General features: G+C 47.3%; 1 protein-coding gene across 2 annotated transcripts; it reads left to right on the forward strand.

Annotated features, from left to right (window-relative positions):
• The first annotated feature begins 3826 nt into the window (after positions 1–3826).
• Positions 3827–59872, forward strand: CARD19 (caspase recruitment domain family member 19). 2 transcript variants are annotated; one of them, XM_040359288.1, is made up of 6 exons: positions 3827–3940; positions 37166–37308; positions 46557–46710; positions 48296–48355; positions 51475–51546; positions 59480–59872. In XM_040359288.1, the coding sequence occupies exons 1-6, from the start codon at positions 3919–3921 to the stop codon at positions 59593–59595; spliced, it is 567 nt and encodes a 188-aa protein (XP_040215222.1). In that variant the 5' UTR covers positions 3827–3918; the 3' UTR covers positions 59596–59872. The 2 variants fall into 2 exon arrangements, with proteins under 2 accessions (XP_040215222.1, XP_040215224.1); XM_040359290.1 differs by lacking the exon at positions 3827–3940 and adding an exon at positions 19629–19800.
• Positions 59873–72003: the final 12131 nt, after the last annotated feature.

The raw sequence follows: 72003 nt of genomic DNA on the forward strand, positions 1-72003 counted from the left end.
CCCCTTGCTCCTCTGTCCCCCCCCCTGCTCCTCTGGTCCTCCCCCTGCTCCTCTGGTCCTCCCCCTGCTTCTCTGTTCCCCCCAGGTGAGCGCTGCGGGGAGGGAGAGAAGGTGAGTGCTGTGGGAAGGGAGAGACAGAGGAGCAGAGGGGGGCGGCGGTCTGCTGTCACTGAAGCCGGCCCACTGAGCCATCGGCCCACCGGGAAACTCCCTGTAGTCCCAATGGCCAGTCCATCCCTGGATCCAATGGAGGAGCTCGGGAGCTGGGATAGAGCCTCTCCTTACATGGTCATGGAGAGGTGTCCTGAAACAGGAGCTGGAGAGGCAGTCGGTCCGCACGTCTGGTGTAAGTTCTTCAGGAAGGACTCAGGACAGAAGTCGGTGAGTGAAAGCACAGTCGAGGCACGCCAGGGGAGACTGTGGAGTTTGTGTCAAATCGATGCAGCCTGAGGGTGCAGGATTTGCAAGTCGGGCTTGCTGGGATCAGTAGTCCATCATCAAATATTTTCTTCAAGTAATGTCCATGGCCACAAAAAGGGGTACTGCAGGCCCCTGGCCTATTAACCACTTAAGGACCACCGCATGTATATGTACGTCCACAATATGGCACGTACAGGCACATGGGCGTATAGGTACGTCCTCGCCTATTAGCGGGTGGGGGGTCCGATCGGGACCCCCCCCGCTACATGCGGTGGTCGGGTCCGCTCGGGGAGCGATCCGGGACCACGGCGCGGCTATTTGTTTATAGCCGCTCCGTCGCGATCGCTCCCCGGAGCTGAAGAACGAGGAGAGCCGTGTGTAAACACGGCTTCCCCGTCCTTCACTATGGCGGCGCATCGATCGCGTCATTCCCTTTATAGGGAAGACACGATCGATGACGTCATTCCTACAGCCACACCCCCAAACAGTTGTAAACACATACTAGGTGCACCCTAACTCCTACAGCGCCACCTGTGGTTAACTCCCAAACTGCAACTGTCATTTTCACAATAAAGAATGCAATTTAAATGCATTTTTTTGCTGTGAAAATGACAATGGTCCCAAAAATGTGTCAAAATTGTCCGAAGTGTCCGCCATAATGTCGCAGTCACGAAAAAAATTGCTGATCGCCGCCATTAGTAGTAAAAAAAAAATAAAAAAAAAAAATGCAATAAAACTATCCCCTATTTTGTAAACACTATAAATTTTGCGCAAACCAATCGATAAACGCTTATTGCGATTTTTTTTACTAAAAATAGGTAGAAGAATACGTATCGGCCTAAACTGAGGAAAAAAAATGTTTTTATATATGTTTTTGGGGGATATTTATTACAGCAAAAAGTAAAAAATATTGCTTTTTTTTCAAAATTGTCGCTCTATTTTTGTTTATAGCGCAAAAAACTAAAAACCGCAGATGTGATCAAATACCACCAAAAGAAAGCTCTATTTGTGGGGAAAAAAGGACGCCAATTTTGTTTGGGAGCCACGTCGCACGACCGCGCAATTGTCTGTTAAAGCGACGCAGTCCCGAACTGTAAAAACACCTTGGGTCATGTAGCAGCATATTGGTCCGGGGCTTAAGTGGTTAAAGATCATCAATTGAAACTACTACTAGGACTTATTTAGAGTGAGGCCTAGTCAGCTGAAGATGGCGGGACAGGAGTACTAATGCTGTGACAGGAAAGTGATGTGCAGGAGTAGAAGCATTATGCTTTGCTGTTTTCTTTTTTTTTTGCCTTTCTTTTGATCAACTGTAGGTATAGGCTTGTCTATATAGGATTGTAATTTATCTTCCACTTTTATTGGTTCAACAAGATGGACTTGTGTCTTTTTTCAACCAGACAAATGCACCGTACACGCGATTGGAAATTACGTCAGCAAAAGTCCGATGTGAAGCTATTGATTGGAAATTCCGACCGTGTGTATGCACCATCTGACTTTTGCTGTCCGCCAACAAAAGATTGAAAGCTGGTTCTCAAATTTTCCGCCGAAAACGGAAAATCCGATCATCTGTAGCAATTCCAACGTGCAAAATTCCGACGCATGCTCGGAAGTAATTTGACGCATGCTCGGAAGTAATTTGACGCATGCTTGGAAGCATTGAACTTCATGTTCTCGGCTGGTCGTAGTGTTGTACGTCACAGCGTTCTTGACGGACGAAAGTTCCGAGAACTTTTGTGTGACGGTGTGTATGCAAGCCAAGCTGGAGCGGAATTCCGTCTGAAAAAACTACTAACCCAATGAGCTTCTAACCCCAGGAATGTGTGCACAGGTTACAGAGGAGAACTTGTATCTCAAAAAGAAGACCCCACTGCTCCTGGGCTGGCCTGATGGGTACGGCTGGGCTGGCCTGATGGGTACGGCTGGGCTGGTCTGATGGGTACAGCTGGACTGGCCTGATGGGTACTGCTGGGCTGACCTGATGGGTACAGCTGGGTTGGCCTGGTGTTTACTGCTGGGCTGGCCTTATGGGTATGGCTGGGCTGGCCTGATGGGTACAGCTGGGCTGACCTGATGGGCACTGCTGGGCTGGCCTGATGGGCACTGCTGGACTGGCCTTATGGGTATGGCTGGGTTGGCCTTATAGGTATGGCTGGGCTGACCTGATGGGCACTGCTGGGCTGGCCTGATGGGTACAGCTGGGCTGGTGGTTACTGCTGGGCTGGCCTTATGGGTATGGCTGGCCTTATGGGTACAGCTGGACTGACCTGATGGGCACTGCTGGGCTGGCCTGATGGGTACGACTGGCCTGATGGGTATGGCTGGCCTGAGGGGTACAGCTGGGCTGACCTGGTGGTTACTGCTGGGCTGGCCTTATGGGTATGGCTGGGCTGGCCTGATGGGTACAGCTGGGCTGACCTGATGGGCACTGCTGGGCTGGCCTGATGGGTACAGCTGGGCTGGTGGTTACTGCTGGGCTGGCCTGATGGGTATGACTGGGCTGGCCTTATGGGTACAGCTGGACTGACCTGATGGGCACTGCTGGGCTGGCCTGATGGGTACCACTGGCCTGATGGGTACCGCTGGCCTGATGGGTATGGCGGGGCTGACCTGGTGGGCACTGCTGGGCTGGCCTTATGGGTACGGCTGGGCTGGGCTGGCCTGATGGGTATGGCTGGGCTGGCCTTATGGGTACAGCTGGACTGACCTGATGGGCACTGCTGGGCTGGCCTGATGGGTACGGCTGGCCTGATGGGTATGGCTGGCCTGAGGGGTACAGCTGGGCTGACCTGATGGGCACTGCTGGGCTGGCCTGATGGGTATGGCTGGGCTGGCCTAATGGGTACGGTTGGGCTGGCCTGATGGGTACGGCTGGGCTGGCCTATTCCTTCTGTCCACAGACACCCACAGATTTATATACATGTCCATGACACCCCTCATAAATTCCCCCGACCGTGTTTTGGGGTTCTGATGTCATTTTTCAGTGATAATAAAGAATATAAGGGCATAAAGTTACATTTTACAAATAAAACATTCATTTCTGCTCCGTGCTCCCAGCACCACCACAATGTGAGGGGAGAGAAGATTAAGAACTCTATTGGGGTTTGTTTACTAAGGCTGGAGAGTGCAAAATCAGACTCACGAATTGGTTTCTATGTAGAAGTGAGCCTTATTTTGCACTCCCCAGCTTTAGTAAATAAACCCCATTGCAACCTATGAAGAAGCTGTATTGCCATGACAACGTTTACACGCTGCCAGGGACAACAGAATGCCTGTGGTAAGCAGCACTCCGGTCACGTGGTGTGCAGTAGTACAGTGTGACAGGAAGCCCAGCATTCCATGCATGCCGACAGCGATCCCTCCTAAGCGCCCTCTGCTGGAAAACGGCTCTTCTTACACTTCTAATGGCTCCAGCAGGATCCAGTTTCACTTTCTTTCAGTGTTGGATCGAAGTTTCCCTCTGTGTAAAGAATGCGCTGATAGTTCCAGCAATGAGCCATGCTTCCCAGATACCGAGCCTGTGAGTATATGAGGATGTAGAGCAGTGACATGAGTGGAGAGGGAGGGAGGTCCATGCAATCTTCTGGGTGCAACAAGTGACACGTTGAAGGTTCTGCATAGAGATATCTGAGGACTGTCAGATGTCAGAGTGTCCTGTGTGTGCTCACCTCTGTCACACCTCTTCTCTTCTATCAGCTTCAGCATTGTACAGGATATTCCTGGACAAGATGGGAGGACACTTCTCTGTGGAGGGGAACATGGCATCACTGGCCCTGAATGGAGGGAGGTGAGGGGTCAGGACATGGAGAATGGAGGGAGGTGAGGGGTCAGGACATGGAGAATGGAGGGAGGTGAGGGGTCAGGACATGGAGAATGGAGGAGGTGAGGGGTCAGGACACGGAGAATGGAGGGAGGTGAGGGGTCAGGACATGGAGGGAGGTGAGGGGTCAGGACATGGAGAATGGAGGGAGGTGAGGGGTCAGGACATGGAGGGAGGTGAGGGGTTAGGACATGGAGAATTGAGGGAGGTGAGGGGTCAGGACATGGAGGGAGGTGGGGGGTCAGGACATGGAGGGAGGTGAGGGGTCAGGACACGGAGAATGGAGATAGGTGGGGGGTCAGGACATGGAGGGAGGTGAGGGGTCAGGACATGGAGGGAGGTGAGGGGTCAGGACATGGAGGGAGGTGAGGGGTCAGGACACGGAGAATGGAGATAGGTGGGGGGTCAGGACATGGAGGGAGGTGAGGGGTCAGGACATGGAGGGAGGTGAGGGGTCAGGACATGGAGGAGGTGAGGGGTCAGGACATGGAGGAGGTGAGGGGTCAGGACATGGAGAATGAATGGAGGGAGGTGAGGGGTCAGGACATGGAGGGAGGTGAGGGGCTAGGACATGGAGAATTGAGGGAGGTGGGGGGTCAGGACATGGAGGGAGGTGGGGGGTCAGGACATGGAGGGAGGTGAGGGGTCAGGACATGGAGGGAGGTGGGGGGTCAGGACATGGAGGGAGAAGAGGGGTTAGGACATGGAGAATTGAGGGAGGTGAGGGGTCAGGACATGGAGGGAGGTGGGGGGTCAGGACATGGAGGGAGGTGAGGGGTCAGGACATGGAGGGAGGTGAGGGGTCAGGACATGGAGAATGGAGGGAGGTGAGGGGTCAGGACATGGAGGGAGGTGAGGGGTTAGGACATGGAGAATTGAGGGAGGTGGGGGGTCAGGACATGGAGGGAGGTGGGGGATCAGGACATGAAGGGAGGTGAGGGGTCAGGACATGGAGGGAGGTGAGGGGTTAGGACATGGAGGGAGGTGAGGGGTTAGGACATGGAGAATTGAGGGAGGTGAGGGGTCAGGACATGGAGGGAGGTGGGGGGTCAGGACATGGAGCGAGGTGAGGGGTTAGGACATGGAGGGAGGTGAGGGGTCAGGACATGGAGAATGGAGGGAGGTGAGGGGTCAGGACATGGAGGGAGGTGAGGGGTCAGGACATGGAGGGAGGTGAGGGGTCAGGACATGGAGGGAGGTGAGGGGTCAGGACATGGAGGGAGGTGAGGGGTCAGGACACGGAGAATGGAGATAGGTGGGGGGTCAGGACATGGAGGGAGGTGAGGGGTCAGGACATGGAGGGAGGTGAGGGGTTAGGACATGGAGAATTGAGGGAGGTGGGGGGTCAGGACATGGAGGGAGGTGGGGGGTCAGGACATGGAGGGAGGTGGGGGGTCAGGACATGGAGGGAGAAGAGGGGTTAGGACATGGAGAATTGAGGGAGGTGAGGGGTCAGGACATGGAGGGAGGTGAGGGGGTCAGGACATGGAGGGAGGTGAGGGGTCAGGACATGGAGGGAGGTGAGGGGTCAGGACATGGAGGGAGGTGAGGGGTCAGGACACGGAGAATGGAGATAGGTGGGGGGTCAGGACATGGAGGGAGGTGAGGGGTCAGGACATGGAGGGAGGTGGGGGGTTAGGACATGGAGGGAGGTGAGGGGTTAGGACATGGAGAATTGAGGGAGGTGAGGGGTCAGGACATGGAGGGAGGTGGGGGGTCAGGACATGGAGGGAGGTGAGGGGTCAGGACATGGAGGGAGGTGAGGGGTCAGGACATGGAGGGAGGTGAGGGGTCAGGATATGGAGGGAGGTGAGGGGTCAGGACATGGAGGGAGGTGAGGGATCAGGACATGGAGGGAGAAGAGGGGTTAGGACATGGAGAATTGAGGGAGGTGAGGGGTCAGGACATGAAGGGAGGTGGGGGGTCAGGACATGGAGGGAGGTGAGGGGTCAGGACATGGAGGGAGGTGAGGGGTCAGGACATGGAGGGAGGTGAGGGGTCAGGACATGGAGGGAGGTGAGGGGTCAGGACACAGAGAATGGAGATAGGTGGGGGGTCAGGACATGGAGGGATGTGAGGGGTCAGGACATGGAGGGAGGTGGGGGGTTAGGACATGGAGGGAGGTGAGGGGTTAGGACATGGAGAATTGAGGGAGGTGAGGGGTCAGGACATGGAGGGAGGTGGGGGGTCAGGACATGGAGGGAGGTGAGGGGTCAGGACATGGAGGGAGGTGAGGGGTCAGGACATGGAGGGAGGTGAGGGGTCAGGATATGGAGGGAGGTGAGGGGTCAGGACATGGAGGGAGGTGAGGGATCAGGACATGGAGGGAGAAGAGGGGTTAGGACATGGAGAATTGAGGGAGGTGAGGGGTCAGGACATGAAGGGAGGTGGGGGGTCAGGACATGGAGGGAGGTGAGGGGTCAGGACATGGAGGGAGGTGAGGGGTCAGGACATGGAGGGAGGTGAGGGGTCAGGACATGGAGGGAGGTGAGGGGTCAGGACACGGAGAATGGAGATAGGTGGGGGGTCAGGACATGGAGGGAGGTGAGGGGTCAGGACATGGAGGGAGGTGGGGGGTTAGGACATGGAGGGAGGTGAGGGGTTAGGACATGGAGAATTGAGGGAGGTGAGGGGTCAGGACATGGAGGGAGGTGAGGGGTCAGGACATGGAGGGAGGTGAGGGGTCAGGACATGGAGGGAGGTGAGGGGTCAGGACATGGAGGTAGGTGAGGGTTCAGGACATGGAGGGAGGTGAGGGGTCAGGACATGGAGGGAGGTGGGGGGTCAGGACATGGAGGGAGGTGAGGGGTCAGGACATGGAGGGAGGTGAGGGGTCAGGACACGGAGAATGGAGATAGGTGGGGGGTCAGGACATGGAGGGAGGTGAGGGGTCAGGACATGGAGGGAGGTGGGGGGTTAGGACATGGAGGGAGGTGAGGGGTTAGGACATGGAGAATTGAGGGAGGTGAGGGGTCAGGACATGGAGGGAGGTGAGGGGTCAGGACATGGAGGGAGGTGAGGGGTCAGGACATGGAGGTAGGTGAGGGTTCAGGACATGGAGGGAGGTGAGGGGTCAGGACATGGAGGGAGGTGGGGGGTCAGGACATGGAGGGAGGTGAGGGGTCAGGACATGGAGGGAGGTGAGGGGTCAGGACACGGAGAATGGAGATAGGTGGGGGGTCAGGACATGGAGGGAGGTGAGGGGTCAGGACATGGAGGGAGGTGGGGGGTTAGGACATGGAGGGAGGTGAGGGGTTAGGACATGGAGAATTGAGGGAGGTGAGGGGTCAGGACATGGAGGGAGGTGAGGGGTCAGGACATGGAGGGAGGTGAGGGGTCAGGACATGGAGGGAGGTGAGGGGTCAGGACATGGAGAGAGGTGAGGGGTCAGGACATGGAGGGAGGTGAGGGGTCAGGACATGGAGGGAGGTGAGGTCCTGATCTCTGAGTGAGTGAATAACTTATATAGCGCTACAATTGTGAACTGAATCTCCTCAAGGCGCTTGGTATCCATTTTCCTTCTATTAAGCCTTCAGAAAAGATGGGTCTTGAGTTTCCTTCTGAAGGCCTGGTGATTCTCTTCCGTTGGTAATGAGTTCCTCAGTCAAGGTCCTTGGACTGGAAATCTTCGTTCTCCTTTGCTCTTGTGTCCCTGTGGTCAGGGACAGTAATGGCTTGTCCGATGGCCCACAATGCCATTTTCGCTTTCACAAAAAAGTGCTCTCCGAGCTTTCCCAGGAATATCATCTACAAGGCTGAAGCTGAGGAGGTGTGACCGAGGTGAGCACACAGGACACCCTGCGCCGGTCAGTCCTCAGGCATCGCTGTGCAGAAACTTCAATGTACCTTGTTGAACCCTTCAATTTTTCCATCAAACACTTTTACACTAAGGTTAGAGGACACCACAGTTATCATCGCCTGCTCTACCTTTCTTTGGTTATATTTCTAAATAATGTTGTAGGGGATTGGTAACAAAATTATCTGCACTGGGTATCCAATGTGCTACACCACATTACTTACTTTATTTATTTTTCGTCAACTTATTGATCACGCTAATGTACCATGAATTAAAGGTATCACGCTTTTTACTAGGGACTGCCCTGTGGACCTGAATATTATTTCAAAGGTTCCGGAGGGGTAACAAGTTTGATAAAAGCTGGTTTTGGGGATTACAAATCAGTCATTTGCATTTTGCAGAGTAGAGTAGGAACTGGCCAGAGAGGGATTACTTTGACGCAGTTGGTCAGCTTGAACATGTATTGCAATATATGTGAACCAAAAATCCCTGTTTTTATGCAGAGTTTCTTAGAAATGTGTAATAGTGTCTAGGGGTAAGGGTGTCTAGCAGGGTGCAGAGAGGTGACACATGGGTCCCAGAAGACAGCAGCGCAGCGCGACTTGCGAATGCTCAGTAGGGAACCAACAAGTGAAGCCTCAAGGCTTCACTTCCTGATTCCCTTACCGAAGATGGCGGCAGCAGTAGCATCCGAGTACCGAGAGACAGGCCAGCCTCGGGTGCCGACATCGCGGGCCTGCTGGACATGTAAGTGTCCTTATTTTAAAAGTCAGCAGCTGCAGTATTTGTAGCTGCTGACTTAAAAAAAAAAAATAATATTGGCGGGCCTCCGCTTTAACCACTTAAGGACCACCTTCTTCAGATATACGTCGGCAGAATGGCACAACTGGGCACAAGCACGTACAGGTACATCCTCTTTAAGTGCCCAGCTGTGGGTCGCTGGCGCTCGCCCCGCCCGCGGCGTGAGCCCGTGACCCGGTCCGAAGCTCCATGACCGCAGGACCCGCGGACCTGATCGCCGCTGGAGTCCCACGATCGGTCCCCGGAGCTGAAGAACGGGGAGAGCTGTGTGTAAACACAGCTTCCCCGTTCTTCACTGTGGCGCTGTCATTGATCGTGTGTTCCCTGTTATAGGGAAACACGATCAATGACGTCACATGTCCAGCCCCACCCCCCTACAGTTAGAAACAAAGATGAGGTCACATTTGACCCCTTCTGCGCCCCCTAGTGGTTACCTCCCAAACTGCAATTGTCGTTTTCACAGTAAACAATGCATTTTTAATGCATTTTTTGCTGTGAAAATGACAATGTGGTCCCAAAAATGTGTCAAATTTGTCTGAAGTGTCCGCCATAATGTCGCAGTCACGAAAAAAAAAAACGCTGATTGCCGCCATTAGTAGTAAAACATTTTTTTTTTTAAAAATGCAATAAAACTATCCCCTATTTTGTAAACGCTATAAATTTTGCGCAAACCAATCGATAAACGCTTATTGCGTTTTTCTTTTACCAAAAATAGGTAGAAGAATACGTATTGGCCTAAACTGAGGGAAACATTTTTTTTATATATTTTTGGGGGATATTTATTATAGCAAAAAGTAAAAAATATTGCATTTTTTTCAAAATTGTCGCTCTATTTTTGTTTATAGCGCAAAAAATAAAAACCGTAGAGGTGATCAAATACCACCAAAAGAAATCTATATTTGTGGGAAAAAAAGGACGCCAATTTTGTTTGGGAGCCACTTCGCACGACCGCGCAATTGTCAGTTAAAGCGACGCAGTGCCGAATCGCAAAAACTGTCCGGGTCCTTTACCTGCCTAAAGGTCCGGGTCTTAAGTGGTTAAGGTCAATAAACCTATATTTCCAGCTGTATACATAATACATATGACTCTTCTAGCTGGGAGATAGGATGCTGTGACCTCTTTAGTGGAATTCTGCACAGATAAAGAGGAAAAGATTACAGGGTGAAGCACTGCAGATGAAATCAGATTCCTGTATTAACTCATTCCATGCCATATAATATGACGTACAGATGTTGTCAGCTAGTTCTGATTTTCAAGGACAGTCCTTCATTTCAAATACTTTTTCCAGATGTTTTTGTTCCTGAGAATTCCCCTGATTTCCAGTTTTTATACCTAGAAATTCCCCTGGTTTTCAGTGTGTGAAATCAATGGTGTGTACCAGGGGCGGACTGACCATTTGGGAACTCGGGCACTGCCCGAGAGCTCCATGCCACTAGGGGGACCCATCAGAGTTGTCAGCCACATTTAAACCAGGGACAGTATGTAAAAATCTGTGTTTTTAAAAAATTCCAAGATTATAGCTGCCCCACCTCTCCAGCACCTTTTCAGTGTGTGTATGTGTATTCTGTGTGCATGTATACTATGTGTGTATATTGTGAGTCTGTGTGTGTACACTATGTATGTATACTGTCTGTGTGTGTGTATACTGTGTGGCCCCATAATCTATTGCCTGAGGGCCCCATAATCTCCTATTGCCCAGGGGCCCCATAATCTATTGCCCAGGGTGCCCATAATGTCCTATTGCCCGGGGGCCCGATAATGTCCTATTGCCCGGAGGGCCCCATAATCTCCTATTGCCCGGGGGCCCCATGAGTTGTCAGTCCGCCCCTGGTGCGTACAGCCTATTACATTAGGGTGCATCACAGAGCAAAACCATACATTACATGTGTGTATATCAGCAGAGCAGTGGACAGTGTCAGTAGAGCAGAGATTGGTGGCAGTAATATTTTTATTTTTATTATTTTTTTCAAATATTTTTTTTAATCATTTTTTACGTTACCATTTTTTATTATTTGTTTATAATTTTCTTATGAGCCCCATTGGTGGGCTTTGGTGAAATAATAAGGGTGTAAACAGACTCCTGAGGTCTCACTTTCCTCAGTCCCTTTCTCTGCAGGCTCAGCTGCACTGGACAGTGAAGGAATGGGAATTGCTCTGTGCTGAGCGGCATAGTTTACTATGCTTCAGTTAAGAATGAACACAGGTTATACACCTCTTATGGAGATGCCCAAAGCTCCATCTATATTGGAAACAGGTCTTATACACTCTTAAAGTGGATGTAAACCCTCTCATCCTTTCTAAACTACTGCCATAGTGCTGATCTATAAGGATATAGATGCCTCCTGCATGTATCCTTACCTGTCATATGTCTCCCCTCTGTCTGTTATAAGAACTGAGAAACTGCAGATTCTGTGGGTGGATCTGTTGTCTGGAGCTCGGTGGGCGGAGTTGTGATGTCAGTAGACTCCCCGCCCACCTCTACACTCCCCTTGTCAACATGCATTTTGTCCTATGTATTACTTACACTGAATTCTGCTATGATCACTAACATCCAGTCAAAATCCAGAAAAGTAACTACATGACTTCAGAAAAAGAGAGGGGGTAGGAATTAAAAAATAATGCCTGTCTCCAGGCTAGTGCATGAGATATGTAAATAACCTGTCACTCACAGCAAGGGGGCGGAACGGACCAAGGTTTTTCTCTGTTAGTCCATTTTATCTCACTGAACAATAAAAGAGGATTGAAAGCTGGATTAACTCTTTGTGGCAAGACTGGGCACAGATGATAGTAACTCGGCTCGTGTATCGTGGCTCCGGGGTGTGATTGGCCGGAGCCGCGATGACGTTACTCCTGCACAGGTGTTAATGCAGCCTCAAAGTGGCCTCCCACCATGTAATCTCCTTAGGGTGGGAAGCCACTTAAAGCGGAGGTCCACACATAAAGTGAACCTCCGCTTTTCGGAACCCCCCCCCTCCGGTGTCACATTTGGCACCTTTCAGGGGGAGGGGGTGCAGATACCTGTATAATACAGGTATTTACACCTACTTCTGGGAATAGACTCTGTGAACTACTTCTGTGACATAAGCTTCCCTTTTCATACCCCCTCTTGTTGAAACACCCAATTCACCTGCCTTTTCTGCCTAGCCATAGACTAATGCCGTGTATACACGATAATTTTTCGGCATGAAAAAAACGTTGTTTTTCCAAAAACGTAATTTAAAATGAGCGTGTGTGGGCTTCACATCATTTTTCAGGTTCTGAAAAACGACAAGAATTTTTTTTTGAACAAGCTGCATTTTTTAACGTCGTTTTAACCACTTAAGCCCCGGCCCAAAATGCAGCTAAAGGCCCAGGCCAGGTTTTGCGATTCGGCACTGCGTCGCTTGAACAGACAATTGCGCGGTCATGCGACGTGGCTTCCAATCAAAATTGACGTCCTTTTTTTCCCACAAATAGAGCTTTCTTTTGGTGGTATTTGATCACCTCTGCGGTTTTTATTTTTTGCGCTATAAACAAAAATAGAGCGACAGTTTTGAAAAAAATGCAATATTTTTTATATAATAAATATCCCCCAAAAATATATAAAAAAACTTTTTTTTCCCTCAGTTTAGGCCGATACGTATTCTTCGACATATTTTTGGTAAAATAAATCGCAATAAGCGTTTAACGGTTGGTTTGCGCAAAATTTATAGCGTTTACAAAATAGGGGATAGTTTTATTGCATTTTTATAAAAAAAAAATTTTTTTACTACTAATGGCGGCGATCAGCGATTTTTTTCATGACTGCGACATTATGGCGGACACTTCGGACAATTTTGACACATTTTTGGGACCATTGTCATTTTCACAGCAAAAAATGCATTTAAATTGAATTCTTTATTGTAAAAATGACAGTTGCAGTTTGGGAGTTAACCACAGGGGGCGCTGAAGGAGTTCTGTTTCACCTAGTGTGTGTTTACAACTGTAGGGGGGTGTGGCTGTAGGTCTGACGTCATCGATTGTGTCTCCCTATAAAAGGGATCACTCGATCGATACGCCGCCACAGTGAAGCACGGGGAAGCCGTGTTTACATACGGCTCTCCCTGTTCTTCAGCTCCGGGGAGCGATCGCGAGGGGGTGGCTAGAAACGAATAACCGCCCCCTCATCCCGGATCGCTCCCAGACGATTTCCGACCGCCGCATGTACCGGTGGGGGGAGGGGGACCCCCGACCCCCGTATAGACAGGGATGTACATGTACGCCCATCTGCCTGTATGTGCCATTCTGTGGACGTATATGTACATGCGGCGGTCGTTAAAGCGGAGGTTCGCCGGAAAAAAATCCTGTTTTTACCCTTAGATGGATGCTCATTTAGTCTAGGGGAATGGGCTATTTGTTTTAAAATCCGAGCATTACTTACCCTTGTAGAGGGCGATCTTCTCCGCCACTTCCGGGTATGGGTCTTCGGGACTGGGCGTTCCTTCTTGATTGACAGTCTTCCGAGAGGCTTCCGACGGTCGCATCCATCGCGTCACGATTTTCCGAAAGTAGCCGAACGTCGGTGCGCAGGCGCAGTGTAGAGCCGCACCGACTTCTTTCGGCTACTCGTGACGCGATGGATGCGACCGTCGGTAGCCTTTCGGAAGACTGTCAATCAAGAAGGAACGCCCAGTCCCGCAGCCCATACCCGGAAGTGGCGGAGAAGATCGCTCTCTACAACGGTAAGTAATGCTCGGATTTTAAAACAATTAGCCGATTCCCCTAGACTAAATGAGCATCCATCTAAGGGTAAAAGAGCAAAAAACAGCATTTATGGGTGCACTCCCACTTTAAGTGGTTAAACAATGTAGTTTTTCGGGTTGTAAAAAATGATCGTGTGTGGGCTAAAACGACGAAAAAAACCTGCGCATGCTCAGAAGCAAGTTATGAGACGGGAGCGCTTGTTCTGGTAAAACTACCGTTCAAGGGTGGCATCATCCGCATGGAACTTCCCCTTTATAGTGCCGTTGTACGCGTTGTATGTCACCGCGCTTTGCTAGATAAAACGATGGTGTGTGGGCAACATCGTTTTAATGATGAAGTTGGAAAAACTTTGTTTTTTCGACATGCTGAAAAATGATCGTGTGTACGCGGCATGAGTCCTGCCAGTCAAATTGACTTTACAAAGCTTGAAAAACTACCAGCTTTATGGTTCTGGGTGGCAATGCCCTCTGTAATTCTCAGACAGGGAGGCTCCAACATTCATGAGACAAGATACTGCTGTCCTCACCATGAAATGCCTTCTGTATAGAGATAGTAATATAGTAATAGTATATAAAACTATACAGCCCCGTAGTAATGTCTCCAGGATAGCATAAGCAATCAAATTTTTTTTAATTTTTAACCTTTACAGGTAATTTCCTAGACCTAAATCATATAAATGTGTGTGTGTACTGTATATACATTATCTCACAAAAGTGAGTACACCCCTCACATTTTTGTAAATATTTTAACCCCTCACTGTATATATACGTCATTTTTTTAAAGATGGATATCTCGGTAACTGCAGCAGCTGCTGCCACAACTGAGATATCTATCTTTTCAGTGAGCGGTCCTCTAAACCATAACGGTGGTCTCCGCGTTGGATTCGCCGCGAGATCAGTGGCGGGAGAGGCGATCGGGTGCGTCCTCTTGCTCGGCTGGGATACGAGTGAGGGCAAGATGGCCCCCACCCGTCTCCATAGCATAGCAGGGCGGAAGCGACGTCAAAATGTCACTTCCGCCCATGCTTCTTAAAGGGACATTTTCTAGTCATTTTTTCAAATGACACTTTTTTTTGCATTTTAGTCTAAATATGGGATCTGAGGTCTTTTTGACCCGAGATCTCATATTTAAGAGGACCTGTCATGCTTTTTTCTATTACAAGGGATGTTTACATTCCTTGTAATACAAGTGACCCATTTTTTATTTTTTTTTGTGTAAAAATTTAGAAAATAAATAAGAAAACAAAAACATTTTTTTTAAGCACCCCGTCCCGACGAGCTCGCAAGCAGAAGTGAACGCATACGTGAGCAGTGCCCGCATATAAAAACGGTGTTCAAACCACACAAGTGAGGTATCACCGCGATCATTAGAGCGAGAGCAATAATTCTAGCCCTAGACCTCCTCTGTAACTCAGAAGATACAACCTATAGAATTTTTTAAATGTCGCCTATGGAGATTATTAAGGGTAAAAGTTTGACGCCATTCCACGAGCGGGCGCAATTTTGAAGCGTGACATGTTGGGTATCATTTTATGCAGTGTAACATTATCTTTCACAATATAAAAAAAAATGGGCTAACTTTACTGTTGTCTTATTTTTTTAATTAAAAAAAGTGAATTTTTTCCAAAAAAAGTGCGCTTGTAAGACCGCTGCGCAAATATGGTGTGACAAAAAGTATTGCAATGACCGCCATTTTATTCTCTAGGGTGTTAGAAAAAAAATGAGCACCCATAATGTTTGGGGGTTTTAAGTAATTTTCTAGCAAAAGAAAACTGTTTTAATCTTGTAAATACCAAATCTGAAAAACAGGAAAGGTCCTTATGTGGTTTTAATATATATTTTCATGTAACAACACTGAAGAAATGACACTTTGCTACAATGTAAAGTAGTGAGTGCACAGCTTGTATAACAGTGTAAATTTCCTGTCCCCTCAAAATAACTCAACACACAGCCATTCATGTCTAAACTGCTGGCAAAGTGAAAATATCCAAATTGGGCCCAAAGTGCCAATATTTTGTGTTTCCACCATTATTTTCCAGCACTGCCTTAAAAGGGTTGTAAAGGTATTTTTTTTTTTAAATAACAAACATGTTATACTTACGTCCACTGCGCAGCTCGTTTTGCACAGAGTGGCTCTGAACCTGGTACTCTGGGGTCCCTCGGCGGCTGTCTTGGCTCCTCCCCGCAAGAACTAACCGCCTTCATGCAAGCTCTCTCCCATGGGGGTTTGTTCTTGTGGGCTCGCTCCCGTGATACAGCCGGCAGCCATAGCTGCAGACTGTATCACTCGGCCCCGCTACCCGGCGCGCCGCGTCATCGGATGTGATTGACAGCAGCACGAGCCAATGGCTGCGCTGCTTTCAATCAACCAATGAATGAGCCGAGAAGCCAGCACGTTCACGGCGTGGGACTTTCGAGGGGTCAGGTGGGAAAACGGGGGGGCTGGGGGAGCGCTAATACTCGGATGTTTTTTCACCTTAATGCATAGAATGCATTACGGTGAAAAAACGTGTGCCTTTACAACCCCTTTAACCCTCTTTGGCATGGAGTTCACCAGAGCTTCACAGGTTGCCACTGGAATCCTCTTCCCTCCTCCATGATGACATCACAGTGCTGGTGGATGTTAGAGACTTTGCACTCCTCCACTTTCCATTTGAGGATGTCCCACAGGTGCTCAAGAGGGTTTAGGTCTGGAGACATGCTTGGCCAGTCCATCACCTTTACCCTCAGCTTCTTTAGCAAGGCAGTGGTTGTCTAAGGCCTCGTACACACGATCGGTTAAACAGAGGACAACGGTCTGATGGACCGTTTTCATCGGTCAAAACCGATCGTGTGTGGGCCCCATAGGTTATTTATCCATAGGTTAAAAAATAGCCAACTTGCTTTAAATTTAACCGATGGATTCCTAACCGATAGGTCAAAAACGATCGTTAGTAGGCACAACCATCGGTTAAAAATCCACGCATGCTCAGAATCAAGTCGACGCATGCTTGGAAGCATTGAACTTCGTTTTTTTTCAGCACGTCGTTGTGTTTGACGTCACCGCGTTCTGACACGATCATTTTTTTAATCTATGACCTTCAGACCGTTGGATGGTGTGATCGTGTGTACAAGGCTTTAGAGGTGTGTTTGGGGTCGTTATCATGTTGGAATACTGCCCTGCGGCCCAGTCTATGAAGGGAGGGGTTCATGCTGTATGTTAAATGATAGAGACAGAATATCAACCACAGAACTGTGCAGGAAGATGTGAAAATGCATCAAAAGTGCATCACAGGAGAAAAACGAAGACACTGGGAAAAAGAGGGGAAAAACACAGCAAAATTGCATCAAAAACGCACATGCAGAAACGCATCTAGAACACATCCAGACCTTGTTTCTGTTGTGTGAATCAAGTCTTATAGCAGACTTCCACCCAAAAGTGGAAGCTCTGCTTATCTGCCCCCCCCCCCCCTTCGGTGCCACATTTGCCACCTTTTTTGGCGGGGGGGGAGTGGGTACCTAAATTTGACAGGTACTCGTCCCCACTTCCGAGAGATCTTGCTGCGGCGAGATTACTCTGAAGTTTGGCCCCCCTCCTCCTTCCTCCGCCGCTGGGTCATAAAGAAAACGCAGTGCACTTCGAGCATGTGCAGTAGGGAACTGGCTGTGAAGCCGAAAGGCATTATTGCCAGTTTCCCTTACCACTAATGGTGACGGCAGCATCCGAGAGCCGATGGAAACATCAGCTGGGGTGCCGACATCGCTGTATTTCAGGACAGGTAAGTGTTCTAATATTAAAAGTCAGGAGATGCAGTACTACAGAGCTACAGTACTACAGAGCTACAGTACTACAGAGCTACAGTACTACAGAGCTACAGTACTCCGCTTTAAAGCAAAGTTCCACCCAGAAATGGAACTTTCGCTGATCGGATTCCTCCACCACCTTCCGGTGCCACATTTGGCACCTTTCGGGGGAGGGGGGATCAGATACCTGTCAAATCCAGGTATTTGCTCCCACTGCCGGGAGAAAAAGATCGCTGCACTTTGTGTGGCGAACTATGCCATGTCCGACCCCTCCTCCCCCGCTGTCTTCTGGGAGACATACAGGTTCCAGAAGACAGCATTTAGAACGCGCAGCACGACTCGCGTATGCGCAGTAGGTAACCTGGAGTGAAGCCGAAAGTTTTCACTGCCTGGTTAGCCTAACAGGAATGGCGGCGGCAGCACCTGGGAGTCGATCTGAAGATTGGCTGGGGTGCTGACATTGCGGGCTCCCTGGACAGGTAAGTGCCCAAATATTAAAAGTCATCAGCTACAGTATTTGTAGCTGCTGACTTTTTTTTTCCCAGGCGGAACTCCACTTTAAAGAATATGTAAATCCAACTCAGCCTGCTCTCTTCCAATGATCTAACTTGTGCTGACATGCCCCCCTCTGCACAGCCATTCACTGGGAAGACCAATATGCTGCTGTTTTTCTTTTGGCAGCTCTCAGCTGAGAACAGAGGGTATGTGATCACTTTAACCACTTGCTGCCCACCATATAGCAAAATGACAATGGCAAAGTGGTTCTGTTATCTTGATCAGACGTCATATAACACGATCAGGATAACTAGCCGGCACGCGCCCATCAGTGGTGCAGCGTGTCAGTCTGATACACCGCAACTCCGATCTAGGTAAAGAGTATCTGATGGAGACTCTTTACCACATGATAAGCTGTGTCCAATGACAGCTGATCACAGTGTAAACAGGAAAGTCCGCGTATCGACTTTTCCTCACTCGCGTCTGTCGGATGCGAGTAGAGGAGAGCCAATGGGCTGCTCCTCTGACAGGGGGAGTCTGTGCTGATTATTTATCAGCACAGCCCCTCCCCCGAGGATGCCCACACTGGACAACCAGGGACCCCACCAGGTATGCCACCCATGGCCACCACGGATGCCAATCAGTGCCCACAATGGATGCCAATCAGTGCCCATAATTGATGCCAATTGGTGCCAAACACTAATGCCTGACAATCAGTGATGCCCATTAGTACAATCCCATACCTCCCAACTTTCTGAGATGGGAATGAGGGACACCTATCAGCAAAAGTATGCAGGCATAGGACACACCCCTTGCCACACCCCCTTAAAGGAGAATTGTACAAGATTGGTTAAACTCACAAGTGCTTTGTTTACCACTACTATTCCTTTATATTGGCTTTCAGAATTTACAAATGCAGCAATTTACGAATCAGATGAAAGGTTTAGCACTGGAAATCACTTTTTGATAGATAAAAAGTGCATTTTATATACAACCATAATGATCAGACCAAAATGAGGGACAAATAAGGGGGAATGAGGGACAGAGGGACATTGCTCCAAATCAGGGACAGTTGGGAGGTATGCAATCCATCAGTGTACATCAGTGCCCATCCATGCCCATCTGTGCCACCTCTCAGTGCTGCCTATCAGTGCCACCTATGTGTGCCCATCAGTGCTGCATATTAGTGCCTATCATCAGTGCCACCTCATTGGTGGTCTCCATCAGTGCCGCCTTATCAGTGCCCGTCATTGAAGGAGAAAACGTACTTACAACGTTTTGTAACAGAAACAAAAAAAAAAACGTTTTTTATTTCAAAATTTTCGATATTTTTTTATTTGTTTAGCAGAAAAATACAAATTGCAGAAAAATAAGCTCTATTTGTTGGAAAAAAACTGATAAAAATTGTGTTTGGGTACAGTGTAGCACGACCGCACAATTGTTATTCAAAGTGTGGCGGCGGCGAAAGCTGAAAATCGTTCTGTGCAGGAAGGGGGGTATTGAAGTGGTTAAATAACTGGAAAAAAAAAGTTATTTATAATGTTTTCTATAATGTTTTATTTGGATTTTAAACAAAATGGTTTGTTTTACAAGGTGAGGGTTCACATATACTTTAAGGTTATTTATATTCTCTTCTTTGTGTCATTATTATAAAGAATAAAAGTGATTGGCGCAATCGTTTCTTCAGGCAGCGAAGGAGTTAAAATGTGCTGGTTTTGGAGGCTGCGGAAGCCATTGCCAATTTGCCAGCAATGATCCAGTTCCACCTTAAGGGGAGGAAGCTCTGGGTGTAACCTGAAGCTGGGTTTGGTTCCTTGCTTCTGTCACTGACTCTCCTCAGAGCGATGGGAGGGACAGACAGACAGACGGATGGACAGACAGCCAAACAAGGAAGTGCTCCCCTATAGATTGTCTTATCACTCATAAGAGGCTGCAGCAATCCTTCCTTCCTTCCAGCATGACAGGTCAGTGACCACAGACCCTTGTCTATCATGTATTGCAGTGTGCAGGTCATGTGACGTGGTGACACTGGCTTGTCACTGCAGACAGGAGAAAGTGACTTTGTGATAACTTTGTGTATGTCAGAGGCATGTGTCCTATTCTCTGATATCACACACCATGCTTGCTATGAAAATACTCCTTCTATATAAGCGGGGTGATCTGAGGACTCGAGCGCAGAACGCCGGCCTCTTCATTTATGACTTGGAAACATTTCCTGATCTCTTGCAGCACTTTGGAGGCAAAGTAGAAAGTAGTAATGATGTGTAGATCTCATTAAACCCTTAGGGCCAGATTCACAGAGCAAGTACGCCGGCGTATCTACTGATACACTGGCGTACTTTCAAATTTGCCGCGTCGTATCTTTCATTTGAATCCTCAAACCAAGATACGACGGCTTCTGGCTTCGCTCCGACAGGCGTACGGCTTCGTACGCCTTCAGATCGTAGGTGCAATACTTCGGCGCCCGCTGGGTGGAGTTTGCGTAGTTTTCCGCGTCGGGTATGCAAATTAGCTTTTTCCGGCAATCCACGAAGGTACGCGCGGCCGTCGCATTCTCTAGTCGGCTTTTCCCGGCGTATAGTTAAAGCTGCTATTTTGCGGCGTATAGATAGACTTGCCATGTTAAAGTATGGCTGTCGTTCGCGCATCAAATTTAGAATTTTTTTTTTGCGTAAGTCGTCCATGAATAGGAAAGGACGTAACTCACGGACGTCTAAGTTCAGAACATGACGTTGGTGCGACGTCATTTCGCGCAAAGCACAGCGGGAAATTTCAAAATGGAACATGCACAGTTCAATCGGCGCGGGGACGCGCTTCATTTAAATGAATCACGCCCCCTACCCGCCCAATTTGAAATACGCGCCGAGAAATACACTACGCCGCCGTAACTTACGGCGCAAAATCTTTGAGGATTTCAAAATACGCCAGGTAAGGTACGGCGGCGTAGCGTATCGCTGATACACTGCGCCTGGGCAATTCTATGTGAATCTGGCCCTTAGTAACCAATCAGATTTCACCTTTTATAAGATAATGACAAATACATGGGACCGCAGGCCGCAACCCCCCCATCAACAAAAAACACATAAACCTTAACCACTTGCTTACTGGGCACATATACCCCCCTCCTGCCCAAGCGAAATTTCAGCTTCCGGCACTGCGTCGCTTTAACTGACATTTGCGCGGTCGTGCGACGTGGCTCCCAAACAAAATTTACGTCCTTTGTTCCCCACAAATAGAGCTTTCTTTTGGTGGTATTTGATCACCTCTGCGGTTTTTATTTTTTGCGCTCTAAACAAAAAAAAGCGTCAATTTTGAAAAAAACCCCACAAACTGCCTATCTTTAGGCAGGCATAGCGTATCTCAGATACACTACGCCGCCGTAACTTATAGCGTCAGGTTCCTTATCCAGAAAGAATTTGCGGCGTAAGTTACCGCGGCGTAGTGTAAATGTGTCGGCGTAAGCACGCGAAAATTCAAATGTCTGAGATGTGAGCGTGTTTTATGTTAAATCATCGTGACCCCACGTAAATTACGTTTTTTTTTTAACGGCGCATGCACCGTCCGTGGAGGAATCCCAGTGCGCATGCTCGAAATCACGTTGCAAATAGTCAATGCTTTCGACGTGAACGTAATTTACGCAAAGCCCTATTCGCGAACATTTTACGCAAACAACGGAGTAATGGCGGCGATCTGCGATTTCATTTTTTTTATTGGGACTGCGACATTATGGCGGACACATCGGACACTTTTGACACATTTTTGGGACCATTCACATTTATACTGCGATCAGTGCTATAAATATGCACTAATTACTGTATAAATGTGACTGGCAGGGAAGGGGTTAACACTAGGGGGCGAGGAAGGGGTTAAATGTGTACCCTGCATAGTGTTTCTAACTCTGGGGGGAGGGGACCGATCTGTGTCCCTATGTACAAGGGACACAGCATCGGTCTCCTCTCTCCCTGACAGGACGTGGATCTGTTTACACACACAGATCCACATCCTTGTCTCTGTAACCGCCGATCGCGGGTGCCTGGTGGACATCGCGGCCGCCAGGCACGCGCATCGGCATCTCAGTGATGCAGCAGGAGTGCGTGCGCGGTGGCGCTAGCCCGCCCCCCCCCCCCAGTGGCCGTTGACGTCCTCCCGGTAATTAATCTTTTGTTAATAGGCAGGATGCCTAGTGGTTAAATAAATGACCAATACACGGATAATGGCATAAAATGGCTGCAGCTCTATGTATTGGTTTACCAAAAGCATACAAATCATAATATTGTCAATATATATATTTTTTTATTCAATAAGACCCCTTTCACACTGAGGAGTTTTTCAGGCGGTTTAGCGCTAAAAATAGCACCTAAATACCACCTGAAAAACTCCTGCCCTTTCACACTGAGGCGATGCGCTGGCGGGACCATTCCAAAAGTCCTGCCAGCAGCATCTTTGGAGCAGTGAGAGGAGTGGTGTTTTCCTTACCGCTCCTTCCCATTGAAAACAATGGGACACCGCGGTAATGCCACCGGCAATGCGCCTCTGCAGAGGCGCATTGGCGGCGGTATTAACCCTTTTTCGGCCGCTATCGGGGGTTAAAACCACACTGCTAGCGGCCGAATACCGTCGCAATTCCGATGGTATAGCGCCGCTAACACCACCCACCCTGGTGTGAAAGGGGCCTCACAATGAAACCTTTACAAATACCACCAATCATACTCAGTTGTCAGAACTCAACAGTGTTAATTTTGGCAGCAAATTTCGATTTAGTCTTAGGACTAAAATGGCATTTTAGTTTTAGTCCCATTTTAGTCTTCTGCAATTGTTTTAGTCGACTAAGGGGCAGATCCACAAAGCGAGTACGCTGGCGTATCTACTGATACGCCGGCGTACTTTCAAATTTCCTGCGTCGTATCTTTGTTTTGAATCCTCAAAACAAGATACGACGGCATCTGGGTTAGATCTGACAGGCGTACGTCTTCGGATCTAAGATGCAATTCTTCGGCGTCCGCTGGGTGGCGTTCCCTTCGTTTTCCGCGTCGAGTATGCAAATTAGCTATTTCCGACGATCCACGAACGTACGAGCGGCCGGCGCATTCCTTTACGTCGTCTCTAGTCGGCTTTTTTCGGCGTATAATTAAAGCTGCTATTTCGTGCCGTACTCAATGTTAAGTATGGCCGTGGTTTTTTTTGCATAAGTCGTTCGTGAATCGGGAATGGACGTAATTTACGTCCAGGTCAAAACCAATGACGTCCTTGCGACGTCATTTCACGCAATGCAGGGCGGGAAATTTAGGGACGGCGCATACGCAGTTCCTTCGGCGCGGGGACAGGCTTCATTTAAATGAAACACGCCCCCTACCCGCCCAATTTGAATTCCACGTCGTTACACCGCTTGAGATACACTACGCCGCCAAAATCTTTATGGATTCGAACCAAAGCCAGGTAAGGTACGGCGGCGTAGCGTATCTCAGATACGATGCGCCGGGGCAGATCTTTGTGGATCTGCCCCTAAATCTCCAGTACATTTTAGTCATCTAAAATCGAATGGGTGTAATTAAATTGTAATGCATTAGTGAACGTTTCTCTACCATTTCCAAACTCATTATATACTGTTGGAGTGCAAAAACTCATGTTTTATTATTTATGTTATTGAGGTATGAACATGCACCACAGACCAGAGTTCATTTTGAAGTCAAATTTCAATTTAGTTTTAGTCTTAGTCTTTTGACTAAAATGGCATTTTAGTTTTAGTCCCATTTTAGGCTTTTGACTAAAATACCATTTAAGTTTTAGTCGTATTTTAGTCATCGCAATTGTTAAATAGTATTAAAATAGTATTAATTTAGTCGACTAAAATGTTTTATTCGACTAAATTAACACTGGAACTCAAGCAACTTACTGCAAGGGAACAGGGGTGTGGCTTGCGGGGTGCTGTGTATTTGAATGGACACACACAGCCCTGGGAGCACGCACAAGAGTCTCAGCCAAAGTATGCATGTGGAGTTATTGGGCCAGATTCAGGTAGAATCGCGTAAATCCGCGGCGGCGTAACGTATCACATTTACGTTACACCGCCGCAAGTTTTACGGGCAAGTGCTTGATTCACGTAAATCCGTCCGGCGCAAGCTGGCCTAATTCAAATAGGGCGTGTATCATTTAAATTAGGCGCGTTCCCGCGCCAAACATACTGCGCATGCTCCGTTTTGAAATTTCCCGCCGTGCTTTGCGCAAAATGACGTCGCACCGACGTAATTTTTTGAACGGCGACGTGCGTTACGTCCTTTCCTATTCACGGACGACTTACGAAAAAAAAAAAATGTGAAATTCGGCGCGGGAACGACGGCCATACTTTAACATGGCTAGTCTAAATATAAGCCATTGAAATAGCATCCATAACTTTACGCCGGGAAAAGCCGACTAGCGACGACGCAAGAGAATGCGACGACCGCGCGTACCTTCGTGGATCGCCGTAAACAACTAATTAGCATACCCGACGCGGAAAACGACGCAAACTCCACCCAATGGGCGCCAAAGTATTGCATCCTAAGATCCGAAGGCGTATGAAGCCGTACGCCTGTCGGATCTTACCCAAATGCCGTCGTATGTTGGTTTGAGGATTCAAACTAAAGATACGACGCGGGAAATTTGAAAATACGCTGGTGTATCAGTAGATACACCGGCGTATTTCATCTGTGAATCTGGCCCATTTAGTCCAGCAGGCAGTGCTGACAATGCTGGTCAGGATTTCTGTGCAGCAGAGGCATTGAGTAGTCAGAGCTCATACAGGAGCACAATAGAGATCTAGCAGATTCTGGGTATTTTTTATCTTTTTATGATAAAACATGGGGATATACTGTCCACCTGAACTTTAACAATACAGCTGGACAGTGCCGTACACATGCCGCAAAGCTTTGCTTCGCGGCCGCGCAGTTTTCAGTCTGACAGGGGATATCACCTGTCAAACTTGCCCATTGAGTTCAATGGGGCCACACCACAACAGAGAACCAAATGCTTGGGTCACAGTTGCGGCGCGGTCCTAAAATGTATAATTACCATCCAGTAATTTAAAAAGAAAAAGAGCCACCCAGGAGGTGGCAGTAGTGTTTCCTAAACACCTGTCAACTGTTGCTATTTATACTTCCCTCTGAAAAGTAATCCCCTATGGGTCACTTTTCAGAGGGTGGCACACTTACTGCAAAAGTTAAAGAATCCAAAGGGAAGGTAAAGGCTTTGTCTACCAGCAACAGAGGCTCTGAGGTAGGGAATTTGTTCTGTTCGTCTCGTTTCTCTGCGTGCAGAAAGAAATAGGGAAAAGCAAGATGAACCATTAGCAGTTTAGACTAGAAAAAGCAAAGCCAGTAAGACTTGTTTAATGTTTGATTTCAAAATACAATGTTAATTATGTATATAGAAAGACACCATTGTTGTTAGATAAACCCCACAGGCTATGACACCATCTTAGATGTATGCAAATGTGAAAAGATGGATTGTGATTGCACTTTGATGTGCCATATGGGATAAAACGTATTGATATTTTATTGAAAACGTAATATTTAAGTTTTCTTTGTTGTCAGATGAACACTACTGGTAGTAAATATCACATCTGTGTTATGTATAAAGTATGAATACAGCATCGCCTGGAGGAAAAGCAATGGTGCTGTAATTGGAGATGCATTTAGCAGTCTGATGAAGCTTTATCAATGAGGGATCTATAAGACTGCACAGGAGAACATAAACACCTTCCCAATGTAGCTCAAGACTTGTAAAGTAAAACATGTTTTCACCTCAATGCAATCTATGCATTAAGGTAAAAAACATCTCATAACGCCGCCCCCCCCGAGCCCCCGTTATACTTACCTGCCCCCTCGAAAGTCCCACGCGGTCCCCTTCGCCTCTCAGCCTGGCCGCTGATTGGCTAGAGCGGATGGATTGAGAGCAGCGCAGCCGTTGGCTGGCGCTGCTGTCAATCACATCCAGTGACGCGGCGCGCCGAGGGGCGGGGCCGAGTGATACAGTGAGCGACTATGGCCGCTCGCTGTATCACGGGAGCGCGCCCGCAATTACTGACCACCATGCAAGCTCTCGCATGACTGTGGTGAGTAATTGCGGGGAGAACCAGAGACAGCCGCCGAGGGACCCCAGAAGATGTGGATTAGGGCCACTCTGTGCAAAATTAACTGCACAGTGGAGGTAAGTATAACATGTTTGGTTATACTTGTTGTAAAGTATCTATGTTTCAAATACACTCTGCCGAAAGATCAGTGCTTTCACATAGAGCAGGGGTCGTCAACCCTCGGTGCGAGCGGGCGGCACGAGAGAGGCCGGTGGCCGGCCGTAGGAAATTAAGTTCCTCGGAGTAAATGAACAATGTAGGTGAGAGTGAAGCACACAGTGGGGTAGACTCAAAGAGCAATTGCGCCTGCGTAACCATAGTTACGCAGCGCAATTGCTTACTTCCCCCGGCGTATCGAATGCTCCTGATTCAGGAACCTCGATACGCCGACTGCAGCCTAAGAAATGACTGGCATAAGGCTCCTTATGCCGTCATATCTTAGGCTGCATTCTTACGAAGGCCGCTAGGTGGCGTTCCCGTTGTGGTCAGCGTATAGTATGCAAATTGCATACTAACGCCGATTCACAACCCTACGCGAGCCCTGCGTACGCAGTTTACGTCGTTTGCGTACGTCGGTTTTCGCGTAAGGCTGCTCCTGCTAATAGCAGGGGCAGCCAATGCTACGTATACCCGTCGTTCCCGCGTTGCGACGTTTAAATTTTACGTTGTTTGCGTAAGTGAATCGTGAATGGCGCTGGACGCCATTTACGTTCACTTTGAAGCAAATGACATTTGCCGCAATGCATGTCGGGAAAGTTTCCCGACGGAGCATGCGCCCTACGCTCGGCGCGGGAGCGCGCCTAATTTAAATGATTCCCGCCCCCTACGGGATCATTTACATTAGGCGCCCTTACGCCGGGCATTTTTGAGGAGCGCCCACGCAAATTACGTGGCTACTGCTTCGTGAATGAAGCGTAGCGCAGTTAATTTGCGTGGGCGCAGGGCAAAAACGGGACGCTGCGTCTCCGTAAGGAGTGCGCAGCGGTACCTGAATCTACCCCAGTGTTGTTTGTTATGCACCGTGGCCCCTCCCTCAGTCTCTCACACGGACACTCCCAATGCAGTGTGAATGGACGTGCCGCCTCCTCACTGAGCTCGCCCGGCCCTTCTGTCATAGAGGAAGGCGCAGCACACTGTCACCTCCAGGACAGCCCACAGTAACAGGGAAGCCACTGGTGTCCCGTGGTAACAGGGATGGACAGAGCTGAGAGGAGACGAGTCCACACTTCTTCCCGGGATGCAGGGAGCCGCCCCCTCCCCTCTGATCTCTCCATATATTTACCTGCTGCTAATCTTCAGCCCTCACAACATGACTGAGCTCCGGGGGAGCCCAGAGTATAACAACACTGCCAGTGACAGGGTGAGTGTGAGCGGGGACTGACTGGGACACGTGTGCATGGAGTGTACAGGGCCTAGTGGGGGCACTACCTTCATCTGTGGAGGGGGGCACTACCTTCATCTGTGGAGGGGGGCACTACCTTCATCTGTTGGGGCCTTACCACATCTGGTGGCAGGCAGCGTGGAAAGTGACATTCCGCATCTGGTGGCAGGCAGCGTGGCAATTGACATTCCGCATCTGGTGGCAGGCAGCGTGGCAATTGACATTCCGCATCTAGTGGCAGGCAGCGTGGCAAGGGACATTCCGCATCTGGTGGCAGGCAGCGTGGCAAGGGACATTCCGCATCTGGTGGCAGGCAGCGTGGCAAGGAACATTCCACATCTGGTGGCAGGCAGCGTGGCAATTGACATTCCGCATCTGGTGGCAGGCAGCGTGGCAAGTGACATTCCGCATCTGGTGGCAGGCAGCGTGGCAAGTGACATTCCGCATCTGGTGGCAGGCAGCGTGGCAAGTGACATTCCGCATCTGGTGGCAGGCAGCGTGGCAATTGACATTCCGCATCTGGTGGCAGGCAGCGTGGCAATTGACATTCCGCATCTGGTGGCAGGCAGCGTGGCAAGTGACACGCTCAAAGCTCCCACTGATTCTGCATTATGGTAGGTTTAACTATTTCATTTATTATTATAATGTTATAATATAAATAATGCGCTGACAAATTGCCCGCGAAAAATCACTTACCCCCCGCGTGCCATCCCCAACCTCCCCCCCAACCGGGCCTTGGCAAAATTTTCTTCCACAGAGCTGGTCCCCGGTGCCAAAAAGGTTGGGGACCACTGAGTCATAGAGAACAAAGGTGCATCTTTGCAGCAAGCTGGCAGGGATAGGCTTTTCTACTCAGTCTATGATTGCAGACTCAAAAACTGGCGCTGACAAAACTGAATTCTTTGCTTTTATGGCATTTGTAGGAGCAGGTTTTATATTGATTTTTTTTTTTTTATAGTCCAGGTTATTGTTTTATGAGTGGATTATCACTACGGCAGTGTGAAAATGAATTATGAAGATGAAAGATACAGTTGTGCTCATAAGTTTACATACCCTGGCAGAATTTGATTTCTTGGCCATTTTTCAGAGAATATGAATGATCACACAAAACCTTTCTTTCACTCATGGTTAGTGTTTGACTGAAGCCATTTATTATCAATCAACTGTGTTTACTCTTTTTAAATCCATAATGACAACAGAAACTACCCAAATGACCCTGATCAAAAGTTTACATACCCCAGTTCTTAAAGCGGGAGTTCACCCAATTAAGTTTTTTTTTCTCTTTTCCCCTTAGATTCCTGCTCGTTTGGTCTAGGGGAATCGGCTAGTTGTTTTCAAATATGAGCCGTACTTACCGTTTTCGAGATGCATCTTCTCCGTCGCTTCCGGGTATGGGTCTTCGGGAGCGGGCGTTCCTTCTTGATTGACAGTCTTCCGAGAGGCTTCCGACGGTCGCATCCATCGCGTCACTAGTAGCCGAAAGAAGCCGAACGTCGGTGCGGCTCTATACTGCGCCTGCGCACCAACGTTCGGCTTCTTTCGGAAAATCGTGACGCAATGGATGCGACCGTCGGAAGACTGTCAATCAAAATAGGAATGCCCAGTCCCGCAGCCCATACCCGGAAGCGACGGAGATGATGTATCTCGTAAACGGTAAGTACGGATCATATTTTAAAACAACTAGCCGATTCCCCTAGACAAAACGAGCATGAAGCTAAGGGGAAAATGTGTTCTCTATGGGTGAACCTCCGCTTTAATACCGTGTATTGCCCCCTTTAACATCAATGACAGCTTGAAGTATTTTGTGGTATTTGTGGATGAGGCTCTTTATCCTCTCAGATGGTAAAGCTGTCCATTGCTCTTCGCAAAAAGCCTCCAGTTCCTGGAAATTCTTGGGCTGTCTTGCATGAACGGCACGTTTGAGATCTCCCCAGAGTGTCTCAATGATATTGAGGTCAGGAGACTGAGATGGCCACTCCAGAACCTTCACTTTATTCTGCTGTAGCCAATGACAGGTCAACTTGGCCTTGTGTTTTGGATCATTGTCATGTTGGAATGTCCAAGTACGTCCCATGTGCAGCTTTCTGGCTGATGAAGCCAAATGTTCCTCCAGTATTTTTTGATAACATACTGCATTCTTCATGCCATCAATTTTGACCAAATTTCCTGTGACTTTGTAGCTCACACATCCCCCAAAACATCAGCGATCCACCTCCGTGTTTCACAGTAGGCATGGTGTACCTTTCATCATAAGCCTTGTTGACTCCTCTACAAATGTAGTGTTTATGGTTGTGGCCAAAAAGCTCAATTTTGGTCTCATCACTCCAAATGACTTTGTGCCAGAAGGTTTGCGGCTTGTCTCTGTGCTGTTTGGCGTATTGTAAGTGGGATACTTTGTGGCATTTGCATAGTAATAGATTTCTTCTGTCGACTCGACCATGCAGCCCATCCTTCTTCAAGTGCCTCCTTATTGTGCATCTTGAAACAGCCACACCACATGTTTTCAGAGAGTCCTGTATTTCACATGAAGTTATTTGTGGGTTTTTCTTTTCATCCACAACTACCAGGAAAATTGTTTGGGATGCAATTTTAGTTGGTCTACCTGACCGTGGTTTGGTTTCAACAGAACCCCTCATTTTCCTCTTCTTGATTAGAATTTGAACATTGCTGATTGCCATTCTGAATTCATTGGATATAATTTTATACCCCTTTCCTGTTTTATACAGTTCAACTACCTTTTCCCGCAGATCCTTTGACAATTCTTTTGCTTTCCCCATGACTCAGAATCCAGAAATGTCAGTGCAGCACTGGATGAAAGATGCAAGGGTCTGTCCAGAAACTCATTAACCTTTTATACACACACACTAATTACAAGCAAACAGATTACAGGTAAGGATGGTTACCTTTTATAGCCATTCAACCCCCTCTATGTCGACTTGTGTGCATGTTATCAGGCCGAAATCACCAGGGTATGTAAACTTTTGATCAGGGTCATTTGGGTAGTTTCTGTCATTAAGATTTAAAAAGAGTGAACACAGTTGATTGATAATAAATGACTTTATCCAAACACTAACCACGAGTGAAAAACGTTTTTGTGTGATCATTCATATTCTCAGAAAAATGGCCAAGAAATCATAAATTCTGCCAGGGTATGTAAACGTTTGACCTCAACTGTATAGCATTGTAGATAACTAGTGTAGGAGCCTGACGGGATTTGTCTCTAGAAATGTTTGTTTCTGATATAACGCTTTGATTTACAGGGGTGATCATATGTATAATTTAATTAAAAAAATAATAATTCTGCATGCCCCCCTCCACCCCAGACTTTGATTCAGGGGTCTCCAAATTTTTCAAACATAGGGCCAGTTTATTGTCCTTCAGACTTTAGGAGGGCCAAATTATGACCAGCGGTGGCAGAAAATGTCTTGGGCTCAGCACATATGAGAAAAAAACTTGGCCTTGAGGTTGGTGGTCAGTAGAGGTAATGCCCCTATTAGTAGGAGGAATAGTATCCCATCATTGGTATCAGTGGACCAAATAGTGGCCCCTTGTTGGTGTCAATGATGAGGAATAGTGCCTCAAATCGGTGGAAGGAATAGTGCCCCAAGGGCCAGATAAAAGCTAGCAAAGGGCCACATCTGGCTCTCGGGCTGCAGTTTGGAGATCCCTGGCTTTAAGCAAACCTGTGCTTTGCCCAGTGAAAGGCAAAGCAATACATTCCCTTTAAGGATCCTTCCCCAGCAGCACATATTCCGCTATCCTTGTTCCCCCATTCAGCTGTCATGTGCAAAGAATATACCCAGTACCTCTGGGTATGAAGGAGCATGTGACTCACTCCTCTTCCTGTCATGTGACTATACTGTGGTTTGTGATTGGCCTAGTGCTGTGGGCAGGAAGACAGCTCAACTAGAGTGTTTTGGAGCTTACATAGGCTCTCTTTCCTCATTCCCATAGGCTAAATGGAGTGGTCGGGGTGTAGGGTTGCCCCATCATCCCTTTAATCCAGGACACATATTAATTACACAGGTTCTGAGGCTGATTTAATGCAGATAAGGCACCAAGTGAGTGTAATTACCACCTTAAAGCGGAGTTCCACCTAAAAATGGACCTCTGCTTAACCCACTCCTCGCCCAATTACATGCCACATTTGGCATGTCATTTTTTTTGGGGGGGGGGGGGAGTGGGGGCTTCAGGAGAAGGGGACTTCCTGTCCCACTTCCTCCTTCCGCCGAGGGGCTGGTAAGGCGATTAGCTTAATCGCCTTATTGCAGCCCCTCCCTGTAGGCGAGCGCCTGTCCAATCGGACGGCGCCGCTCGCGCATGCGCAGTGCCGCTCCCGCATGCGCAGTGGGTGCCCAGCCTTGAAGCCGAAAGCTGTCACTGCCGGGTGCCCACACTAGGAATGAAGACGCCGGCGAGGGGGGGGCGAGGAGCGGAGCCCCGGCCGGCGCGTCGCTGGAGCCGTGGAGCAGGCAAGTGTCTGTTTATTAAAAGCCAGCAGATACACTTTTTGTAGCTGCTGACTTTTAATAAACTTAAAAAAAGGCTGGAACACCCCTTTAATCAGCCACAGAACCTGTGTAATTAATGTGTGTCCTTGATTAAAGCGATGATGTGGCAACCCTATCGGGGAGCGATAGAAAGGTGGTGAGTATATGCTGCTGGGGAGGGAGGCAATACTATCTCCACGCTGTTTTCCCACATACTGTATATGTGGCACCATGGAAGCGGGTCTTCGTCAGAAGCGTTGCAGCTCTATTAGCGCTGCAGATACAGTTACCGAGCCACCAATGTTTTGAGTTGGAAGGCGGGCTCCTGATCATGTGATCACTGTGACAGCCAATCACAGTGATCACATGTTCAGAAAACCCATTTCTGTCTCCCAGCATTACCAAACCTCTTAAATGGCCATCAGCAAGCAGTCATAGGGAAATTTCTACTTTGCTCTGTTAAACAGGGCTTCTTTGGTGCACACAGTGGCTAAACAGAGCAGTGGGCTGCTGAGGAAAAGTTTGTTCTGCTGTGGAGGAGGGAGTTGTAGTGGAATTCCAGGTTATACCTACCCAATATATGCTTGGGTATAATGGTTGGACTAGATGGACTTGTGTCTTTTTTTGACCTGACGAACAATGCTCACTCCCCCTCCTTATGCCGCGTACACGTCATATCATTTTTCAGCATGAAAGAAAACGTTGTTTTTCAGCATGTCTAAAAAACGAAGTTTTCCCAACTTCATCATTAAAACGATGTTGTCTACACACCATCGTTTTTAAAAAATTATCTAGCAAAGCGCGGTGACGTACAACACGTACGACGGCACTATAAAGGGGAAGTTCCATTCGCCTTTGGGCTGCTTTAGCTGATTCCGTGTTAGTAAAAGACGATTCGTGCTTTTCTGCCTGTTACAGCGTGATGAATGTGCTTACTCCATTCAGAATGGTAGTTTTACCAGAACGAGCGCTCCCGTCGCATAACTTGCTTCTGACCATGCGCGGGTTTTTTACGTCGTTTTAGCCCACACACGATAATTTTTTACAAGCCGAAAAACGAAATTTTTTAAAACGACGTTAAAAAATGCAGCATTTTTTTTGGGTCGTTTTTCAGAAACTGAAAAACGATGTGCAGCCCACACACGATCATTTTAAATTACGTTTTTTGAAAACTACGGGCCGGATTCAGAAAGCCTGGCGTTACTTTGTGCGGGCGAGCGTATCTCAGATACGCTACGCCGCCGTAACCTAGTGAGGCAGGTTCTGTATTCAGAAAAAACCTGCGCCCTAAGTTACGGCGGCGTATCGTATAAGGGCCGGCGTAAGCCCGCCTAATTCAAAATTGGAAGATGTGGGCGTGTTTTATGTTAATTCAGTGTGACCCCATGTAAATGACGTTTTTAACGAACGGCGCATGCGCCGTCCGTGAACGTATCCCAGTGCGCATGCTCCAAATTACGCCGCAAATAGTCAATGCTTTCGACGTTAACGTAACTTACGCACAGCCCTATTCGCGAAAGACTTACGCAAACGACGTAATCGACGAAAAATTTGACGCTGGCCCGACGTCCATACTTAATATTGGCTACGCCTCATAGAGCAGGGGTAACTTTACGCCGGAAAAAGCCTTACGTAAACAACGTAAAAAAATGCGCCGGGCGGACGTACGTTTCTGAATCGGCGTATCTACCTAATTTGCATATTCAATGCGGAAGTCTTGGGAAGCGCCCCTAGCGGTCAGCGTAAATATTGCACCCTAAGATACGACGGCGTAGGAGACTTACGCCGCTCGTATCTAGGAAACATTGAGGCGTATCTGATTCTATGAGTCAGACGCCGAGATGCGACGGCCCGCATTCAGAGTTACGACGGCGTATCTGGAGATACGCCGACGTAACTCCTTTCTGAATCCGGGCCTAGGTTTTTTTCATGCTGGAAAAATGATCGTGTATACGAGGCATAACACCTTTTAATGGCTAGCCTGCGTAAGAAAGTTGTATATACTTACCTATTTTCAGATTGCTCAAGTCTGCTCATGTGACCCATCTGCCCCCAGTGTCAGCCAATGGTGGCTTCAGGGGAGAGCAGGTAAACCTACTAACAGATGGGCCATAGGAGCCTATGGGTGACATCACCACTCCCAGGCATTCCAGCCTGACCAATCTCTCTTGTCCTCTCCCCTGCATCTGGGAAAGCCAGGTAAGTACACACTGTACATCTTTCTTACATAGGTTAGTCAGCATAGGTGTTATAAGGGGTAGGGAGCATTTTCAAGGTTAGTTAGTTTTTTATCCTGTAATTCCACTTTAAATCGATCCTGTTACTTTAATTGGCCAACCCTTGGTTTGCTTTAAAAATCCCTGGTAGATATTTATCTTGAAAAAAAAATCGGTTGCTTTAACCACTTGAGATCCGCGCTATAGACAAAAGACGTCCACAGCGCGGCTCTCAAGTGCCGAGTGGACGTCTTTAGACGTCCTTTATGTGCATTACCCCCCAGTGGCGCGCGGCGGGTAAACACTGTCCCGGCGCATCGCCGAAAAGCCGATGCGTGTACCTGGCGGCCGCGATGTCCGCCGGATACACGCGATCGTCGGTGACACGGCAGGTGACAGCAGGGACGTGGAGCTCTGTGTGTAAACACAGAGCTCCAAGTGCTGTCAGAGGAGAGGAGACCGATCTGTGTCTCTTGTACATAGGGACACAGCATCGGTCACCTCCCCCAGTCACCCCCCTCCCCCCACACAGTTAGAACACACCCAGGATACACATTTAACCCCTTCCTTACCCCCTAGTGTTAACCCCTTCCCTGCCAGTCACATTTATACAGTAATTAGTGCATTTTTATAGCACTGATCGCTGTATACATGTGAATGGTCCCAAATTTGTGTCAAAAGTGTCTGATGTGTCCGCCGCAATATCGCAGTCTCAATAAAAATCGCAGAACGACGCCATTACTAGTAAAAAAAAAAATCATAATTCTGTTCCCCATTTTGTAGGCGCTATAACTTTTGCGCAAACCAGTCGCTTATTGCGATTTATTTTTTATTTTTTACAAAAATACGTCGAAATACGTATCGGCCTTAACTGAGAAAAAAAATAGTTTTTTTTAAAAAAAATGGGATATTTATTATAGCAACAAGTAAAAAATATATATATTTTTTTTAAATTGCTGCTCTTTTTTTGTTTATAGCGCAAAAAATAAAAACCGCAGAGGTGATCAAATACCACCAAAATAAAGCTCTATTTGTGGGGAAAAAAGGACCTCAATTTTGTTTGGAAAACACGTCGCACGACCGCGCAAATGTCAGTTAAAGCGACGCAGTGCCGGAAGCTGAAATTTCGCATGGGCACGAAGGGGGTTTATGTGCCCAGTAAGCAAGTGGTTAATAATCAGCTAAACACACAGACATGAAGTTATGATATTCTGGTGAAAGAACCGACTAATTGATTCCTGTCATCTCTCAGGAGCATTGGGAATGGATTTTCAATGACAGGAAAATATTCCCTTCTGGGAATGTTGAAAGAGAATGGAAGATAATGATGGATCAAATGCATCTCCAGGCTGATACTTTTATATCTCATCTGCCTTTTATAAATCTTCAGTCTCAACTTTTGCACTCTTCTAGTACAGAATAAACCGGGTTTTCTTGATATTTGTGAACAACTGTTTACTGAGAATGTCATTTATGAAACGTTTACTGTTCTCCCCTATATGTACTCCCCAAGTAGTGCTGGATTGACAAATTGCTGTTGCTTTCTGAGTGTTCAGGAACCTGAAATTATCTTTTGAGTTTTGCAGATGGCCGCTTTCATGTAATGCTAAGCCTCTACAGCTGATAACAGTCACTAAGAAATACAATGTATCACTTTGAAATGGAATCTGATGATCTTTTGTGCTTAGTTCTAGTATCATGGCCCATTCTCGCTTTACTTCTGAAAGCCAGGAATCATAAAAGACAAATGGGCCCGGATTCTTAAAGCACTTACGCCGACGTATCTACTGATACCCCGCGTAAGTGCACGGATGCGCCGTCGTATCTATGCGCCTGATTCTGCAAGTCAGATACGCCTGAATTTTGGCTTCATCCGACCGACGTAAGTTTTCATACGCCGTCTGAGCCTGGGCGCATATTTACGCTGGCCGCAAGGGGCGCTTCCATTGATTTACGCGTCGAATATGCAAATGACCGAGATATGCCAATTCACGAACGTACTTGCGCCTTTTGCAGTAGTATACACCGTTTACGTAAGGCGTACATCCAGGGTAAAGTTATTCCACCTATAGGAGGCGCATCCCATGCAAAGGTATGGACGACGGAACAGCCGTCGTATTTTACGTCGTTTACGTAGGGTTACGTAATAGGTTACGTTCACGTCGTAGGCATTGAGCCGTCGTATCTTAGGGAGTATATGCGACGTGATTCTGAGCATGCGTGCGCATGCGCAGTTCGTCGGGCCTTCATTTGCATGGGGTCACGGTTAATTTAAATGTATCACGCCCACTACCTTCCTACTTTAAATTAGGCGCACTTACGCCGGCCAATTTACGTTATGCTGGCGCAACGTAGGGAGCGAGTGCTTTGTGAATACTCAGCTTGCCTCTCAGAGTTACGTCGGCATAACGCATATGAGATGCGCTACACCAGTAGAAAGATGCGCCGAGCTACGTGAATCTGGCCCATGGTTTTCAAGTTACGTTTTTTGATCACACCTTCATGTCTGAAAACCCTGAGTTAAGTAAGTTCTATGTTTTTCTACAACTCTGACAGAGCAGCACAGAATGTCTTCTCTACAACATAGCGAAGGTTATGTCAATGCAGCACTTTAAGCCCAAGTCCGAGCAGATTTAATAAAAATAATCCCCTGCCCACTTTGCAAAAACCCTATTTTTCCATCCGTCATCGGATCTGGTGAACATGGACAGACAGTCCGTGTTCATCCGATTTCTCCCCCACCCCATAGGGGAGAGCGGAGATCTGACAGGGCGGTCCCTGTCCCTTTTCCATCCATACACGCCCGTGTGAAAGAGCCCTAAAGGCCAAGAAGCTGAATGTTTGTTTTGATGGAAGATAAATTCTGAATACCCCAGTGAGGGAAAATCACTTTATGATGTTTCTCTGAACTTAAAGCGTCCTTAAAACTTTTGATGCTAGTTCTCACAGCCATCTGAATGGGGGTGCCTGGATCACAAACCTGTATGAACAAAATAAAAAATGATTATGGTAGGAAAGACATTTTGAAATGTATGCATTTTTTTATATACAATGCCTATTTCAGAATTCCAGCTCATTCACATTTTGGAAGAAACTGGAGACTGGACTAATAATTCTAAATATGTTTACTTTCAGACATCTTATATTCTGACCGGCTACATCAGGACACGCCTTTTCTGACAAGCAACAGGCAACTGACTGAGCGGATTCTGGACAGGATTATTTTGCAGCTTAATCGCGTCTATCCTCAGGTTCTGTCAAACAAGGAGGCTGAAAAGGTACTATTGCTCCTTTTTATCAGTTCTCTTTTTTTTTTACACAGGAATATTATACTTTAAATTTAAGGCCAAACTTTTTAAATTATCGAAATACATTCTAAGCATCAAAACAAAACCTGCAAAAGTAGAGTAGAAAAGCCTATTCCTGCCAGCATGCTGCAGAGATGGGCCTTTGTTCTCTATGTGAAAGCACTGATGTCTCTGCAGAGGTGTGACACAGCCACTGCTAAGACTTATGTTATGCCTCGTACATACGTACGGGATTCCCCGCCGGAAATCCAGAGGGGAAAGCCGAGAACCTGCTCGGTCAGTCTTTCCCCCTACACACGGCCGGTTTTCCAGACAGAAAAATTGCGATGGACCTTCGGCCGAGAATCCCGGCCATGTGTATGCCATCGCAGTTTTTCCCATCGGAAAACTGCCAAAAACCGCCGGCAAAAGTCCGACAGTTTTCCTGGCGGGAAAAAAGAGAACTAATTCTCCTTTTTTTTTTTTTTTTCGTCCAGCGGTTTTTGGGCTGTTTTCCCGTCGGAAAAATTGCGAGGAGCATACACACGGCCGGCCGTCAGGAAAACTGATCGTGTGTGCGAGGCATTAGAGCTCTCTAATCAGCAGGGAGCATAAGCTTTTCTAATTGCAGATGAGAGCTATAGGTCTTACCAGTATGACATGTTTGTTTACAATCACTTTAACAGTCCTTAGATATGGTGACTGCACAGGGCCTGTTCAGAGATTTGTGTCCACACAAGTAAAGGTGCATTTTGCAGCACTGATGCAGCCCCAGACCATCACACTCCCACCACCATGCTTGACTGTAGGCAAGACACACTTGTCTTTGTACTCCTCACCTGGTTGCCCCCACACACGCTTGACACTATCTGACCCAAATAAGTTTATCTTAGTGTCATCAGACCACAGGACGTGGTTCCAGTAATCCATGTCCTTAGTCTGCTTGTCTTCAGCAAACTGTTTGCGGGCGTTCTTGTGCATCATCTTTAGAAGTCTTCCTTCTGGGACTACAGCCATGCAGGCCAATTTGATGCAGTGTGCAGAGTATGGTCTGAGCACTGACAGGCTGGCCCCCCACCCCTTCAACATCTGCAGCAATACTGGCAGCACTCATACATCTATTTCCCAAAGACAACCTCTGGATATGACGCTGAGCACGTGCACTCAACTTCTTTGGTCGACCATGGCGAGGCCTGTTCTGAGTGGAACCTGTCCTGTTAAACTGCTGTATGGTCTTGGCCACCATGCTGAGGCTCAGTTTCAGGGTCTTGGCAATCTTCTTATAGCCTAGGCCATCTTTATATAGAGAAACAATTATTTTTTTCTTATCCTCAGAGTTCTTTGCCATGAGGTGCCATGTGGAACTTCCAGTGACCAGTATGAGAGAGTGAGAGCGATAACACCAAATTTAACACACCTTCTCCCCATTCACACCTGAGACCTTGTAACGCTAACAAGTTACATGACACCGGGGAAAGAAAATGGCTAATTGGGCCTAATTTGGACATTTTCACTAAGGGGTGTACTCTCTTTTGTTGCCAGCAGTATAGACATTAATGACTTGTGTTGAGTTATTTTGAGGGGACAGCAAATTTACACTGTTATACAAGCTTTACACTCACTACTTTATGTTGTCACGTGAAAAGATATAATAAAATATTTACAAAAACTACTTTTGTGAGATTATGTGTGTGTGTAATATATATATATATATATATATACAGTACAGACCAAAAGTTTGGACACACCTTCTCATTCAAAGAGTTTTCTTTATTTTCATGACTATGAAAATTGTAGATTCACACTGAAGGCATAAAAACTATGAATTAACACATGTGGAATTATACATAACAAAAAAGTGTGAAACAACTGAAAATATATTTCATATTCTAGGTTCTTCAAAGTAGCCACCTTTTGCAGCAGACACATCTCTAGAACTGGTAAGAGGAGACTGTGTGAATCAGGCCTTCATGGTAGAATATCTGCTAGGAAACCACTGCTAAAGAAAGGCAACAAGCAGAAGAGACTTGTTTGGGCTAAAGAACACAAGGAATGGACATTAGACCAGTGGAAATCTGTGCTTTGGTCTGATGAGTCCAAACTTGAGATCTTTGGTTCCAACCCCCGTGTCTTTGTGCGACGCAGAAAAGGTGAACGGATGGACTCTACATGCCTGGTTCCCACTGTGAAGCATGGAGGAGGAGGTGTGATGGTGTGATGGTGCTTTGCTGGTGACACAGTTGGGGATTTATTCAAAATTGAAGGCATACTGAACCAGCATGGCTACCACAGCATCTTGCAGCGGCATGCTATTCCATCCGGTTTGCGTTTAGTTGGACCATCATTTATTTTTCAACAGGACAATGACCCCAAACACACCTCCAGGCTGCGTAAGGGCTATTTGACCAAGAAGGAGAGTGATGAGGTGCTGCCCCAGGTGACTACCTCTTGAAGCTCATCAAGAGAATGCCAAGAGTGTGCCAAGCAGTAATCAAAGCAAATGGTGGCTACTTTAAAGAACCTAGAATATGAAATATATTTTCAGTTGTGTCACACTTTTTTGTTATGTATAATTCCCCAAAGAAAACACTTTGAATGAGAAGTGTGTCCAAACTTTTGGTCTGTACTGTGTATATATATAATCACCTATATCTATGCCAACAGGTGCTAAAAGGGGTGTGACCACATGTTAACATTTAACATTCTAAATGAACACTCTTACACTGCTTTACATCCTTTCTAATACACTTTGCATAAAAACAGGGATTTTTCGTTTACACGCACATTGCTGTGCATGTTTAAGCTGGCCAACTGCGTCAAAGTAATCCCTCTCTGGCCAGTCCCTACTCTAATCTAATTATTCACACTACCCTATAAAACATGTCTTTGGGTGTAGGAGGAAACCGGAGTGCCCGGCGGAAAACCCCCTCAGGCACAGGGAGAACATGCAAACTCCATGCAGATAACATCCTGGTTGGAATAAGAAACCAAGGACCCAATGCTGCATGGCATGACTGCTAATCACTATGCTACTGTGCTTCCTGTATTTAATGAGGACTTCATGATGATCATCTGTCCATAATTCAGCAGCTGTATCTAGAGGTGCAACGGATCAAAAAACTCACGGATCGATCCTCGGATCAGGAGTCACGGATCGGATCATTTTCGGATCAGCAACATTGCCCCCACATTAGTAATACTAGCCAGTAGTTTAACATTGCCCCCACATAGTAATAATAGCCAGTAGTTTAACATTGCCCCCACATAGTATTAATAGCCAGTAGTTTAACATTGCCCCCACATGACATTAGTAATAATAGCCAGTAGTATAACATTGCCCCCACATTAGTAATAATAAATTCAAGGTGCATCTATAGCCACTCAGTAGTATAACATTGCCCCCACATATTAGTAATAATAGCCAGTAGTTTTTGCATTGCCCAACAATCATGATTCAACTCACTGTACTTGAAGTCTTGCAGATGCATTCAAAATAGATCGCGGCACGCGCTCTGGTAGGAATAGCAGAGGGGTGATGACGTCAGCGCGCACCGCCGCCGGGTGTACCAAGATGGCCGACCGCTCCGGAGCTAAGCCGAAGCCACGGTCTTTCCTAAGGCCACAGCGGGGGTGCGCTCTGCGGATCGCAGTCTGTGCCGATCCGAACAGGTCGACCCGTTCGGATCGCGGATCGGGCACGATCCGTTGCACCCCTAGCTGTATCTGTGGGAAGAGAAGAAACATGTATTAAGGGTTTCATAAAAGAAGTTAACCAGCAAAAAAATTATTCTGAATAATTCTACCTGCTAACAAAGCAATCACTGTCACCCAACAATGGTCAAGACGGGCTGTTTAGGGAGAAAAGACACAAATCAGAATTAGCCAAGTCACCCTTCTATCGGGCATGGCTTACCAGTTGCTTCTGAAATTGTTCCCTTATTCATCTCTGGTGGATGTATGAATTCGTAAAGTTAGTGCTTCACGATCAAAGTCCATCCTAACTGGTGGCTGTAGAGATGATAATAGTCCAGGGATGATAACGGCCATCCGTCCATAATTTGGTACATCAAACGCTGTCTGTAGGTGAGAGAAGAAAATGTTGATCTTTCAAATTCTTAATGAACAAAATAATTTCTAAGGCCCCATGCACACGAGAAGCAAATGCAAACTCATCTAAACACAAGTTTTCAAACGCAAAAACCGGCGTTTAAAACGCCCGTTTTACCGCGATTTACCGCGTTTGCGTTTATAAGCATTTGGTTAAGAAACATCATAAGACCCTCCCTAAGCTCAAAAAACAATATTATTTAACCATTTCAGCTATTTTGTGAGACCAGAGCAGCAGTGTACGTGTATTTAGCCACGCCACCTGCCACAAGTTGTGGAGTGTCCACTGGCCACGTCACCTGGCTATGTCACCTGCCACGTCACCTGGCTACGTCACCTGGCCACGTCACCTGCCACAAGTTGTGGATTGTCCACTGGCCACGTCACCTGCCACGTCAACTGGCCACGTCACCTGCCACAAGTTGTGGATTGTCCACTGGCCACGTCACCTGGCCATGTCACCTGGCCACATCACCTGCCACGTCACCTGGCCACGTCACCTGCCACAAGTTGTGGATTGTCCACTGGCCACGTCACCTGGCCACGTCACCTGCCACATCACCTGGCCACGTCACCTGCCACAAGTTGTGGATTGTCCACTGGCCACGTCACCTGCCACGTCAACTGGCCACGTCACCTGCCACAAGTTGTGGATTGTCCACTGGCCATGTCACCTGCCATGTCACCTGGCCACGTCACCTGCCACGTCACCTGGCCACGTCACCTGCCACAAGTTGTGGATTGTCCACTGGCCACGTCACCTGCCATGTCACCTGGCCACGTCACCTGCCACGTCACCTGGCCACGTCACCTGCCACAAGTTGTGGATTGTCCACTGGCCACGTCACCTGGCCACGTCACCTGCCATGTCACCTGGCCACATCACCTGCCACGTCACCTGGCCACGTCACCTGCCACAAGTTGTGGATTGTCCACTGGCCACGCCACCTGTCACGTCAACTGGCCACGTCACCTGCCACAAGTTGTGGATTGTCCACTGGCCACGTCACCTGCCATGTCACCTGGCCACGTCACCTGGCCACATCACCTGCCACGTCACCTGCCACAAGTTGTGGATTGTCCACTGGCCACGCCACCTGCCACGTCAACTGGCCACGTCACCTGCCACAAGTTGTGGATTGTCCACTGGCCACGCCACCTGCCATGTCACCTGGCCACGTCACCTGCCACAAGTTGTGGATTGTCCACTTGCCATGTCACCTGGCCACGTCACCTGCCACGTCACCTGGCCACATCACCTGCCACGTCACCTGGCCACGTCACCTGCCACAAGTTGTGGATTGTCCACTGGCCACGTCACCTGCCACATCAACTGGCCACGTCACCTGCCAAGTTGTGAATTGTCCACTTGCCACGTCACCTGGCCACGCCACCTGCCACAAGTTGTGGATTGTCCACTGGCCACGGCACCTGGCCACGTCACCTGCCACATCACCTGGCCACGTCACCTACAACAAGTTGTGGATTGTCCACTTGCCACGTCACCTGCCTCAAGTTGTGTATTGTCCACTTGCCACGTCATCTGCCATGTCACCTGGCCACCCCACCTGCCACAAGTTGTGGATTGTCCACTGGCCACGTCACCTGGCCACGTCACCTGCCGCAAGTTGTGGATTGTCCACTTGCCATGTCACCTGGCCACGTCACCTGCCACAAGTTGTGGATTGTCCACTGGCCACGTCACCTGCCACATCAACTGGCCACGTCACCTGCCACAAGTTGTGTATTGTCCACTGGCCACGTCACCAAGCCACGTCACCTACCATGTCACCTGGCCACGTTACCTGCCACAAGTTGTGGATTGTCCACTTGCCATGTCACCTGGCTACGTCACCTGCCACGTCACCTGGCCACATCACCTGCCACGTCACCTGGCCACGTCACATACCACAAGTTGTGGGTTGTCCACTTGCCACGTCACCTGGCTATGTCACCTGCCACAAGTTGTGGATTGTCCACTGGCCACGTCACCTGCCACAAGTTGTGGATTGTCCACAATGCAATGCAAGCAATTACATTTTTTATGTTTTTTTATGGTTTTTCATCATTTGCCATCATTTTTGAGATTTCTAATGTAAAAAAATAGGTCACCTTTAAAAACGCCTATAAACGAAATCGCGGCAAAACGCCGGTACCGCGATTTGCCGCCATTTGCCGCGATTTGCGTCTAAAACGCAAAAGCTGAAAGCTTCTGAACCCAAAATTTTGGGTTTGGAAAAACGGCCCTAAACCCAACTGCTTTGAAACGCCAAAAAATGTGATTGTGTGCATGGACACATAGGATAACATTAAATGTGTTCAGGGGCAGTTGAAAAAAATGCCCAAATGCCTCTGAACTCGAGTTTAGCAGCGTCTCGTGTGCATGGGGCCTAAATGTTTTTGCCAAATATTTAAAAACAATCACTTGTACTCATAAATAGAGTTGAGCGGACACCTGGATGTTCGGGTTCGGACCCGAACTTTAAAAAAAAAGTTTGGGTTCGGGAACCCGAACCCCATTGAAGTCAATGGGACACGGACTTTTAGTAAAAAAAAAAAAAAAAATGCGCGAAGGTCCCCCCAAATTCAATAACCAGACCCTTTAGGTCTGGTATGGACCCCGTCCCCCTCTGACGCACACTCTGCTACGTCACTGGGACAGCCCTTGCGTCAGAGCGGGACAGGGTCACGTGACGCGTGGCCCGCCTCCCCTATAAAAGAAACGTCAAAGCATCGGCGCGTCATTCGCTAAGCTGTGCTCTGAATGGATGGATGTTCTCATCGCTGGAGAGATCACCCGACGCTGGATAGAGACAACGATGGAGCAGCGAGCAGCACTGATCGTCTATTTTCACCCCTGGATTTTTATTTGGTTTAATTAATAAAGTAATTTGTTCTACGGTGTGTGTGTGTTTTTTTTCTGAAAACTGCTATTTACACTTCCTTCGTGAAATGGTAGGGGTACAGTGTACCCCATTACCATTTCACACAGGGGGGGGCAGGATATGGGGGTCCCCTTTGTTAAAGGGGTCTTCCAGATTCTGATAAGCCCCCTGCCCGCATACCCCCCCAACCACCGGGCAAGGGTTGTGGGGATGAGACCCTTGTCCCCATCAACATGGGGACAAGGTGCTTTGGGGAGCACCCCAAAGCACCCTCCCAATGTTGAGGGCATGTGGCCTGGTGTGGTTCAGGAGAGGGGGGGGGGGCCGCACTCTGTTCCCCCCTTTTTTCTGTGGCCGGCCAGGTCAACGTGCTCGGATAAGGGGTCTGGTGTGGATTTTTGGGGGAACTCCACGCCATTTTTTTTTTTTAAATTTGGGGTGGAGTTCCCCTTAAAATCCACACCAGACCTGAGAGGTCTGGTTATGGATATTTAGGGGGAACCCTACGTCATTTTTTTTTTTTTTAATTGACGGCGGGGTTCCCCTTAATATCCATACCAGACCTAAAGGGTCTGGTTATTGAATTTGGGGGGACCTCCGCGCATTTTTTTTTTTTCCGAACTCTGAACCCGGACCCAAACTTTCAGCAATTATTCAGGTTCAGTAAAAAGTCCGTACCGAACCCGAACTTTACAGTTCAGGTTCGCTCAAAAGACTAACAGAGATGTAGGACACTTACCCATATATGATGATTGACCCTGGCGCGGCAGAGTGGACATGTTCTGCTCCATCCATCCATCTGGTGATGCCTTCATCGTGGAATTGGTGAGAACAAGGAAGTCTAGAGCTTTTGTCTTCCTCTTCTATTTCCAGTAAACAGACACTGCATTCAGGCAGATCATCGCTCTCCTGGTTACAAGGTGGAGTCTGGACACTCTCCGGTTCTGCCTGGTTCTGGTCAGACGTAGAGTCGTTTCTGTCAGGGTTCTCATCTCTGCTGGAACTCTGGAGCAGTTGTTCTTCAGGCTCCCAGGCCCATATTAAAGTTCTGGATTCTCTGATATGAGGTATGGGAGAATCTTGGCCTGCAAAAATAATAAAGTTTAGTAAATTGGAGATACTTTCCTCCTGTGTAATTCTAAAGACGCGTTCCAAATGTTATTTCTTAACCACTTACCGACCTCCTCATGTAAATATACGTCAGCAGAATGGCACGGCCAGGCACATGCACGTACCTATACGTCCTCTGCTTGACGCGGGTGGGGGGTCCGATCGGGACCCCCCCCCGGTACATGCGGCGGTCGGCAAGCCTCGGGGAGCGATCCGGGACGACGGCGCGGCTATTCGTTTATAGCCGCTCTGTCGCGATCGCTCCCCGGAGCTGTAGAACGGGGAGAGCCGTGTGTAAACATGGCTTCCCCGTGCTTCACTGTGGCGGCTGCATCGATCGAGTGATCCCTTTTATTAGGGAGACTCGATCGATGATGTCAGTCCTACAGCCACACCCCCCTACAGTTGTAAACACACACACACTGAACCCTAACTCCTACAGCGCCCCCTGTGTTTAACTCCCAAACTGCAACTGTCATTTTCACAATAAAGAATGCAATTTTTAAATGCATTTTTTGCTGTGAAAATGACAATTGTCCCAAAAATGTGTCAAAATTGTCCGAAGTGTCCGCCATAATGTCGCAGTCACGAAAAAAATCGATGATCGCCGCCATTAGTAGTAAAAAAAATAAAAATGCAATAAAACTATCCCCTATTTTGTAAACGCTATAAATTGTGCGCAAACCAACCGATAAACGATTATTGCGTTTTTTTTTTTTTTTTTTACCAAAAATAGGTAGAAGAATACATATCGGCCTAAACTGAGGAAAAAAACATTTTTTATGTGTTTTTGGGGGATATTTCTTATAGCAAAAAGTAAAAAATATTGAATTTTTTTCAAAATTGTCGCTCTATTTTTGTTTATAGCGCAAAAACTAAAAACCACAGAGGTGATCAAATACCACCAAAAGAAAGCTCTATTTGTGGGGAAAAAAGGACGCCAATTTTGTTTGGGAGCCACGTCGCACGACCGCGCAATTGTCTGTTAAAGCGACGCAGTCCCGAACTGTAAAAACCCCTTGGGTCTTTAGGCAGCATATTGGTCCAGGGCTTAAGTGGTTAAAGGAGTTGTAAAGTAAATCATTTTTTCACCTTAATGCAATCTATGACAACAAGTCTAATTTTTCTTATTTACAGTTTAGAAGTCTGAAAATTCCTGTGCGTACCCGGCTGGTTGACCTGTTGAAGCATCTCCAGAAAAAAGGGGAACGAGAATGTCAGGAGTTCTACAGGGCTGTGCAGAACAATGCAGACAAGGTTTATGCCTCGTTGCCAAGTAGAAGCAGCCTGAGTAAGTTTCAGAGGATTACTTTGTGTATAAGCTGAACTATGTTAAGTTGTTCTGCGTCTTTGTAAATAAGAAGAGAAGGAAGAGTAAAAGAAGGGTAAACTAAAGCTGAGTTTACATGCTTATGTGGACTTTTGTTCAGCTAGTAGGTCAAATGAAAAATAAACTAACTGAATGAAAGTTTTCCAACAGTCCTGTTCTACAGAAGTCAATAGTAACAACTTTTGTCATACAAGGAGGACCACACACAGATCTCAATTCAACCAGTGTTTGCTGAACTATTCAAATTTTGACCTTAGTGTACCCACCTTAAAGTCTCATGGTTTTTTACCTTCATGCATCCCCCCCCCCAATATTTACTTGAGCCTCATTTGAATCCAGCGATGTGCATGAAAGCAGCGGCTCACCTGGGTCGCTTCCTCCTTAGTAGCTGAGACTGTGTATCAGCCAGTGATCCAATGAGGAGAGAGCAGAGCAGCGAGTCAGGAGAGAGCCTGCTCAGGTTCCCCCATAGCAAGCTGTTTGCTATGCAGGAGGCAGGGGCCAGGAGCACTGGTGGTGGTGGGGGGGGGGAGGGACAGAGAAGAGGCAGATCAGGGCTGCTCTGTGCAAACCCATTGCACAGAGCAGGTAAGTATAACATGTTTGTTATTTAAAGAAAAAAGTCTGCCTTTAATATCACTTTAAGCTGCAGGTTTGTGTATATGTGTTTAAAACTAAAAACCTGTCCTGAAAATAGCTTCCCCTTATGTGTAGTACTGATACTCTTGCATCCTTCTCTTGCTTTAACTCACTGTTATCACTCATGCCCACAGCCCCAATTTCTAAGACACTCAGATTTTATTTGCTTTTGTAGGAATTTGAGTATTTCATTAGACTTTGCCTGACTTTACCGACCCGCTTCCCTGCTGCTACCACTGACATTTAGACATGCTATGCCTCATCCTGCTAGAACACTACATTGAACAGAGCTATCGCTGCCCTCCTCCTACTGAACAGAGCTATCGCTGCCCTCCTCCTACTGAACAGAGCTATCGCTGCCCTCCTCCTACTGAACAGAGCTATCGCTGCCCTCCTCCTACTGAACAGAGCTATCGCTGCCCTCCTCCTACTGAACAGAGCTATCGCTGCCCTCCTCCTACTGAACAGAGCTATCGCTGCCCTCCTCCTACTGAACAGAGCTATCGCTGCCCTCCTCCTACTGAACAGAGCTATCGCTGCCTTCCTCCTACTGAACAGAGCTATCGCTGCCCTCCTCCTACTGAACAGAGCTATCGCTGCCCTCCTCCTACTGAACAGAGCTATCGCTGCCCTCCTCCTACTGAACAGAGCTATCGCTGCCTTCCTCCTACTGAACAGAGCTATCGCTGCCATCCTCCTTCCTGTAGCACATTGATTGTATCATTGTTCAAGGATGCTCCTCTCAGGCACAGCTCAAGTCAATGTTCCTGGTCACTATCCCTTCGGTGGGGCTATAGTACTGCGTTTTAGCCATAAAAAATGTACTGCTTGTAGCATGTCAGGAAGTTTAATGGATGCATAAAGTTTCTGATGGCTCTGCTTTCATAATTCCTTTTACATTTTACAGATGCCTCCGATCTTGTAGAAATCTCTCCAGACCAGGAGAAAATTCTCCTCAATGACAGAGGTTAGTAATTGGGGAAAACAAAATACATTTTATGGTGGTATGAATGTGCGTGTGTAACACTCAGATAGTAGCTTTACAACCAGGGCCGACCTTAGGTGTTCAGGTGCCCTGTGCGAGCTAATCCTGATCGCGACAATGAAGTCAGGATCCGCCCACATGCCTGGACCGGCAGCCGACTGCCCCCCCCCCCTCTCAAAAGCCCAGAACTACAGTGAGCAGGGGGGGAGGAGAATAAAGTGGTGACCGACAGTCACCAGCTCTCTGCTCGGGGTGCTCTGTTTCTGTTTAATCGATGGGTTCTCAGTGTTAGAGCAAGCGGGGGACATCTAGGTATGATTTAAAAAAACAAAACACACATTTCTTTTTAAAGTGGAGGTTCACCCGAAAACTTAATTTTTAACATTAGATTGAGGCTCATTTTGTGAAGGGGAATCGGGTAGTTTTTTTAAAATCAAAGCAGTACTTACCGTTTTAGAGAGCGATCTTCTCCGCCGCTTCCGGGTATGGGCTGCGGGACTGGGCGTTCCTATTTGATTGACAGGCTTCCGACGGTCACATACATCGCGTCACGATTTTCCGAAAGTAGCCGAGCGTCGGTGCGCAGGCGCCGTATAGAGCCGCACCGATGTTCGGCTTCTTTCGGCTACTCGTGACGCGATGTATGCGACCGTCGGAAGCCTGTCGGAAGCCTGTCAATCAAATAGGAACGCCCAGTCCCGAAGACCATACCCAGAAGCGGCGGAGAAGATCGCTCTCTAAAACGGTAAGTACGGCTTCGATTTAAAAAAAAAAACCCGATTCCCCTTGACAAAATGAGCCTCAATCTAATGTTAATGTTTTTTTTTCGGGTGAACTCCCGCTTTAAGAAAAACTTCCAACAAATAGAAAACAATATAAGCAAATGTGCCCACACATTCTATTTAGGGGTAAACCTGCTTTTATTAAACTTTTGACTGATTATTGATTTAAAAAGATTGTAACCCTTAAAAAAGATTCTGTTCATTTATAGCAGATTAAACAGCATAGTGCTAGTGCTGTCTAATCTGTCCATGCTGTAAAAAAAAAAATGGTTTATCCTGCCTGTTCCTGTGTCCTCTATGTATATTGACCATGGTAATCAGGTTTGCTGATCCATGATACCGTGGTCAGTTTACATGTCTCCATCATCCCACTGCTCTCCTCTCTCTCTCCCCCTCCCTCCCTGCCTGTCAGCTCTTGTGTGTGAGCGATCTCTTCCCTGCCCCTCCACTCTCCTCCTTACTATTAGTAACTGGCAGTAAAGTCAGTGAAGGATTACTGCTAGCCCCTCTGTTCTATCAAGCTATACTACACATTGTAAATGTTTGTATAAAATTATGCCGGTAAATGCCTTATTTCAGATCTTCCTGTTCGGTCACGTGACCTCCGTCCGCTCTCCTCCCCCTATCTAAGAACTACAGCAGGAGGGGCTGAGCAGGCAGCACAGTGGTCACATGACCTCCTGGCTGACATCCTGGCTCCCGCTGTAGCCCTCAGGCCCCGTACACACGACCGAGTTTCTCGGCAGAATTCAGCCAGAAACTCGGTTCAGAGCTGAATTCTGCCGAGAAACCCGGCCGTGTGTACACTTTCGGCCGAGGAAGCCGACGAGGACCTCGGCGAGGAAATAGAGAACATGTTCTCTATTTCCTCGTTGTTCAATGGCAAATTTAGGCTCGCCGAGATCCTCGGCGGCTTCACAAGGAACTCGACGGGCAAAACGATGTGTTTTGCCCGTCGAGTTCCTCGGACGTGTGTACGGGGCCTTAGATCGGAGGAGGAGAGCGGCTGGAGGTCACATGACCAAACAATCAATCTAAAATAAGATATTTTGCGTCATCATTTTATACAAACATTTACATTATGTAGTATAGCTTGGTAGAACAGAGGGGTAGCAGTAATCCTTCTCTGACTTTACAACCACTTAAAAAGTGCTTGTAAATGATCACCTTGTATAGCAACCCAAAAAAAAACACATAAGTGTTCTCCTGCTTGTGTGTTCAGTTTTTAATAAGAAAGCAAGGAGACTAGCAGGAACACCAAGGATTTCACATAAAGGAAGCAATACAAAGAGGATAGGAGACTTTCCCAGACAAGTACATAGTACAACAGACACATATCAGGAATATGAAGTGTTGGGGTAACAAACGCTTTACATACAATAAAATTAATAATACCCAATAAATCTAAGACCATTTGCACTATTTCCAAATTGGAGGCCGATTGCTGATACTCCATCTAGACAGGTGCGCAGCCTTCTCTTTAGAGTTTATCATTCTCCTTTAGCACTTGTTAAAAGCGATTTGGATATCGCCAGAGCAAGAGGTGAAGGTAAATCATCCAATGAGGACAAGAAATCTAGTGAATTTACATTACTTTAGTGATTTATTTACGGTTTGTTATCCAGGGCAGGAAGTAAATGGAAATCTCCCCGGCTGCACATAGGCCACAAAAATAGCCTAATGGGGGGTCTTATCCATAGCAAAAAAGTGTTAGCTATACATACACCAAGTGGTTAATTTTAATGTATAGTTTGAATATTCAATCATTTATGGGGTTTCCTCCGGGTACTCCAGTTTCCCCCCACGCTCCAAAAATATGCTGGTAGGCTAATTGGCTCCTGTATTATTGGGCCCTATTATGTGTATGCAGTGCTGATCCTGACCTCCCTGGGGCCCTAAGCAAAATAACATGTCACATTAAAGTTGAGAAGCGGGGGGAAGGGGTGTTCTGCTGTCGGAAATGACATCTTACATTAAAGTGAGAAGCGGGGGATGCTGACTTCTTACCTCTTCTCCCATGCAGCCAACGAGTTGAAAAGCAGGGTGAGGGGCCCTGAAAATGGCTTCTCACCAGGCAGGGCCTCTAGTAATTTGGGGGGCCCTCCGCAGCTTTGCGGGCCCTAAGCGGCTTGCATAGTGAGCCTATAGGGCGGATCGGCCCTGTGTGTATGTATAAATGTGACTTAGGGACCTTAGATTGTTAGCTCCTTGAGGGCAAGATGTGATGTGAATGTACAATATATCTGTAAAGCACTGTGTAAACTGAGGGCACTGTGGACGTACCTGTAATAAAAGCATGTTATGTGCTTCCATCAATAGGGCCTGTCTTCTTCCTGGCATGCTTCAGTGTTGCTGCAGGATTGGCCTTTTTAATGTATTACAATGACTCAGGTAGGTGACCATTGCTGGCAATTTATAAATGTATTTTCTGTCTGTACATCTGTCTTATTCACTGAAAATTATCAATTATACAGAAGGAAGAAGGAGCTGCTAAGTTCTTAAAATAAAATTGTGTATCAATTCTTGTTGGATTCCTTTCTTGCTTTAGGCCCCTTTCACACTGATCGTGTCCACCTGCCAGTATTTTAGGTGGACCTGATTGGATGGTCCATTTATTCCAGTGGAATGACAGGTGTAAATGGACTTGTGTCCTACCTCCAATCTGATTGGCCCACAAAAAAAAAAAAAAAACGGAAGGTAATCTGTACCCTTCATCTAGGTCAGAGGTGTCAAACTCCATTTCATTGTGGGCCGCATCAGCATTATGGTTGCCCTCCAAGGGCTGGATGTATCTTTAAGACTATGTCTACTTAGGAGGACGTAGCGTACAAAGTGTAAAGTTCACAAGTGCACTACATACAGACTGCAGAGTTCAGGAGTGCCCCCCCCCCCCCCAAAAAAAAAGCTCCCTTATATCTGCCTGTCTCTAGTACCTCCCAGCAGTGTAAGTGGCTCTTCACCTCTCTCACTTGCAGGAAGATCATTGGTCTGCACTACTGTGCCCCACCATGAGTATGTGCAGGGAAGGTAGGAATCTACGAGAGCTGGAGGTGGCTACCAGGTTCCAGCTGAAAAAAAGCCCTGGGTGCAAGGGCCACATGAAATGGGCTGAAGGGCCGTATTCGGCCCGTGGGCCTTGTGTTTGACACCTGTGATCTAGGTGGATCAGATCAGAGTGCAGTCGGGTGTAAACGGACAGCAGGCCCATTTACACCCAGCCATCCATAGAGCAAAGCGGGCTCTTACCATGTCCAGTGCACTCTGCATGAACAGATACAGACCTGTTATTCACCCGCTCTGCTCTGTTCAGCAGGCAGATAGATCCCTTGCTGATCAAATCATATTGTGTCCCGTGTGAAGGAGGGGGCCTTACAGATTTGTAGGTAGATTCAGTAAGAGTTAGGCCGGCTTATCAGTAGATAAGCCGACCTAACTCAGAACCTACGCCGACTTATGTTTTAAGCGTATGCTCAAACAGAGACACGCTTAAACATATCTAAGATAAGACGACTTGCGCCGTCCTATCTTAGGTTGCAATTTTTCGGATGGCCGCTAGGTGGCGCTTCCATTGCGGTCGGCGTAGAATATGTTAATGAGTTGATACACCGATTCACGAACGTACGCCCGGCCGCCGCAGTAGATTTACGCCGTTTCCGTAAGGCATTAGCAGGCCTAAAGTTATTCCATCTATTAGGTGGAATAACAATGTTAAAGTATGGCCGCTGTTCCCGCCGCGAGATTCAAATTTTTTACGTCGTTTGCGTAAGTCGTCCGCGAATCGGGATTTACGTTGTTTACGTCCACGTCGAAATCAATAGGCCCGTGCGGCGTACTTAGCCGCAATGCGCACTGGGAAATGTAGGCGCCCGGCGCATGCGCAGTAATAAAAAACGTCAAAAACGTGAGGTCAAGCCTCATTACCATAAAACACACCCCCTCCAACACATTGGAATTAGGCGCCCTTACGCCCGCCGCATTTACGCTACGCCGCCCAAAGTTAGGAGGCAAGTACTTTGAGAATACAGTACTTGCCTCTCTTACTTAAGGCGGCATAGTGTAAACACGCTAGGCTACGCCGCCTTAGATTTGCGTGCCCCTACCTGAATCTACCTAATAGTACCTGCCACCCTGTCCCTTTGGCGGCAGCTCAGAGAAGCAGGAAAGCTTGTGGTTTTGTGAATTTTTTTTTTCCCATAACATGTCTGCTAATATCTATGGAAAGCAAAGCTGTAAAATACAGCTTTGGTACAATATATGCAATTTTTATATGTTCACAGATATGCTCAATGCACATCTAAGACGGGCTATAGGAACTATTATACTTTACAATCTATTGGACACCTCCAGGCAGCAGTGGATAAATGGGTAGTCACACAGGGTGTTTAACATTCACACTTTAGTTTAAACCAGGGGTGGGGAACCTGCGGCCCGCGGGCCGCTTGCGGCCCGCGAAATCATTCCATGCGGCCCTCCATGCGATCAGAAAAAAAAGCGCCGCCGATTGTCACTATGGAGCGGAGTAAATGTATTGCTAAACACACTGACAATGAATGAATGATCATGGCGATCATTCATTCATTGATCGTGTGTTTAGCAATACATTTACTCTGCTCCTGCGGCCCGCCCCTGTTAGCCGGCTCCAGCCAATAGCATTTACTCCGCCCGCCCCTGTTAGCCGGCGCCAGCCTCCAGCCATTGCACTGCAGCTGATGAGCTGCTCTCCTAGGCTTACAGCCCCGCCCGTCGGCGGCGGCGTGACGTCACTCACGGCGGGCGGGGATTACATTCATGGCTGGCTGGGATGGCACTAGCCAGCGCCACCGACGAGGAACCATTTCCAGCAACAAGTAAGGCAGCCATAAATATGCTGACAGCATTAATGAAATACGGTGTATTTTTTTAATATGCAGCATAGCGGCGGGGGGAGGGGGGTAAATGTCCTGCACAGTGCACAGGACATTAATACATAAGTTACCATGACCAGTGCAGGACATTTACCCCCCCCCCCACATGATGCATATTAAAAAGATCATATTCATCATATTTACATTTAATAATTTTCAAATTGCATCAATGATTCAATTTGAAAATTATTAAATGTAAATATGATGAATATAATCTTTTTAATATGCATCATGTGGGGGGGGGGGGGGGTAAATGTCCTGCACTGGTCATGGTAACTTATGTATTAATGTCCTGTGCACTGTGGAGGACATTTACCCCCCTCCCCCCGCCGCTATGCTGCATATTAAAAAAATCACAGACCGTCATCAAAGTTAATAATCTTCAGACTGCATCATTCTGTATGCAGTCTGAAGATTATTAACTGTGATGACTGTCTGTGATTTTTTTAATATTCAGCATGGCGGTGGGGGGAGGGGGTAAATGTCCTACCTACACAGTTGCACTGGTCATAGTGACTCATGTATTAATGTCCTGCACTGTGAGTTACCATGACCAGTGCAGGACATTTACCCCCTCCCCCCATGCTGCATATTAAAAAAAAAAATCACAATGTCATTAGGGGAAAGTTCTTATCTTTATTCAGCAGTTCTGAGTCTCGACAATCTAATCTCCCCACGTCCTCTTCTATACAGATACCCTGGCTGAGTAATGTAATTGTCGAGAACCTCTGCACAAGGATTACTCCGCCTGAGCCCGAAAACCATCAAATAGTCCCTGCAGAGTAATCCTTGTGCTGCTGATCCCGGCAATTACATTACTCAGTGTATCTGTATAGAAGAGGACATTGGGGCTCAGATTAAATTGGCCGAACTGCTGTATAAGGATAAGAACAGTCCCCTATCAACTTTAACTACTAGTGTTCCTCCACCAGCTAAGCCACAGTACAGTTTGAATCATGTGTCCGGGTAGAAGGCGGAAGGAGACCCGGACACATGATTCAAACCCCGTACTGTCCGGGTCAATCCCGTACAGGTGGCAACCCTAGGTAAATGTCCTGCACTGGTCAATGGTCATGGTAACTCATGTATTAATGTCCTGCACAGTGCAGGGTGCTGTGTAATGTAAAGGGGGGCAGTGATGCAGGGTGCTGTGTAATATAAAGGGGTCCAGTGATGCAGGGTGCTGTGTAATGTAAAGGGGTCCAGTGATGCAGGGTGCTGTGTAATGTAAAGGGTCCAGAGGTACAGGGTGCTGTGTAATGTAAAGGGGTCCAGTGATGCAGGGTGCTGTGTAATATAAAGGGGTCCAGTGATGCAGGGTGCTGTGTAATGTAAAGGGGTCCAGTGATGCATGGTGCTGTGTAATGTAAAGGGTCCAGTGATGCAGGGTGCTGTGTAATGTAAAGGGGTCCAGAGGTGCAAGGTGCTGTGTAATGTAAAGGGGTCCAGTGATGCAGGGTGCTGTGTAATGTAAAGGGGTCCAATGATGCAGGGTGCTGTGTAATGTAAAGGGGTCCAGAGGTGCAAGGTGCTGTGTAATGTAAAGGGGTCCAGTGATGCAGGGTGCTGTGTAATGTAAAGGGGTCCAGAGGTGCAAGGTGCTGTGTAATGTAAAGGGGTCCAGTGATGCAGGGGGGACACACGTTTAATCCCCGCTATAACAGGCTAATTTTTAAGTTGATCATTTTGTACGGCCCCCGAATGATGTTACAAAAATCCAAATGGCCCTTGGCAGAAAAAAGGTTCCCCACCCCTGGTTTAAACCATGGCTGTGGTGGTCTTATGCAGTCAATTTAGACATTGTATATTGCAAATTTCATATGGCCTCACAAAGCAAAATAAACCCAAAACTGAATATCGGGTACCCCCAAGCGCCACATCTTTAGCATGCCTGCCTTCAACTCTAATTGAGTGTGGTAGGCTCCGGAAAAACACAAGCCTCCGAATAGGGACAATTGTGCACACTCCTTCCCACAATGCATTGCTCAGTGCGTGACTAACATACTGCTCGGCCAGGACATTGTCACATGTGGGTGAGATAATGGTTTGTTTTTGAGCCATTATCAACTTTCTGAAAAATCGGTAATTGAATATTATATTCAGAGGGGTTAGGCAGCAGAACAGAATGGCATACTATAGGTAGAATGGGGTAGAATGGGGCACCAGAAAGTGTTTGCTATGCCGGTCCAGGGCAACCGTGCATTGAGTGATCTCATAACAGGTGTCGTTTTTGGATGGTGTGTAGACTGTACTTTACTTTTTTTTTTTTGTTTGTTATAGCCCTGGGTTCAGCCATACATAATAACTAAATATAAACTCGTTTTGTCATGTCGGGTCAGGTTTGAAGACACTATAGCAGTAGAGAGACTCCCACTGACCAGCAGAATAGGTATACAAGCTTGTCACCCTGGTGGATGGCGTGTGCTAACCCTAGGTGCAAAGTCTAAGTACTAACCGGTATTCACTTAGGGTTCCTGATGGTGGAGATAGGTTTAGCTGTGTGTTAGTGCCGGGTCGCGGTCCTCTGGTTCGCCCCACCAGGAGGTGAGCAAGCCAGAGTCCAGTAGCAGATATAGAAGGTAGGGATCAAACAGAAGCATAGTCAGTAAGCAAGTCAAAGGTCGGTAACATGTGGTTGCAGGTAAGTATCAAGCAGAATGGTAGTCGAGGAACAAGCCAAGCCAAGGGTAGTCGAGGAACAAGTAGCAAAAATACGGATGTGAGGAGCAAGATATTGGCTGGAGAGAGCACAAAAATCTGGCAAACAGTGCAACGACATTTTCTTAAATAGGAGGTTTGAGAGGCGCAAAGAGTTTAAGGTTTATAAGAAACAAGGTACAAGACAAGATTATCAGAGGGATTGTCCATGGAGCTGCCCTGCATCCCAGGTGGCTCGGCAAGAAAAGACACCACAGAGGTTGCAGGTTCAGACCAGGGTCCTGATACAATTATCCATTTTGTATGTTCAGCCATTCCAAATTTGTTTGCTGCTATCAGTGTAATACAGGTGTCTCCAAAATTTCTAAACAAAGGGCTAGTTTACTGTCCTTCAGGCCTTAGAGGGTCTGGACTGTGGCCATAGGGAGTGGACAATGTTCCGGCCTAATTGGTAGTAGACAATGCCTGAGGCTTGGTGTTCAGTGGATGTAAAAAAATGACACAGCACCTGTGGTCAATAGGAAGAGGAATAGTGTTCCGTCTTTGGTATTGGTAAGAGTAACAGTGCCCCATTGTTGATTTATAAAGAGACCTCTCAGTAAAAAAGATAACATGAAATTAAAGTATTCCAAAGTGCCCCATTGTTGGTTTTGGTGGGTGAAATAGTGCTCTGCTGTTGGTGTCTTTGGAAGGAATGGTGCCTGATTGTTGATGCCAGTGGAAGGAATGGTGCCTGATTGTTGATGCCAGTGGAAGAAATGGTGCCTGGTTGTTGATGCCAGTGGAAGGAATGGTGCCTGGTTGTTGATGCCAGTGGAAGGAGTAGTGCCTGGTTGTTGATGCCAGTGGAAGGAATGGCGCCTGGTTGTTGATGCCAGTGGAAGGAATGGCGCCTGGTTGGTGATGCCAGTGGAAGGAATGGTGCCTGATTGTTGATGCCAGTGGAAGGAATGGCGCCTGGTTGTTGATGCCAGTGGAAGGAATGGCGCCTGGTTGTTGATGCCAGTGAAGGAATGGCGCCTGGTTGTTGATGCCAGTGGAAGGAATGGCACCTGGTTGTTGATGCCAGTGGAAGGAATGGCGCCTGGTTGTTGATGCCAGTGGAAGGAGTAGTGCCTGGTTGTTGATGCCAGTGGAAGGAATGGCGCCTGGTTGTTGATGCCAGTGGAAGGAATGGCGCCTGGTTGTTGATGCCAGTGGAAGGAATGGCGCCTGGTTGTTGATGCCAGTGGAAGGAATGGCGCCTGGTTGTTGATGCCAGTGGAAGGAATGGCGCCTGGTTGTTGATGCCAGTGAAGGAATGGCGCCTGGTTGTTGATGCCAGTGGAAGGAATGGCACATGGTTGTTGATGCCAGTGAAAGGAATGGCGCCTGGTTGTTGATGCCAGTGGAAGGAATGGCGCCTGGTTGTTGATGCCAGTGGAAGGCATGGCGCCTGGTTGTTGATGCCAGTGGAAGGAATGGCGACTGGTTGTTGATGCCAGTGGAAGGAATGGCGCCTGATTGTTGATGCCAGTGGAAGGAATGGTGCCTGATTGTTGATGCCAGTGGAAGGAATGGTACCTTGTGTTAGTGGGAGGAAAAGTGCCTCATATCAGTGGAAAGAGTAGTGCCCCAAGGGCCAGATAAAGGCAAACAAATGCCCGCAGTTTTCAGATCATTGGTGTAATCTATAGAAATTGTGGATACTGTGGTGAAGGTTGAAAGGGGTAAAAAAAAAAAAAAATCAGCACACTGCTAAAGGTATGTATTGCACTGTTTTTTTAAAGAAAACGTGTCATGAAAGAATTAGGATATCACTTGTTGATGAAGTTTCTAGGTCGTCAAGCTAACCCTGCGTCCTCTAGAGCAGAGGTCTCAAACTGGTGGCCCCCCAGCTGTTGCAAAACTACAATTCCCATGAGGCTTTGCAAGGCTGACGTTTACAAGTATGACTCCCAAAAGCCGAGGCATGATGTGACTTGTAGTTCCGCAACAGCTGGAGGGCCGCCAGTTTGAGACCCCTGCCCTAGAGTGTCAGCCTTTCTTTTTCTTTCATGACAGGTCTCCTATAAAACAGAAGGCATTCAGATACCATCATATTCGTAGTAATGCAAAAAAGAAAAAAGGTTTTGTTGGTTGGGTCTAAACATTTGGTAGATACACAGTGGTACTGAACAGTCGTTGTCTTACCTATCAATAAGGCTTTAATTGAAACTATATTTCTTTACAGCGGTCAACCACATTCAGTCTTTTTTTTTCCGCAGTCTTAACATTCTTATTTTATTGTCTATTGGGGAATACAATAATTGTGAAATCTGACATTAATAATGGTATTCTTCGACATAAACTATAACCTCTTTTCCTTTCTTTTAAAATATTCCTTTTTTAAATCAATTTATTAGGTTATTATCTATTTTTTTCTTTTCCACTTTTACATTTCCCCGTAGTCAGCAGAGCTCTGTTTTATTTCTAGCCATGTTTTATTCAATGTTCTTTGTCTCACAACAATGATCTATGCTCTACCTCTTCTCTCCATTACCATGATGAGGGGCACCACCGGTGCACAGCCTTTGGCTTCTGGAGGCCAATCCGTAAGATAACTTCCAAAGATGAATGGCCGACAACTCGGCAATGTTCATTTTCGGAAGTTCTTTGCCTAATTTATTCATTTATTTTCTCTATGGGCTAGCCCAAGTATTGTTGCAGAACATGATTGTGAACATAATTGTTTGCATTTAGGATCTTTGTTAATAAGTGGACTTGTTTATGTTTTATTTCAGAGATAAAGTCTACTGGTACTGCCAGAAGGGTTTTTGGATATTCTGCCCTTGGGTTCGGACGGCACGTCAGAAATATCTTAATATCGTACCTGGAGGATGCAGCAATCAGCTACTAAAAGCAGGGATGTCTGTGTTACATACTTGAAATGCACTACGTATTATACCAAAAATAAGGCCTTATTTAAGTGAATGAAGCTACAGTATGTGCAGTACTCCATAGCAATCACTTTGCGTCTATCCTTCAGTGGATTGATTGGTTGCTATGAATGACGGTGCATCAATGTTCTGTGCACTGATTTTAGGTGCTAAGATCGTTACATGTCCAGGGTGTTTAAATTAAACATTAGGCCTTGTGCCCTTCCAAGGCAAGGGTGTTCATGTGTGCTAAGAGTATATATTCTGTGTGTTCTGCCTTGCAAGCTATAAAGTTAAATTTAGTCACTTTAAAGCGGGGGTTCACCCGCACACAACACTTTTTCCCCTTAGATGGATGCTCGTTTTGTCTAGGGGAATCGGCTAGTTGTTTTAAAATATGATCCGTACTTACCGTTTACGAGATGCATCTTCTCCGCCGCTTCCGGGTATGGGCTGCGGGACTGGGCATTTCTATTTTGATTGACAGTCTTCCGAGCGGCTTCCGACGGTCGCATCCATCGCGTCACGATTTTCCGAAAGAAGCCGAACGTCGGTGCGCAGGCGCAGTATAGAGCCGCACCGACGTTCGGCTTCATTCGGCTACTAGTGACGCGATGGATGCGACCGTCGGAAGCCTCTCGGAAGACTGTCAATCAAGAAGGAACGCCCGCTCCCGAAGACCCATACCCGGAAGCGACGGAGAAGATGCATCTCGAAAACGGTAAGTACGGCTCATATTTTAAAACAACTAGCCGATTCCCCTAGACAAAATGAGCATCCATCTAAGGGGAAAAGAAAAAAAAATACCTAATTGGGTGAACTCCCGCTTTAACAACCCCAAAAAAAAGGAACCAAAGAAAAAATAAATTCTGCTGACTGGTACAAAGTGCAGGCACCTAGGTGTCCATGCACATACACGCTGTAGTTTTCAGTGCACTTGAACACTGGAATTGGAATTTCTGATGGGTCAGATTCTGACACTTCAGCCTCATACACACGACCGATTTTCCCAGCAGGAAAACTGTCAGGAGAGCTTTTGGCCAGGAAAACTGGATGTGTGTACTGTATGCTTCCTCGCAGTTTTCCCGTCAGGAAAACAGCCGGGAATCCCGTCGGGAAAATAGAGAACCTGCTCTCTATTTTCTCGTCGAGATTCTCTGCGTTTTTTTTCCGGTCAGATCTACTTCTTTCCTATGGGAAACACTGCGAGGCAGTGCCGATTGGACATACACACGGCTGGGATTCCCGGCCAAAGCTCCATGGCAGTTTTCCTGTCGGGTTCTCGGCTTTCCCCTCAGTTTTCTCTGCAGACTTTTTACCGCCAAGAAAACTGCGCGTGTGTACAGGGCTTTCCTGGTAGTGATGAAGCATGTCCACGATCCTTCCTGCTCCCCACACTTTCCTATTGGCCAGTGAGGCAGTCCTTCAAATTGATGGGCCAATAGGAATGTATGTGGCGGGAGGGAGTAGGCAAGCTATGACAGTAGATGGAACGTGTCAGACCTTTACCTGATCATAGCCATCTGGCATTGGGATAGAATGGGGGCACTGAAAGCTGTGGCACCTCTAGGTGTTTGCACTTTATACCTGTCAGCAGGTTCTCCTGCATTTTTTTAAACCATGGGTGCTCAACCTGTGGCCCTCCAGCTGTTGCGGAACTATGAAGCATTGCAAGCCGCAAGCATGACTCGAGCAGAGGAATGATGGGCCTTGTAGTTGCACGATGGCTGGAAGGCCACAGGTTTAGCACCCTTGTGTTAAACTGACAGGGTCACTTTAAAGCAGGGATATGCAATTAGCGGACCTCCAGCTGTTGCAAAACTACAAGTCCCATCATGCTTTCATGCTTTGCCTCTGGGTGTCATGCTTTTGGCTGTCAGAGTCTTGCTATGCCTCATGGGACTGCAACAGCTGGAGGTCTGCTAATTGCATACCCCTGCTTTAAAGGAATCATTCATTAAAGCATATACATGGGCTGCCATTGCTGATTTTTCTCCTGTAAATGCTGTTCACTTTTTGAAGCTGATTCGTTGGCTCAGGTATTTTCTGTGTTGCTGACTCAGCACATTTATGCAGCTCTGAGGTCACTTGCTGCATACTACTAGTTCAGGTTCAGTGACCCAGAAAGCATCAAAGCCAAATGTGCAGCAGCATGAATAGCATTTTCATAAATAGTATCCTTTCTCTCTATACAGCTTTCCTTTAAAGCCCAACTCCAGTGCAATTGTTTTTTTTTTATGTTTTATTTTTTTTTCAATTTTTTTCATCCCCCACTCCTTTTTTATTTTAAGGGGTTAGAACTAATGTCAGTTTTGTATTGCAGTCTGTGGGTCCACTTGTCACAGGGACAGGAGGTATGGGGGAGTCTACTCAAGGCTACAGATGGTAATAAAAACCTGGCAGAGATGCTGACTATTCTCCACTCTACTGTACAAAACAAAGAAAAAAGTTGTATCTGCACTTGGACTTTAAAATCCAGCCAAAAACTTTTTTTTTTTTCAACAGTGTGAGGAACCCCTCTTGGGTTTTAACTCCAATTGGGGGTTGCATTGGTTTTTTCCTCCCTTTCTGTCCTGGAAGCAAGTGAAGAAAAATCTGCAGTAGGGGCAAAGACAGCAATAAATAGCTGATGGGAATCTAGCCCTCCCCAACTCTACTAAGAGGTGTTTTTATTTCTGTGTTCCGATTGCAGATCTTTCCTCATTGCCTATCTGGTAAAACAGGACAGGAAGTGAGAGGAAAACTCTCTTAACAGAGTCCCAGTTAGTAAAAACCAGACAAGGATTCTAATCCTTCCCAATTCCTTAAAAAACAAAATTTTGGCTGTACATTTAAGAACTGTTTGTTTATGGACCAAAAACCAAAGTTGACTGTTAGGCCACATTCACATTGGTGTACTACAGCGTACACCCATGCAAGGGCTGTGTTTGCCCACTTGGGGATGCACAGGCGATCCATGTATCCCTGTACAGGCAGTCCCATGCATATCATTTGGGAAGCACAGACACAGCCGCTGCTCTCAATTTGACAGCCATGTGTGTGCACAGGCCCAAACCATGACAGTGTGGGGAAGATTAAAGGTGTTGTGTTTTTTTTTTTTTTTTTTAATAACAAACATATCGTACTAACCTCCACTGTGCAGTTCGTCTTGCACAGTATGGCCCCGATCCTCGACTTCTGGGGTCCCCCGGGGGTGCTTGCGGCTCCTCCTTTTATCGATAAAACCGCCGCTCTCCCTGGGAGTTACCTTGTGAGCGCTCCCGAGTCCAGCATTTGCGCCGAGAACCCCGGGCAGAGAGGTACATCGTGTCTCCGCTGAGGGAGCGAATGGTCTCAGGTGAGTAAAACGGGGGGACCGATCACTGTCAGAAGTTTTTTCATCTTAAGGGCCCTTTCACACTGGTGCATTTTTGACGCGTTTTCACGGTAAAAATAGCGCTATTAAAATGCCCATAAAACGCTCCCCATGCCCCCTCCATTGAAATGAATTAAAAAAAAAACGGTAAAAACGGAGCGTTAAAATCGCGGTAAAACACCGTGATTTTACCACGTTTTTACTTCATTTCAATGGAGAGGGGCATGGGGAGCGTTTTAATAGCGCTATTTTTACCGCGAAAACGCGGCAAAAACGCACCAGTGTGAAAGGGCCCTAATGCATAGGATGCATCAAGGTGAAAAAACACAAGGGTTTACAACCCCTTTAAGGCTCCATTCACATATGATGCGGTTCACAGGATGGGGTCTGGTGCGCCCATGTTCACTAGTTCCGGTGCAAATCAGTTCCAAATTTTTGCCTGAATCTGCACCTGAATCAGACCAGAAGATGCATAGGGCCCATTTTCAATACAGACCAGGACCACCCCAGAGCTGTGTGAACCGGCTCCATTGAGAACCAGTCACACTATCCTGTAATGCGGAGTTGATGCCGGTAAATTTGCATATGTGTGAATGGAGCATTAGGCTGGGTTGTGCTGTGCCGCGGCCACAGCATATGTGAACGGAGCCTTGCTAAAGGCAAATAGACTGTGTACTCTGCAAAGTGCAGTTGTGCTCCAGAGCTTAGTAAATGATGCAAAGCTTCACTTTACAAAGAATAACCAATCGCATGCAAGACAAATAAAAATAATTTTTGCTAGCGCATGACTGGATGATGGAAGTCAGCAGAGCTTCCCCTCATTTATTAAAGGGGTTCTAAACCCTCTTGTTTTTTTCACCTTTAATGCATCCTAAAAAACATCTGACGGTTACCGGCCCCCCCAGCCCCCCGTTTTACTTACCTGAGCCCTGGAAAGTCCCGTGTCCAATGCGCTGGATCTTTGCCCGGGGTTCTCGGCTCTTCATTGGATAGATTGATAGCAGTGCAGCCATTGGCTCCCGCTGCTTTCAATCAAATCCAATGACCAGGGGGCGGGGCCGAGTCCTGCACTCGGTGGCTATGGATGCCGAATGCAGGGCTCGGGAGCGCACCCGCAAGGTAAACCCCTTGGGAGAGCGCTTCCCATAGGGGCAGAGGCGGCTCTTCAATTAGGCGGTCGCCTAAGGCCTCACACTCACAGGGGCCTCGCGGCTGCCTAACTTACACAATGCATTACTCCAGTTTTGAGGGCTCTTAACGCTGCTGTGCTCAGGCAGCGTTAAGAGCCCAGAATTCCTAACAACCAGTGAATATCGGTGACACCACCCCTTATGATGTCAATGGCCCAGCATGCACTCAGTCAATGATCTCACAAGGGGGCGGGTTCACCAGGTGACATCACCAGGTGGCCCCCGCCCCTTAGTTATTAAAGAGCAGGATCTGGGGGCCGCCTTGTTAAAGGGGGCTTCCAGATTCCGATAAGCCCCCTGCCCACAGACCCCCAAAACCACCGGCCAGGGTTGTGGGGAAGAGGCTCTTGTCCTTGAATTATTTTTCCCATCATGGGCATGAGTGGGGTCCCATGTCAAGTTTTGCCTAAGGCCTCACAAAGCCTAGAGCCTCTGCATAGGGGGGTTATCTGAAGTGGGGAGGAGCCGAGAGAGCCGCAGAGGGACCCCAGAAAATAGCGTTCGAGCAAAACTTTAACTAGCTCTGGAGCAACTGCACTTGTAAAGTGCACAGTCTATTTGCGTTTAGTAAAACAACCCCAGTGTCTTCAGGTTGTGCACACACAGCCACACCGCTGTGAAATTGGGAGTAGCAATTGAAGAGAATGGGATTTTCTGCACAGTGATGCACAGAACACGCGTCCATCCCCATGTATGCCAACACGGCTTTCACAGGCACTGTACTACACACATGTGAACAAGGCCTTAAGCACAGTTCACATGGCGCATTATTTTGTCGTTTTAAAATTATATTTGTGGCATTTTTTATGCATCTTCCAGCAAGTTTATCTTTCATCGGGATGAATGGTAACGCCTGAATGATGCAATATATACCACAGCAAATAGAAAAAAAAATGCAAGGGTGCAAATAGACCCTTTGCACAAATGTACTTAAAATAAGATTATTAGGTAGATTCAGTAAGAGTTAGGCCGGCTTATCAGTAGATACGCCGACCTAACTCAGAATCTACGCCGACTTATGTTTAAGTGTATTCTCAAACAGAGATACGCTTAAACATGTCTAAGATACGACGGCTTGCGCCGTCCTATCTTAGAATGCAATATTTTGGATGGCCGCTAGGTGGCGCTTCCATTGCGGTCAGCGTAGAATATGTAAATAAGTACATACGCCGATTCACGAACGTACGCCCGGCCGCCGCAATACATTTATGCCGTTTCCGTAAGCCATTATCAGGCCTAAAGTTATTCCATCTATTAGATGGAATAACAATTTTAAAGTATGGCCGCCGTTCCCGCTTCGAGATTCAAAATGTTTACGTCGTTTGCGTAAGTCGTCCGTGAATAGCGATTTACGTTGTTTACGTCCACGTCGAAATCAATAGGCCCGTGCGGCGGACGTAGCCGCAATGCACACTGGGAAATGTAGGCGCCCGGCGCATGCGCAGTAGAAGAAAAAAACGTCAATCACGTCAGGTCAAGGCATATTAACATAAAACACGCCCCCTCAGCCGAATTTGAATTAGGCGCGCTTGCGCCCGCCGCATTTACGCTACGCCGCCCTAAGTAAGGAGGCAAGTACTTTGAGAATACAGTACTTGCCTCTCTTACTTAAGGCGGCGTAGTGTAAACACGCTAGGCTACGCCGCCTTATAGTTGCGCGCCCCTACCTGAATCTACCTATATATGTGCAAATGAAGCATTACTGATCAAATCTGAAAATATCTAAAAATGGGTCAAGAAACTTTTAACGTGCCTTGCTAAAAAAGCAAATAGATACCCTGTCATGGAAGAAACACAGGGGCTGCAGTCACTTACCTGCTTCAGGAAATGCCAATTCCCCGGGTTGTCATATTCATCCTCTGGCTGCAGCATTTTCTGGTCACTAGAAAGACGTATGTGGATAAAGAGGTTTGATTTCACTTGCAGAATATTTGTTTGAGGCCAATGACTTGGACAGCCAGGCAACTAGCATATTTAAAATGACAGCGAGATTTTTTTTATTTAACTATTCCATTGAAAGGCTGTATACAGTCATAGGAGGTTATTTACTAAAAATAGAGGCCCAGATTCAGGTAGAATTTGCCCCTTTTTTGCAGCGTTTTTGCCCTGCGCCCCCGCAAATTTACTGCGCTGCGCGCGATTCACGGAGCATTAGCTCCGTAAATTGCGTGTGCCCTCTTTAAAATTGCCCTGCGTAAGGGCGCCTAATGTAAATGATCCCGTAGGGGGCGGGAATCATTTCAATTAGGCGTGCTCCCGCGCCGAGCGTAGAGCGCATGCTCCGTCGGGAAACTTTCCCGACGTGCATTGCGGCAAATGACGTCGCAAGGACGTCATTTGCTTCCAAGTGAACGTGAATGGCGTCCAGCGCCATTCACAAATCACTTACGCAAACGACGTGAAATTCAAATTTCAGGACGCGGGAACGGCGGGTATACTTTAGCATTGGCTGCCCCTACTATTAGAAGGGGCAGCCTTATGCTAAAGACGCCGTACGGAAACTCCGTAACTTGCGTACGCAGGGCCCGCGCAACATTGTGAATCGGTGTTAGTATGCAATTTGCATACTATACACTGAGCACAATGGAAGCGCCCCCTAGCGGGCATCGCAAGAATGCAGCCTAAAATCTGCGTAGCATAAGAGCCTTATGCCACGCAGATTTTAGGCTGTAGTCGGCGTTACGATGTTCCTGAATCAGGAGCATTCGTAACGCCGGAGCAAGTCAGCAATTGCGCTGCGTAACTATGGTTACGCAGGCTCAATTGCTCTCTGAATCTGGGCCAGAGAGTGCAAAATCTGGTGCAGCTGTGTATGGTAGCCAATCGGCTTCTTAGTTTTAGGCCCCTTTCACACGGACGGATAGAATGGTGCTTTTAGCTGCAGATTTTCTAGTTTTTTACTGCAGCTAAAAGCACACAATGCTTTCCTATGGCCCCATTCACACACAGCGTTTAGCTGCGATTTCGTTACGTGTGGTTTGGTGCGAATAGAATTGGATGCGTCCAGGTGCGATGTAGCGCAGCTATATGCACATAACCGCAGGTAATCGCAGTCTTTTTTGTCAACTGCGGATAGCAGCGTGAGAAAAAAAAAAGACAACAGGAAGCACATCATAATTAAAAAACTAAATAGGGTTGCTAAGGGAATGACTACCGCAGCTAAACGCGGCCGCATGTAAACGCATGTAATCGCAATGTACAAATGCAGCTAATCACAGTGCCTGGAGCCTTGAATTGCACACAACATTTTACATGCTTTTAGCTGCGGAAAAACAGCCGTCCATGTGAAAGGGGCCTTATTGTCGGCGCCTAATGGAACAAGCTGAAGTTAGAAGTTGATTGGTTACCATCCACTGCTGCACCAGATTTGCACTCTCCTGTTTTAGTAAATCACCCCCATAGTAGAATTTGTAACCTCAGAAGAGAGGACTGTCCTGCACCTTGCATGGTCTCCCTGTCACTCCCTCCTGATCTGCCGTCCTTACCTCCTGTGTTCCCTGTCTGCATTTCTATGTCCTGTCATAACGACTGACAGAAATAAGGAGACATGTTCAGTATGCCCCATAGGAAGCCTTACCAGTCCATTGACAGTGTTTTTTTTTTTTTTTTGTTTGTTTTTGCTTTTTGTCTTTACAAGTGCTTTTGCTTTTTTTTATAAGCTTTTCTGTCGGGTGTCACATTGAACATTTAAGTTGTCTGACGGTTTTGTCTGGAATATTTTAATTACTGTCGATGAAATTAACGGGTTTGATATTATTTTAATTCAGGGCATTGCACACCTTTTTTTGTGTATTGGAATGATTAATCCAAGTCATTGTATATGACTTTGCGTGTTTTGTATATTCGCCTTTTGATGTTTTCGTGCCAGATTTGTGTTTGCTGTAATACACCATATGTTCTGTTTTCTTAATACAAGTAGTTTTTACCAAAAGTAGTAGGTGTGTGTGTAAAATTTAATTTTTAAATACCAAATAAACTGACCGCTATCAGCTAATCGATCAAATCCACAGAAACCAATCAAATTATCTCTTTCTAATGGAATAACAGCAAATTCCTGTTTTGATTGGTTGCTATCGGTCAATGTACTTTGCACTGCCTTCCATTTTATGTATTCTGCAACTTAGAAAAACAGTATTGGGGATTGATGATGGAATATATAAAAGGAACTATAGCAACCAGTGAAATGACTTTACAAAGACTGACCAGAAAAATACAAGCTTTAGACCCCTTTCACACTGGGGCCGCGGTAAAGCTGTTTTAGTGGCGCTTTTGCGATGCTTTTTGGCCGCTACCGGGGCACTTTTAACCCCAAAGCAGGGGAGTTTCTCCCCTGCTGCCGCGCTTCTGAATCACTTTTCCGGCATTTTGGGAGCGCTGCCAATTCATTGCAATGGGCAGGGCGTTTTGGGAGCGATGTATAGAGCACTCCCAACCCACCCCAAAGATGCTGCTTGCAGGACTTTTCCAGACGTCCCGCAAGCACACCACCCGGGTGTGAAAGCTCTCCCTGCAGAAAATTGGAGGCAGTTTTCAGGTGCTATTTCTAGCGCTAAAACGCCTGAAAACTGCCTTAGTGTGAAAGGGTCTTAAAGCGGAGGCCCGCCCACTGCTGCAAAAAGTTAGAAACCAGCAGCTACACATACTGCAGCTGCTGGCTTTTAATAATAGGACACTTACCTGTCCTGGAGTGCAGTGATGTCGGCACGGCAGCTGATGTTTCCATCAACTGTCGGGTGCTGCCGCTGCCATTGCGGGGAGGGGAACCCGGCATTGTAGCCTTACGGCTTCACGCCGGGAACCCTATTGCGCATGCGCGAAGCTCCGCTCCTCTCTCCTACTGGCCCGGCGACAGAGGGAGGAGGGGGGAGCCATGACGTCAATATCCGCAGCTGTGGCTCCCGGATCCTGTCCCTCCCCTCCAAAAGGTGCCAATTGTGGCACCAGAGCGGGGGAGGAAACAAATGAGCGGACGTTCCATTTTTGGGTGGAACTCCGCTTTTTAAGCTGTAATCACTTGAGATTTACCGCAAAGCACATTAACGTACAGATAAATGTGCATTGTTATTCGTTTTTAAAAGGCATTGAAATGTACATACAATCCTGCACTATAGTGCACCACAACACACAGGTGTAAATATTGCGATTCAGTGCCGGTTCCCGCATTGCACCTGAATCGCACACTGGTTGACAATCACAGCTGCAAACCGCTGGGGGTGTCAATGTAAAGTTAATGACACCCCCAGATCGGTTCGCAGATCGCATTGCGAACTGTGAAATGGTGCAGGAATCGGAACGCATGGGTGTGAACACCCATGCGATCCGATTCGAGTGCAGACCAAAAAAAGGATCCTACACCACTTAGGTGCAAATGCAATGTGATTTCAGCCATACAGTTTGTATGGCTGAATTCACATCACATTTGATCTGCACCGCAATGCGGTGCAAATCACATGCAATGTCTGTAATAAACACAAGTATGAACTCATCGGCCCAGATTCACAAACGAGTTACGCTGGCGTATCTATTGATACGTTGCGTAATTTAAAAGTTGCGCCGTCGTATCTATGCGCGGTATTCTGGGAACAAGATACGCCTGAAATATGGCTTCAGCCGACCGACGTAAGTCTTAGTACGTTGTCGTATCTAGGGTGCATATTTACGCTGGCCGCTAGGGGCGCTTCCATAGATTTACGCTTTGAATATGTAAATGAGCTAGATACGCCGATTCACGAACGTACTTGCGTCCGTCGTAAAGTTACCCCTGCTATATGAGGCGTAGGTAATGCAAAGTATGGACGCCGTAACAAGCGTATCTTTTTACGTTGTTTATGCAAGTCGTACGTGAATGGGGCTGTGCGTAGGTTACGTTCACGTCACAAGCATTGAGCCGGCGTATATTATGGAGTAAATTCAACGTGATACTGAGCATGCGCACGCATGCGCTGTTCGTTAGGCGCGTCATTTACGTGGGGTCACGATTCATTTCCATACAACACGCCCCCTACCAGCCTACTTTGAATTACGCGGGCTTACGCCGGCCCATTTACGCTACGCCGCCGCAACTTACGGAGCAAGTGCTTTGTGAATACTGCACTTGCCTGTCTAAGTTGCGGCGGCGTAGCGTAAATAGAATACGCTACGCCCAACTAAAGATACGCCCAGGTACGTGAATCTGGCCCATCCTGTGGAGACGTTATTGCCCTGCTTAGCTTAGTATGATCCGTAAATACAGAGATTGAGCTCAGTGCTCATTTGCATTTTTTAAAGGTCCTGCATGCTGCATGTTTGGCGTGGTAAAAACCACACCAAAAACGCACCTTAAATTGAAATGAATAAAAAACACGGCAAAAAAAGGCCTAAAAAAGATGCACCCATGGTTTTGTTTTTAGTGCGTTTTTTTTTTGAGTCACAAATCTTTTGTTCGCAGGTGCAAAACGCATTGGAAACTAGTGTTGCACCAATACCGGTATCGGTGCTGATACTAAGCATTTGCATGAGTACTTATACTCATCCAAATGCTCTGATACATAAACCCGATACCTTTTTCTTGCAGTGCAACTTGAGCCCTTACAAAATGAATGGGCTCAAATTGCACTGCAATGAATCGCATGTGATTTGAACAGAAAAACGCTGCGATTCCTGTCCGAATCACGTGCGCTTCCCATCCACTGATCCTATGTGAACTCAGGCTTGTCATATTGACCTCAGCCTGGGGTCACACAGGAGTGGTGCAGGAAACTGCGTGTGATTTGGACAGGAATCGCACCACCTTACTGTTCAAATCACATGGAATTCTTTGCAGTGCGATTTGAGCCCATTCAGATACTATGGGCTCAAATTGCACCACAAGGAAACAATAGGTATCGCTAATTGATATCGGCGAGTACTTGAAGAAGAGTATCGGTACTCGCACTTGCTCTGAAAATAACTGGTATTCTGTGCATTGCTACTGGAATTGCATATCTGTTTTTACTGCATTTTTGCAAAGAAGCAGTGTGAGAGCAGCTATTCTCTAGCGCTAAAATGAAGCTATTTTTCAGATAAGATCACATGTTAAAATGATATATTCAGCCTGTCATGCCGTGCAAGAGAAGGAACTACTGTTTACTCGCTCTGTTCAGTAAACCATTTTACTTCCCTGAGGCTGACGCACAGACACCAGACAAGTGTTCACTTTCATTCTTACCATGTTCTAAAACAACAAGCAAAAAAGAGATCTGGTGTAACCCCTTCAGACTAAAACAATGGTAAGGGCAACACATCTACTTCTTTCTATAGCCCTGATGACCTTTAAAGCTGAACTCCAGGCAGTTTTTTTCCCCATGCATTGGGGCTGTACATGCACTGCATGCAGAGGCGGCTCTAGGCTTTGTGAGGCCTAAAGCAAATCTTGGTATGGGGCCCCACTCACGCCCATGATGGGAAAAATAATTCAAGGACAAGAGCCTCTTCCCCACAACCCTGGTCGATGGTTGTGGGGGTCTGCGGACATGGGGCTTATTGGAATCTGGAAGCCCCCTTTAACAAGGCGGTCCCCAGGTCCTGCTTTTTAATAACTAACTGCCTGGGGCCACCCGGTGATGTCACCTGGTGAACCTGCCCCCTTGTGACATCATTGACTGAGGGCATGCAGAGTCATTGACGTCACCAGGGGTGGTGTCGCCTATATTCACTGGTTGTTAGGGACGTTGGCGGCCCCACTCCTGAGTCAGGGCTCTTAACGCTGCCTGAACACAGCAGCGTTAAGGTCCCCTGTCCCTCTAAACTGGGGTAATGCATTGGGTAGGTTAGGAGGCCTTAGGCGACCGCCTAATTAAAGAGCCGCCTCTGACTGCATGGGTTAA

Source organism: Rana temporaria, chromosome 7 (assembly GCF_905171775.1).
Source record: "Rana temporaria chromosome 7, aRanTem1.1, whole genome shotgun sequence".
In the NCBI taxonomy this organism is placed as follows: Eukaryota; Metazoa; Chordata; class Amphibia; order Anura; family Ranidae; genus Rana; species Rana temporaria.

Coding starts and splice junctions, on each gene's coding strand:
- CARD19 (XM_040359288.1), top strand. CDS start 3,919: ATGCTTCCCAGATACCGAGCCT. Junction 37,309..46,556: donor CAAACAAGGAGGCTGAAAAG/GTACTATTGCTC, acceptor TCTTATTTACAG/TTTAGAAGTCTGAAAATTCC. Junction 51,547..59,479: donor AATGTATTACAATGACTCAG/GTAGGTGACCAT, acceptor GTTTTATTTCAG/AGATAAAGTCTACTGGTACT.